This window comes from Elaeis guineensis, chromosome 13 (assembly GCF_000442705.2).
Source record: "Elaeis guineensis isolate ETL-2024a chromosome 13, EG11, whole genome shotgun sequence".
NCBI lineage: Eukaryota > Viridiplantae > Streptophyta > Magnoliopsida > Arecales > Arecaceae > Elaeis > Elaeis guineensis.
In genome coordinates, this window is record NC_026005.2 from 12,196,685 (window position 1) to 12,268,773 (window position 72,089).

A 72,089-nucleotide genomic window follows, 5' to 3' on the forward strand; every position below is an offset into this window, starting at 1 on the left:
CATCGCTTCGAAAATTTTAAAGCTTTAAAACGAACATACGTTCGTGTGATATTATTGAAATAATCTGGAATTCGATATCGAGGGAGCTGGCAAGCTTCAATTATTCATTGTTGGTGCAACTTGCGCGATCCATCCGGCAGCATCCGAAAAGCTGCGTGACAAGAAGATCTCGTAATCTGAAGGCATCCACACAACCAAGCCAGCGTGTCGACGTGGATGCTTACCCAATAGGATTTAGTCATCCCTGACTTGAAGGATGACGTGGCATTAAAAGCCGAGGACCACCTGGATCTGATAAGCTGTAGTTATTCATATAGGTGAAATAAGCACATCAGAGACCAGATATCCACGGCCGGACACCTTTCTTATCTCCAGCAATAAGGAAAGAAAAATTTTACCATGTGTTAATTCTATGGCCCCCATATCTTATAAAAAGCCGTTGTTCATGTGTGTGATACGCTGAAAAATATTGCCTTGCCTGTGTTGCGCCTGCAGAACCGGCTCAAATGACGTGGCTTCACGTGACAAGTCATGTGCTGAGCTCGTTCCAGCTAACGGACATGGTTTTATTATTTTCTAATTTGTCCATTTATGTCATCGATGTGAAGGGGTCATTTTTGAAGCCTCCATGCAAGAAAGTCCTGACCGCTAAAAAAGAAGTCTAATACGAGCCAAGAAGGTGGTTTGAGATGTGAAGGACACGGTTTTTTATGGCCCACTATGCCTTAGATTTACCAAGTGGAGTAATTTATTGCAAGCTGGCGAGGGATTAGGTGAGGGGGGAGGGGAATTCTATGGGCGGTTTTCGTTAGTTTATATGGCTGGGTGAACTAAGATATTAGTGTTGACATTGGTTTATGGCAAAAACTAATCCGCTTCTTGTATGGAGATTAGTGTTTGTTTGTGCCTTGTCCATGAGCTGACAGATCCAAGGTGGTTTGTTTAAAGCAAATGTTCCAATGTCGATCATGAATTAGTAGTTGAGGGAGATAGGTTAAACATATTGCCATCGGCGTAAAACATATTAAAAAAATGAACAAACTGGATTATGCTATGGAAAATCTTTTTCTTAGTAGACTAGATTTATTACACCAATCTAGAGTAATTACATCCTATATATACAAAGGATTCATCAGAAACAAGTCATATAAATTGCACCAAATTATTGTGATAATATTATTTTTATGCTTTAATATACAAATTAGTGTCTCACATGCTTTTCCAAAATCTAATGTTTTGAAATTTGGATCGGACCGGTCAACTCGTTCGGTTCAATCAAAGACTAGATAAGTCTCCACTCCGAGTTATTTAGAAATTGAGTAGACAAAAATCTATAGAATTCGATAAATCGATTCATCTGATTGGTTCAAGTCGAATTGTCCAAATTTTTCAACTTACCACTTACACGTTCGTAAGATTTCTGTGATTCAGTCTTTTTGTGAGTGCCGCTATACTTGTTGCCTTTGACTAAGGTTGGAATCAGACCAGATCATACCCCTACTCTAGTTCGATCCAAAATAATTTTTCGGATTTTGGATCAGACTTAAGTCTAATTTTTTTGAAAAAAATTCAGTCCAAGCCTGATTGGAACAACCCGGCACCAAATAAAGAGAAAGGAGCTTGATTGGGCCAACCTGAGCCCGATTCAACCAATCCTTCGCCTCCTCTCCTGCTGCTCCCTCTTCAGGGACCTCTCTATCAACCTCCCCTAAGCCCTCTGCTACGCCCACTGCCTCCTTTCCAGCCGCATGTCCCCATCCTTTGCCCCCAATCAGCCCGTCACGACCAAGTCAATCAAGCATCGGCTCACCATCTTCGGACGATCCATCCATCGACGCCTCTCATGATCTCTGGACGATTATAATCTCCGTCGACCCCTCTTCTAATCTCTGAACGATTCTGATCTCCTGATCTACTGACCCCTCTGTCGATCTTTGTCTCCCGATCTCCTCCTCCAATGTCGTCGCTGTCTTGGGCGATTATTGTTGAGGTCTGACATGGATTGACTAGGAATTAGAGAAGTTGAACCCTAAGGGCAGCGATGGCCATTAGGCCAGTGAAGTTGCTGCTCACTACCACCTAGGAGAAGATCTCGGCACCTGGTTCCTTCTTCCTATTTCAATTGGGCTAGGTGAAGGAGGAGGAGGCGGAGGTAGTGGCAGCGGTGGCGTCGAAGGTGTGGGAGAGGAAAAGGAGAATCGAGCGGGCTGAGGATTGAGCCTATAATCAAGCTTGAGCTCAGGCTGGGTATATGGCATATCCAAGCCCAGTTCGAAAGGAGAATGAGCTATATATTGAGCCCAAATTTGATCTGATTTTGTTCAAGATTAGTCCATAGTCCGACCCAAAGTCAGGCAGCTTGAAGCCCATTGGGTCTATCCAAGCCCATTTCCAGCCTTATCTTCGGCTGATCCTCCTCTTAATTGCCCTCATTTTCATGATCATATTTTCTATATCCTTTAATGCCCTCAGCGTCCTAACTTCTCGAGTGACTCTTTTCGCCTCTTTGCTCTCGACATTACCTCCTGCCTCGATCTTGTCTTTTCCACTCAGAATACTAATTGGAAGGTCATCATCCTCTATGATAGTGTCACCATCTCCACATAATCTGATGGGGTAGAGATTAAAAAGGGCTTATTTTTGGTGTTCATCCATGGCATCGAGAATGCCACCTTCGTCAAAACCACGATGTTGAGCATAGAGCGGAGCCTAAAGCCAAGAGAGGTAGCGAATCCGATAAAGTAGAAAAAATTTTCATTGGGAATCAAGCTAGAAACAGAGGTTGGGGTCAAGATCATAAAATTTAAGTTTAAGCAAATCGAAACTAGGATGTCATATGATAGTATCGAGCGTCGCATTATTAAGGAAAAGGCTGCGGTTGTCGCCACTCTGCTAGCCAATGCCTGATGCTAGATGAGACTTTGGATCAATAAGAGGGGGCAGGAGAAGGGGTGCGGGGATTTTTTTTTCATAATTTTTATAAATTTTGAAAATAAAAATATTTATGACATCAGCATGTTGTCATGCTGATGTCATCAATTGGACCGGACGCTCAAGCCTCTCTGATTGGCGAATTGGGTAGGCCACCGAATTGCCTTCTGCTCCAATTTTCAAAATATTGCCAAATTCTAAAGGTGCTATTTCATGCATGCCAGAACTGAGCGGTGATAGTGTGACTAAATGTTGTTCGGGCTTTTTTAGGATAGGGGCATATGCAAGGGGCTTGGTCAACTCTATTTGTTTATATCCGTTGTGGATAAGAGCTATGCGGGGGGGCAATTAGATTATGCTGCCCATGCTGTATCCCGTATGCTGACGTAGATGTAAGAAGTTGCATGTTAGGTAAATAATGAAGTCTTCTTTTTTTTTTTTGTTGTTGAAATATTAGGTGCAGGATGTGACAACCGATGTAATTTTAATGCTCTATGTATTACAGTTTGAGCTTGCAGTAGAAATACATTTTTGTCATATAACACATCGGGATAACAATAGGGACAGTTATCCAAATATTTCAACTCAAGTGGACTGAATATGGTGGTTTTAATCGGAATTAAATGAGGATAGTTTTGGTGATAGTTTTGAAAAATAAAAACTATTCAATTCGGTTTGAGTTTTAATTTTGATTTGGTGAATTCCCCAAATCAAACCCCACTTGCAACTGAACCCAACACTAAACACAAAATCATTAGTATAAATATTAGCTTTCTATCTTATTCAGTCTGGACCATTCATCGGCTATGGATAGTTACATGATTAAATAGATAAATCTTTGAGACTAGAGAGGCAGCTTTTTTCCGTCCTTCGGTTTTTCTTCACAATTATTATATTTGTTGGATTTTTTTTTGATATAATAGAACTTATTTTTAACTTAAATTTATTATTATTTTAGAATTATTGAGTTTGTTGGATGGTGGTGTTATTATTTTTAGATATTTTTATTCATCGAGTCGGTATGAATTATATGAAAATTACAGATGATATCTCAAATTTAGATACTTATATATGAAAGTTTGGAAATAAATGAAAAAAGTTAATAGCTTTTGATTTTTCAATCTTGATTTTATCTTTTTTTTCCGATGGTGGTCATGATTTTTTTATTTAAAAAAATTTTTAGTGTTGGTTTTGGGGAGTGGTGGGGGATTTCATATTTGGTTTTGGTTTTTTTTACTAATCATACTGAATCTGTCTTGCAGACATCCCTAATAATATATGCTAATTATAATTAAGATTACTTATTTGCATTCATCTACATCAATCATTCTAAAATTTTTGACATAGGGTCTTCGTCATGTTGACGATATGAGATGCTTATGTATGCTTAAAAGTCTCATCTTTTATTCTATTAGCTAGCAAAATGATTAGTTAAATTTCTCTTTCCTTCGCTTTTTCTATCTTTACTTTGTCAAAAAAATTTATTGAGAAATTACATATTTAGCCTACAACATATTATTTTTATCTACTTCCAGGGTACAACTGGTTGGAGAGAATTGGACTTTAGAATGGAAATAAGAATATAACTTGTATTCCAACTGTTTAGTTGGAAGAAGTCTCACTCTCAATCCAATTTCGGGAGGGAATAGGAATGCCCTGGTCCCCTAAAATTCAGATGTCCTAATCATCTATACTCTTCTTTAGTATTTAAAATCGATTTTGATTCCAATTCAAATTCCGGTCATAAACCAAATGTATTCGAGGATACGGCTATTTTGATTTCCATTCTAATTCATTTCGTCTCCTATTCTGATTCCAACTCTGGTCACTAACCAAATGCACCCCAATCATTTATGATATATGAATCATGAATTGTAATTGTTATCTTGCATTTGTTAAACATGTATTGAATGGGATACAAGCTAGCACTTAAGATGAATTTATATAGCCAGAACATTTCGTTCTTCAAAGATTTAGTAATATTCTCTTAGCAAAGATATAGTAATATATATGCTTTTCATTTCACCAATCATTTCTTTTAATTTCAAGTTATAATAAAATGAATCAAATAAGCATTTATTATTCTATGATGTATATATATATATATATCGAGGGAGAAGATCTTAGGCAGATCTCTATCAAACACTAAAAAAGGGTGAAATCAATATTTATACCATATAAGGGGCATTTGGTATGAGATGATCCATCCAGAATCAAGGATGATGTGGGTGGAAGTGATGAGATCACTATGTTTGGTTATATCATGATGATCCTATATCGCAGTGATTTCAAATCATCTCCACTCTTCAAATCACCATCTAACGCGGTGATAGAAAATCTGCTCTTGAGGATGGATATCCAACATCACTCTATTATGGTGATCTTATATTAAAATATCTTAACTAAAATATCCTCATGATCGAGAGATTTTTGGAAAGAAAAAATTATTTTTTTTGTCATGATATATTTTTCGCATGTGTGGAGTGGGTAGTTGAGGCGTCTATTTTACAAAAAAGAAAGAACACGTACGGATACTTAGGGCGCCATCTCCACAGAAGAGAAGAAAATCATTCATTCTCTCACCGTGTTAATTAGAAAGAAAAAAAATCTATTTAATTTTGTTCTAAAATTTTCTATACCCTAATCCTCAATCTCAACTCTCAAACGAGCATGATTTGAAGCAGCGATTTTATTTTCTCAATCCAATTATGATAATCTGAGGCCTTTCTCTTGTTCCTTCTCTCCTTATCATTTTTTTTTTTTTGATTTTTATATTATTTCAAATAATATACAAATCCATTTGAGATATGTCAGAGGTATTTTTGGTATTATATGGTCGATGATTTTGGATTCTGTAGCATACCAAACAAGTTGCTTGTATATACTCAGGGGTTCTTAATTACTGTACTATGATAAACCAAACGTAGTGATCTTAGATCACTAGGGATTAGATCATCCTAGGATTTGGATCACTAAATACCTCCGTTGGAGTATAAGTGAGGTCACATAGTAATGGTACAATCCTATCCCGATATTTTGGTTGATTATAATTATATTATAGAATTGGAGAAACTTATTCCCCCCAATTATGTTTTTCTCTTTATATATTCAATTGATACATAAAAAAATCAAGGGCAATTGCACCTCTAAAAAAAAGATAGAGTGCCACAAAATCTAACACAACTACTAATCTCCTGTACTTACATCCCTAACTAAATATCAAAAAGCTTTTTTTTTTTCACATGATATATCTATTCCTCTAATAGTATAAGGGATATTCTTTCCAAAATTTATTCATTAGCCAAATGTAGTTAATGATTATTTCGATGGGCACCATACTTTATTACAATAAAGAGGAAAAAATATGAATCATTTAATTAAGATCCGAAAACAACTATTTCTGTTCTGTTTCTCCTTATGCATATCATTCTCTTTCTTATACATATTGTTTCTTTTATTTTCTAATTCCTCTGACACATATTTGTAGCAAATGATAAAAGATTCTTATATTATATATATTTTGTTAGCTCAATTTTTAAACTTTAGATATATAGGCCTAAAAAATGGCTTCAATGGATGGCCAACAAGATGGCATTTACAACAAATTTGTTGGGTCACCCACACTTGTTGGGAGGGTAATAAAGTTCTTGATTGGTTGGTTTGACATGAACCTTCAGGATATTTTCTAATCCATTAGGGCAATGCAATCCATGCAAATTTGTTTCAAATCCTAATGACAAATGCTTATAGAATTGGGTATTCTATTATGGTTAGTGTTTTGGTTAAGATTTTATCTTGTCTGGTCTATGCCAAAAAAAAAAAAAAAGATGACTAATAAGAATAATTAATGGTCCAACATCTATGTCCTTACTTCTCGTGTATTTTCTATTTTTACTCCTATTTTATCAAGTATGACAAGTGTCTACATATTAGTTGATGGCAAAAGGTGACTATATATAGAGATACGGGGGTGATCATGGTGACATAGAGATAAAGAGTTAGAGTCTGAATGAGTGTTCATCATTCTCTTACTTGGATGACATGGGTAGTTGATGAATAATAGGAACGAGTTCTTAGAAAATTTTTCTAAATATATTAGTCATTAGTTTATGAACGTGAGTTTAAATTAGTGGAGAAGATGATATCTAGATTGCAATATAGATTTCTAGGATATTCAATTTTTTAATTTACACAATGAAAGGACAAAGCCTTTTAGACATTGTTTGGAAGCAAGGTAACTTGTTACTATTTGTTGGGCAATTTTTTTCATCCTATCTAGATGAGTATCGAGATCCCAAGAAACTCAATTTAAGTTGGTGGATAGAGAAAGTCATTGAGTCTCAACAGTAATGAAGTTGGTGTGTGGGCATGCTACTGGCAGCTAATCAACTCTAAGAATGATGGTGGAGATTGAGTGAAGCATATAAAATAGTGTGGATCCAAACACCTTGATCTCTAAAATTTTTTGCTATCATTCCACTGTCATATGAAGATGGATTAGGGGTATAATATTGATCTAGGTAAAGAAGTAAAACTAGGTTATGATAGGAGTGTAGTGTTGGACTATGATAGAAATCTATGTTATACCTACTCCTAGGATAAAAGCTATTGGTATGATAAAACTAAGATAAAAGATACATTTGATTGAATGTCAAAATATTTATTGAAAAGTACAGTCTCTATTTATTTATACCAACATATAATAATGACACACTTTGATAGTTATTGTTATGTTTGACCTTTATTCTCAGTGATTCTTGTAATTGTCATTAGTTATCTTCCACCATATATGTTCATTGGGATGGTTGCTTTGTAATATTAGGATAATAATTATATCTTTTTGGTCTAAAATATAGTTTTATATTTAGGATTATTCTTGAGATTGCTTCAATCATCTCAGTCTATTTCTATATATCATGGTTGATCATGATCAAATTCTAAGCTTTTAGTTTGTTTATGATCGAAATCTCCTCCTTCAGTCTATACCTCACTCAGTAAAATTTATCATGGTCGAACTTTTTAGTTTAGCAATTCTAATTGATTCACATGGTGCTTGTTCTTGACCATTGATTAAATTCTTGCAATGAGATATAAATACTATTATTCTTTGTTTTTTGAAATAAATTACTCAATGATGTATGACGGAGTAATTTATTCTTTGATTAAGAGGAAATCAGGTCGGAAGGCCAAAAAATTATGTATTATTACTTATAAATATATAAGTTATCCTTTTGGAATTGTCTAACTTAAGCACTCCATTAAGTTTTATTAGGTTAAATGATTTTTGCAGTCTCTTATTCCACATTCAAATGTAGCTTAGATATTATTATGTAGATTGAATAATCATTTGCATCATACATGCTGATATCCATAACCCTAAAATCATATTAAATGCTCAAAATGTCAATGAATTCGTACCTGAATTGGTTTTGTTGGCCAGGTCAATATAGATGGTGAGGGGTTGGAGAGTTTTGGTGAGACCAAGTTCATGACCAACCACTTTGTTTATATAGATTTCTTGACCTTAGTTTTTTTTTTTTTTTTTTGATGTTCATATGTATACCTCTTGTCCATCTTATGTTGTAGTTGGTTTGCAAATCTAACGCCCATCATCATTAAAAAAAAAAAGAGGAGGAACTCAAATTGTGGATGCAATATTTCTGTCTCAATTATGACTATAAATTTAAAATTTTGAAATGTGAAATTGTTGTGTGATTAATTTTTGAATTATGATAGTGAAAATCCTTTAAACATCACTTAAGCATCCTCTCTCTATTTTGTGGTGGAGGATTTGAATTAGGGATGGCTTGCAAACTTAACTCGACCCTATTTAGGTTGAGATCAAGAGATTTTAGTGGAGACTGGGTATGAGATAAATTTTCTAAACCAAACTAGGATCATAAGATTTTATGTGGGTTAAAATTATTGGGATAAATTATAGAAATATCTCCTCAACTTCAGTCCAAGTTTACTTACATCCCTTCAACTTTAAAATATATCTAATTAGTCCTTCAAGTTTTTAAAATGCTCCAATATGATCCTACCATTTATTTACTAACAAAGGCCTTATAGATGGAATTGGAGGAGGAGGAGGAAGAGGAAGAGAAGAAGGGGTTAGGATGAAGGGGTGGGCTTAGAGGAGGAGGAAAATGATGAGAAGAAACAAGTGACGAGGAAGAAGATGAGGAAGAAAGAGGGGCTGTCGGTGAGGAAGGACGGACATGGAGGGAGCTACCACGGAGGAGGAGAGGTCATGAGTAGACTTAGAGGAAGAGGAGGAGAAGAAGTAGATGAAGAGAAAGAAGAGGAGGAAGGAGGGGTCATGAGTGAGCTTGGAGGAGTAAGAAGAGGAAAAAATGTGAATGAGAAAGAAGGGGAGGAAGGAAAGGAGAGATCGCTATGAGAAAGAGACAGAGATGGTAGGAGCCACCATGGAGAGGGATGTAGGTGAGCTTAGAGGAGGACGAGAAGTGGGAGATGAGGAAGAGGAGAAAGGAGAGAGGGGGAAGGAGAGGTCACCGGTGAAGAAGGAGAGAAGGTGGTGGGAACGACCGTAGAGAGGGACATGGATGGGCTTAGAGGAGGAGGAGAAGTGAGAGAGAAGAAAGAAGGGTTGGTCGGTGGGTAGGTGGAGGTGGAGGAAGCCACGGAGAGGGCTTACAAGCGAACGGAGGGGAGAGGAGAAAGAAAAGTAGATGACAAAAAAGAAAAGAAAAATGAGAGACTGCCAATGAGGAATGGACAGAGGTAAAAAATGTTGCTGTAAAGAAAGAAGACTCATGCATATTTTTGAAAGATAATAAGAAGAAGGAGATAAGAGGAAGTGGAGGATAGAGAATGAGGGAAGAGAGATGTCGATGTTAAAGGTGGAGAAGGAGAGCAATCGGAGAGGAAGGAGGAAAGAGATAGGGATAAGCATAGTTTGGTCATTCAATAAAATAATGGTATCATTCTGTTAATGAAGATAGACGGTAGGACCATATTAGAATATCTCAAAAATTTGAAGGAATAGTTTAACATGTTTTAAAATAGAAGAATATAAATAAAATTGGACGAAAGTTAAAGGTTGTTACTATAATTTATCTAAATTATTTCAGTCATTTGTGTCATGATCTTGAACAAAAATTTTTGAGTGGTTGATCTTTTTTTGAATATAGATTATTTAATTATTTTGAAAATTATCTCATAAGAATTGGAAGGATTGTATTTGGTGAGAGTATATAATTCTGATAAGATTACATATAATTTTGAAACAGATAATTAGATTATACTATTTGTTTCACCAATTTTCACAGATAATATTGCATTACATATAATAAAGTATTACCTCAAAAAGAGGTAATCTGATTGCCTAGAGAGAGGTGGCTACATAATTACATATAATTTTGCAACCCCATAATTTTACAACAAGATAACTTTAGGACGAAAATACCTCCATCAAAATAAATTTAAATCTATATTAAATAAGTTATGGGTAGTCCCAGTTGATGAAAATTTAAAAAAAAAATATAATGGGTGGTTTCAACTGATGATGTCATTGAAAATGGTTGGATCCCGAAATCAAGTTGTCTTTGTAGAAAATAGACAATAATCAATAAGCAATGATGGAAATACTTTGAAAAAATTAGCTTATATTTCATATAATCTAAATTGTACGTCAAATATATCAATGTAAGATTTTTTGTCATTTTACAACAACATTACTGTATATACCAAATACTACAATATAGAATTCCTTTTTATTTTACCAAGTAATCATATTCTCTTTACAATTACATTACCATAGCAATATTATCTATGTAATGCACCAAATGCCTCTCTGATGTATGAAATTAGGGACTGAGTTATGCAAAATAAATAGGATTTAGGCTCAAAGCAATGCCTCAAAATGACCTAGGGGTAGATATGGGTTATGAGGTCTTGACCTAATACTGGATCAAATTAGTATGAAATAATGTTTTGCATGTTGTTGTCTTAGTTAAGGCATTGCCTTCCCTAGGCCAAAGGACACGTAAAATGTCATCTTTCCCATTTGAACAAAAAAGGGGGAAAAAAAAGGGAGGTGGACAGGCCTAGTACGTAAAAACTCCACCTTGCGCGACGCCACAAATAGATGGATGCCATAGTTTTCCACGGACACCACGAACGGCGGATCAGGTTCCCGCATGGATTTCTGTTCTACGTGGGACATCTAACACTGATCGTTGTGCCAGTTAATCCAGGCCTTCCGATCAGTAGTGCCTTGGGAACGGACCCTTAAATCCAACGGCCACAATCATCTCAACTGCGGTCTACTCGCGTATATGTGCCCTTGCTCATTGCGACACAGGGCCCTTCCAATTTCAGGATCGGGGTTAGGGTTTCTCCGGCTTCGCCTCATATATCTCTTTCTCGTCTACGGTTTGTAGGGTTTTTGATCTAGCGCTTCGATTGAGAGATGGTGAGAGAACGAGAGTCCCAGCAGCAGCAGCAGCAGGTCTCGTACACGGTGGAGCAGCTCGTTGCCGTGAACCCTTACAACCCCGACATCCTCACCGATCTCGAGAACCATGTCAATGAACAGGTGAGCCTCTCTTCATCAATCTTTTGATCTCCTACTCCACTCAGTGTCGAACGTTTATTAGGGAAGGGTTAAATTCTGTAGTTTGTTTGAAGAAATATGGATTTTTAGTTTGTTTTACTTTGCTATATTGATTGTCGGAAAATGTTCTTTTGAGTGACGCTGTGAAAATCGGATCTTTTAGGCTTTTGTATTTTGGATTTTGTTATTTTTGTTTATTTACTTGCAAAGATTGTAGCTTTATTCATTTATGCGATTATGCGATTGTTAGTTGATCGGCTCCGTGTTCATCGAGGGATCGTGATTACAGTGATTGTGATATATAATATATTTATAGAAAACAAATTACAAGAATTCCGTTGTTACATAGTTTTCTCTAGCTTGGCATTTGGCTTGGTGAAACCCCTATCAATGTTTCATGCCCTCATTACATTGGAAACACATTGTACCAATCAGGGAAAGCTCATGGTTTTGGATGTTGCACTTTCTTTAGAGGCCCTTAAACCAAACTTAGGATGCCTGATTATAAGGCTGATTTCATAAAGTATTAAATAGAATTGGAAATTTTTCTCCTTGGACCTGGCAACTATGTCATAGGCTTCTCTATGGTTGCAAACTGTTCTGGAGCTTTAATCCTACCAAAATAGTCAAATTAGTTTGTGGTCATTCATCCAATACCTAGCGTTTGATAGCAATGATAAGCCTTGAGTCGTCCAAGCACCCAGTTTCCAGTATTACTCACCTAGCAATGCCAAACTGACCCTTCTTAACTTACAAGTTGCCATACATTCTTACATGAATTTAGGCCATATCAGGCCTTTGTATGGTTAAATGTTGATCCATTTATGTGTTCCTGCCCAAATGTGTATTTCGCTAATGATTTTGAAGCAGCATGAATCTCTTCTAGATTCAAGAACATATTGTTTCATACCATTTCTCAGATGGAGCGACTTAATATTCTGTGAATTATGTTGTTTGGAATTCTTAATTTGCTGAATATTATGTCCAGATGACTTCACAAAGTTTAGAATTTAAGTTGATTCTGTAACTTTCCTTTAGGCACATCATTGCTGTTTTCTGGAACAATATAATGAATTTTTAATTTATTTGTCAAGGTCAGAAGCCTTGCTTCACAGTTGTTGTGAGATTTGATCGAACATTTGATGGTATTTAAGTTTGTTTTTATTGGATGTTAGTCATCAATGCCATGAAGCACCTTATTCATCGACCACATTCATGCACTATGGTTTATAAAAGCATGTATGGGTCTTTTCTGCGTCTCCAAATTTGGAAGAAGGTTTGAGATTTGTGAAGAGGAATAAGGGGCTAATTGCATCAGATTTGAATAGTCAGATATATATTTTGGATGCAGTCCTCTGCTGCAAAGTAGAAACTTAATTTCCACTTTGGGCCTACTTCCTATGCATGGTGGATGTTGAGATATGTGTTTGCCACCACATATGAAGGGGTATGGTTTAAAACTATCAGACAGCCACTTTGAATCTCAGAGTCCACTATGCATGGCAGATGAGCCTGAGTTTCGACTTCATTGGAGACCTAAACCACAGTCATATATTTTCCTTCTTTCTTGTTTATGATATGTACCTACTGCCATGCTCATCATTGCAGGCTTTTAGTTTATAAGCATCCCCTCATCTAGGAAGCCACCCTTTCCCTTGGTTCAAGATGTTATTAATAGGAAGGATTTATGATGTCTCATGTATTTCCGATTTCCAATAATAAAGTTCTTTAAGAGTTCATTCTGTTAAACTTGAGCTAAAGCTACTTGTATATTATGTTTCACTAATAATTTTAGAATCTGGAATCTGAACCAATTGTGAATTCTGACGAAGCTTGCTGCTCACTTTTTACTTCCTTTCTTTCATTCATTCATTCTTTTTAATTTTGCATTGGGATTCCTTGTACATGTTAATGAGTTTTTCCTTGATTGCTTCACGATACAGGTTTCTTCTCAAACATACAGTTTGGATGCAAATCTTTGCCTTCTTCGGCTTTATCAGGTTATTTATACACATTTCCTTATCTACCAAATATGTGCTTGTAAGTATACAAATAATTTTCCTCTACTGACATCATTTTCTTTTTGTAGTTTGAGCCAGAACGGATGAGCATCCCAATTGTAGTTCGGATTTTGATCAAGGTTTGGTTAACTCCAAAATTAACATATGAAAGCAGGATATTAATTAATTATAAACAAGTTCTCCTCCATGCTTTGCACATCTCATGGCAATATCATCATTTACTTTTTCATTTTTTAACAGGCTCTCATGGCAATGCCAGCACCAGATTTTAGCCTTTGTCTCTTCTTGATTCCCGAACAAGTGGTATGTAATCCCTTTTTTTGGGAGTCACATTTGTGTGCACATCCCTATTGGATGAACCTGTCTGGAGAAATGTGAACTCTTGTCGGTCATAATTAACAGTATTCTTGAGAATAAAATCTTTGCAAGGAAGTTTCATGCAAAAAGAAACAAAGTGATGCTAATGAGGATGTACATGCACATACGTAGTTTTTGGATATGTATGCATCATTCTAGAGACATTGGTTTCTTTGATAATAATAAATTGTAATTAGAGAATGGGGAAGATGCATTCCTTTATAATGACATGGTAAATCTTATTTGGTAATCCCTTAGATCTTTAGTACCCCTCCTTTGTAGCTGACATTGTTGCTTGAAGTTACATATCTTCTATGGCAGACAGCTTGATGTACAAGTTTTGGCTGGGTTTAGTTCTTTATCTTAGTTTGATATTCAGTTGTCCATGTTACATTACCTACATTAGTTTACCTCTAAATAACTCTGCACTTTGAGATCCAATTGTTCACTCTTCACGATTACTATGCTTTCAGTTGTGATGATTATTGGAAATAAAATCTTATCTTCTTTTCTTTTCTGCCTCTGGACAGCAAATGGAGGAGCAATTCAAGACACTGATTGTCCTCTCTCACTATCTAGAGGTATGTGTCATTGTTAATTCTGATTTTTGTGTATGTTCAGAGTGAAAAATGCAAATCTTAAATCATTGGATGACCACAGACTGCAAGATTTCATCAATTTTGGGATGAAGCTGTGAAGAACCGCAGCATACTTGAAGTTGTTCCAGGTAAAGATGTGGAAATGTTCCCAATTCATCTGCATATGTTCCAAAACGTCATGCTTGCTGCTAGTAAAATGTTGTTCAGCATATCTCATCTCACCTCTTACTCTTTCCTTCCTGCCTTTCTTTTTTGCATGCATTTCTTTTGAAGAGTGGAATTTATTGCTTCTTAGACATGATTAATTTCAACTTTCAATTAGTGTTCAGTTAGTTATTTTTCCTTTTTTCATGTCCTTTCCCCCTATAGTTCTTTATACAATCTCAGCTCGCATGAACTTGTCTAGTGAGCTGGTAATCATGTATGTATCAATGACAAACATGAACAGGACTATCTTTAAGTTGCCTGAAACCATATATTTTGGAGGTTTTGCTTCATTTAAATTTCAACAACTCTTGAAATGCTCCTTGAGGTATGCTTTTAAGAGGGCAACCAGTTCCAGAGTAGTTATCCTTCAGAGAACTTGAACTACTTTCCTGAACTTTTACGTATGTATCCTATCCTTCATATCTTTGATATGATCCGAATTGCCTTCTGAAGAAATGTGTACCCTTATATTCCCTTGTAAATGCTCTGTATCGTTAAAATTGAAAGCTTACAAAAGCCATTCTGTACACAAAAAGTTTTGTAACGGAAACTTTTTGGCACAGGTCACTGTAAGAGAGCACCTTTTCTTGATGTTTATGGGCTGAGAGAAAGCTTGAACAACTTGTGGCATTTGGGAGCTTATCCCTGTAGATGCTCACTAACCAAATTTTTAACGTCTCCAAACTTCATATGAAGCTGTCAATCAAGTAAACTGGCTAGTTATTTGGCCATGGGCCTATATTCTACTGGATTGGGGAAGTTGATCTGGGAAAAGATATTCCATTTTGTTTTTCTAGCTTGTTGGTGAAGGATCTAGCAGGCATCTACCTGCTGGGATCTGAACACATCTTAAGCTTGTCTTGTTTTGCCAACATATAGAAAAATTCCTCCCACCTTCCCTTCCTCTCTCTGTGTGTGTATGTGTATCTATCTGATGGCTAAGTTATTGTGACTTAAATAAATATGGCACAGGTTTTGAGCAAGCAATCCAAGCTTATGCAATTCACGTCCTCTCCTTAACATACCAGAAAGTACCCAGGCCTATACTTGCAGAGGTAAGATTGCTTTGTTCTTCATCTTTTTTCATTCTATATTTGGCTTAAATGTATTTGGTGATGATGAAACCTATTTCAGTAATTCTATGCTTGGGCATAGGCTGTTGTTCAATATTCTATGTCATTTGCTGAAGCATGCTAACAAGGCAACCGGTGACGAGGATTACTTTCATGATACTCTGAGTTGTAGGTCAAAAATTACTGCAGAATAGGAAAGGCCTAAATTTTGCTTTTTGTTTGTTGTTGGGTAAAATGAATCCCTGTTCGAAATGCAAGGGCTAGCTCAGCTCATGTCTGACTGCATCATTGTGAACTTTTAGATTCAGTTGGCTCTGCTAATGCCTAAGAATACTTCATTATAGGTGGTTTTCTAGTCCTTTTATCCCCTAAACCTTTTCATATCAATATTAATCAATGTTGGAGCCAATGACTTGCTAGGCGAGGCTCGATACATTCCTGGTTGTTATTCTGATATTTAAATGCAACCATGACAGTCTTTCATTTTGAATCTTTTTCCTATTCTATCAGATTTGTGATAGTGGGGTATAGTTAGGAGATTATCACAGTTTTTTGATGATCCTTGTGTGTCTTAATCCTTGCTATGTATTGTGTTGTTGCAGAATTAGTTACATTCTCCGTGTTGGTCAGAGTAACTTGCCATATATATGCTCTTGACTTTGGGCCTATCCTACTACAGCTTGCTGATCATTGTCCAGACTGAATATGCGCAAACCTTCCACTCTTCGTGCCCATACGTCCATCCGTTACTAGGGTGGAACCAGTGACTTGGGAAACATCAGAACTTCCATTTTCTCCTCTTTTAGGATGCAACCAGTGGCATGACTGTGTGATCTGTCCCGCCGCCTGATTCTCCAACCTCCTATCTCATCACCATGTTGCATTGTTAATGGATTTGTGAATCAGAGTTGGCAGTTAAAAGTTTGAACTCATTTGACTCATCCTACATGCAAATATTATAAACTCATGATCATACTCCTAGAGAGGGCAATTAACTTGTGAGTAGTGTTTCATTTGGAAGTCGATGCCTAACACCAGTAGAAAACATTTCTTTTCCTCCTAAAAGCTAAAGCACAGGAAAGTGCCTAGACTAATGATTTCAGGTGTCATTTTGTTCCGCCTGTTCTTAGAAGCCATTTCATGTCTGTGCAGGCCATCAACATTGAAGGTCTCTCCCTGGACAAGTTTCTGGAGTACCAGGTGGCCAACAGTGGCTGGGCCCTTGAGAAGGGTCATGGCCGCTCCCAGCTTATCGTCCTCCCCCGCAATGAGTTCAACCACCCAGAGCTCAAGAAGAACGCAGTGGACAGTGTCCCGCTCGAACACGTTACCCGCATCTTCCCCATCCTGAGTTGAAAAGATGGTTAGGATTCAACACTTATGTGTTGCACTCGAAGCTGATGCAGAATCCAGGTGTATCGAGGACCTCTCTGATGTAATGGTACAGTTGCTGTGCTTTGCAATCTTGGCTTATAGGATAATTTGGATGGACCCCATTTTTGTTACAAACAATATAAGCCAAATCTATCCAGAATATGAGCGATCCTAGAGTATGTTAAGTGTGTTGGATTTTGATGAGCATCCTGGAAGTGTTGTTGTTTCTACTTGCAGGGATATTGCGACCCAATGCATCAAACAGGTTTTCTTTATTTATTTTTAATGCCCCTCTCAGTAGAAGAGACTTCCCTTTTCTTGCACGCCCATTTATTGGCCACTGTGCTTCTTGTATGCCACGGTGATGAAAGGCTAAATCTGGTTTAGTGAATTGCTATTTACAAACTGCTATAATCGCAAGGTTTCTTTAAAATAACTCGCGAACAACAACAACAACAGGAAAAAAAAAAAAAAGAAGACTGGCTGATTGAAAGCTTTTAAGAGTTCATCAATTGGATTAATCCTTTACAGCATCGCGCACCGGTATTTGGGTTACTTGGCCACCTTGATTGACCACAATAAGCAAACTTTTATGTTGGCTCTGCCCGGAATCCTGGTGCAAAACAGGGATGTTTGATTCAATACTTTCCACTTGGTTGTCTTGGAAATCTGGACCATCCTAGAGCTTCACCTGGAGTAGATCATTCAAATCCACTCGGGTCTAGATTGGAAACTCAAGTGGATCTTCAATTTAATTCTCACTCTCAATTGAGACGAATGCCTGCAAGTTCCAAATAATTGTTTTGGTTTTCTAATTTGCTTGTCCAACACAAAGTAATTCTATGCAATATGGGCTGAGTGATTTCCTTTTTTCTTGTCCATAATGTTATACTAAACCTCAGCTAATCTAGTCCTCATTGATGCAGTGAATGGTCAACTAAGAAATACAAATATGTTATTCCAATCCATACTAAGGACCGATTAGTTAGATAAATATACAAAATATAAACCTCTTCTTTAAACCAGTCTGATCCAATAGCTCAACCGGCTCGAACCGATTTCCGGCCTGGTTCACCGATCCATCGAGCAAACCTGGCCATCCTCCGAATGGGGGCATTTTAGTCATTTTACCACAGACGCTAGGGTTCTGAGGGCACTAAATAAGAGCTCCTCCCTGGTACCTCCCGCGCCTCCTCCACCGTCGCTTGTGAATTAAAAAAAGAAAAAAGGGGGAAAAAAACTAAAAAGCGAGGCTAGGTATCTGGGATCCCCTTGTCCCTCTACTCGAAAGCCCTAGCCCTCGATCTCGGCCTCTTCAGGACTCTTCCAGCCATGGCGACGACTCGGGTGCTCTCCCAGAAGGAGCAGGACATCCAAATGATGCTTGCCGCCGAAGTCCATCTCGGCACCAAGAACTGCGACTTCCAGATGGAGCGTTACGTCTTCAAGCGACGATCCGACGGTATCCAGCTCCTAAACCTAGCCCATGGAACCCTTATTCCTATCTTCTAGATCTGTGGATTTATGGCGTTATTACTTCAGATAAGAAAAGATAGCAGGATGGAGTCTTTATAAATAACTTCCGTTTTTTATCAGTTATTTTAAGTTCTACGGAAGTTTTGTGGATGAGGTTAGAACAGAATTCAGCAGAAGTTTCGATGTAATTCATGGTCGAAATCTTTGCTTAGCTGTAAGCCTTTCGGTGTTTTTAGGCTTCTTAAGTTCAATTCTACTTTCTTTTTTCTTTTTCTTTTTTTTTTTTTAACAAAAAAAAATTCTGGCGCTTGATTACTGTGTATAAACGGGAATTTGGAAGTCATGGCTCGCGATGTGTCACGTAACTTTTTACCGTGCCTTGATATATCTTTTGATATAGTTTTGTTTTTGTTTTTTTATTTTTTTTTATTTTTGATGGTATGGAGTTTCTGATTACCTATCTCGGGTAGGGACAGACTAACCGTGATTATGTGGGCATAAATCGTATATTTTCTTTGTTTGTGATTCGTGTTGTTTCTCTTCTATGACATGTTTCAGGTATTTCTTCCTGTTATTTGGTGTTTTTATCATAATTTTTCTGTATCTCTTTTCGAACGGTTGAAATATGACTTTATCATATACAAGAATGGATGATTATCTTGTCGAACTGCTATAAGCTCATGAACAATTTTCATCGATGGAAGGAAATAGGACTTTTCCTGTATGTCTGGAGAATTTTTGCCGGACATTTCATGTATTCAAGGAGAATTTTTGTTGGATAATAATATGGTTCACATGTTTTACTGGATAGAGACGATAAGGTCAGGCACATAAGATAAGCACAGAATATATGAGAATTCTGTTTGGTAGGCGATGGCAAAGTCTATAGTTAACGATAGAAAATATACTATTCCTACCTGCCAGAAATGATTGCTATACCTGTTTGTTATTCAATATCTCGGACCACAGAGTATGCATAACTTTAGGGGTCATTTATGGAAGTGGAGGAAAGATTGTTCATAAAAATTTTATGGTAACAATGGACAATCATTTAACTCTCTGTGTTGGAATGAATCATGTGGAAGGATTTATACTGCCAATCACAAGTGGTTGGAATAAAGCTTTTGTGAATTTGGTTTTAGATGGGTCTTTTTTTTTTTTTAAATTTATTTATTTAAAGCACATAAACAGTGTTAAAGTTGCCAGATCTGCCAATTGCAAGGTCACTGTACCAGTTAGCATGAAAATGCGGGCAGTTTTTAGTATGACTGCTTTAAGAATTGAGACCTGGGAATTGTAGGTGTGTGGTTCACTAACTCCAATTACCATTCTTCTAGGTTATGGGGATACTTTCTTCGCTTAAATCTTTGAAAAGCTAAACACTATCATTGCATTTCTAAAACAAGCCATTTTTATTCATATCTGTTTCTAGAAGGTAAAAGACTAAAACAGGCCAGATTGCTGAATGTATTTCAGCCGGATGGATTTGTATAGCTTTCTGCAACTTTGTGGATCTGAGCTGCTCTCATAACTGTCATCTATGGGCTTCTTAAATCTAGATGAATTCCATATAAAAGTAGTGTTTTTCATTATAAATTTGATATTTATGTTTTTTCAATTACTAGTCATAATTGTCCTGTGGTTTTAGTAATTAATTGCTGTCTTGTTCTATCTCTATCTAATAACCATTGCAGCTTTTGACTCCCTACTTCAATGAGTTGTTTCTGAAACTCATGTAATCCTAATCATTCAGGTATTTTCATCATCAACCTTGGTAGAACTTGGGAGAAACTTCAGCTAGCAGCTAGGGTCATCGTTGCCATTGAAAATCCTCAGGATATTATTGTCCAATCTGCAAGGCCATATGGTCAGAGAGCTGTTTTGAAGTTTGCTCAGTACACGGGTGCTCATGCTATTGCTGGGAGGCACACTCCTGGAACCTTCACCAATCAGCTTCAGACATCCTTTAGTGAGCCACGTCTTCTCATCCTCACTGATCCTAGAACCGATCATCAGGTGAATTTATTAGTAACAAAGGTGTGATTTTATTACTTGGCCAAGGAAATGGATTATTAATACCTTCTATTTATACTGCCTGCAGCCTATCAAGGAATCTGCTCTGGGAAACATTCCAACCATTGCCTTCTGTGACACCGATTCTCCAATGCGATATGTTGATATTGGAATTCCTGCAAACAACAAAGGGAAGACCAGCATTGGCTGCCTCTACTGGTTGTTGGCTAGGATGGTTCTCCAGATGCGTGGTACTATTGCTCCTGGGCACAAATGGGAAGTGATGGTAAGAGATTATTAACTTATGTGCTTCTAATTGTTTTGTCTTTTCTTTGAAGCATTATGAATTAATCATCTGGAGGAGAAACATTTCTATAGGCTATACATTGTTTTAGTCTCAGTTTCCTCAAATGAGTCTTTTGCCAACGGATGCCTAGACCTAATTACATGGTCATCTCAAATAACTAAAAAAAGAGATTGAGGTTTTTATGATTTGCAGGAACTATCTTTTTCCTATCATTTTGTGTACATTTTTTGGTTTCTGCATAGCTAGAAGTAGCTTTCGTTTCTGCATCTCTTCAAGGTCTCAAGCAGTAAGCAGCATTCTGTTTTTACAGAACAAGAAATGGTTGATCCATTATTTCCTTGGGTTCTCTAATACTCAGCTTGTCATTTGAACAGTTCCCTGTTTGCTCCAAATATAATAATTATTCTTTTCTGGTTTGCTAATCTGGTGATGTTAGACATGCTTCTCTGATTATATCTTTGAGTTTCTTAGCTAGTTTGGTGGTCTGCACAGGTCGATCTATTTTTCTACAGGGATCCTGAGGAAGCTAAGGAACAGGAAGAAGAGGCTCTGGTGGCCCCTGAACATGGTGGAATTGCTGAGTACAGCAGTGTGTTACCCAATGATCAGTGGACTGCTGAACAGTGGGTGCCTGACATGGGAGCTGTAGCTCCCGCTGTTCCTGCAGTGCCTGGTGTTGAGTGGGCTGCTATTCAAGGTCAGGACTATTTCCTAAATCTCTCATCCTTCTAATTTCCCCACTTTTCTCCTGTCATGATTCTTGTTGCTCAGATTTTCCTCATTCATGGAGCTTTATGGTTATCCTGTGCATGAACTCCTGGTCCAGCATACTGGGAACGGTTATAGCTACTGACTTGCTTGAAGTTTGTGTTCGCCCAACTTCAAACAATTGATGCCAGCTGTAATTTAGTGTACCCTGCTCCAAATGTTCTTAAAAACCATTAACCCTCATATTTCTCGTGAGACCATTATAGCATACCCACTCAGTTGTAAGTGTGCACCTTGGTTGATATCTGCACCTTTTAGATCTTTTTGGGGCCTTCCCGATTTCTTAAAAGCTTTTTATTCCATAGACCACTACAGAGCCGTGTTACACTGTAGATGGAGTTGCCTACTTCATGAAATTATACCAATCCTTCCTGTTCCATATGGTACTCCTAGCAGAAACCACAATGCGGCTGGGTAAGATGTCCTTGACATTTTTTTTCCTGTCATGAAATAAGAGTTGTTCCACAGAGCAAAGTTTTAGTGACGCAGCCACTTAGGGAACTGTTTTTGTTGTTTGTTGTCCCTGCTCAACTTGTAATTACATGCAGGTAGTGTACTGCTCTATAGCTGAATCTGGATGATCATCATGTGCCATGTGAAAGTCATGTTGCATTTTCTCCTCTTGTTTTTGTTGCTGTCTTGGACACAATTGTTTGTATCATGGAGCTGTTCATATTTGTTCTAAGAACTATTTGTTTCCCTCTCTCTAATGAACAGCTCCTGTTGCTGCTGATGGATGGGATGCAGCTGCAGCTCCAGCTCCAGCTCCAGCTCCAGCTCCAGCGCCAGCTCCGCCTATGGAAGGTGTTCCTCCTGTCGTGCCCTCTGGTTGGGATGCTGCCACACCTGCTCCCTCGGGCTGGGATGAGGTGTAGGCTGATTGCATTTCAAGATCCTCTTGTCAAATTTCCATCTAGAATTTAATCTTTAGATGTTTTAAGAAGCCTTTGTTTGCTACGAGTCTTCACTGCGCAGCTATGAACTATGTTGCCATAGTGTGTTTCTTCTTTCTTTTTTATCTTTTTTTTAAGCTGGAAACATGATGTCAGTAAATTTTGAAGATTCAGATAGAAAATTTGTGTGTTCATGGCCTCGTGTTTAATATTATTTGTGCATTATGGATTTTTGTTTTGTTTTTTCTGGTGGTGCGTTATGGATTTTAGTTGAACAAGCTGTATTTGCTCAATTGTACTGGGTATGGTATTCTGAACGTGGTCCCAGGGAAAATGCTTGTGATTCATACTTTGGATTGAGGGCAGGAGGCTGTTTAGGTTATTGATTTCTTTTTTCTGAATGAGGTATGCTGTGCCAAGAGATTCTGAGGCGCCACCGATCAGACGTAGCATGTGAATTGTGCTAGCAACATGTGCTGACGAACATAAAAGCACACCTCATCGGTATCTAACTATAAAAATCATATTATGGAACTTGTTGAAATCAGCAATGAAGCCTCGTAAAGAATAGTTTCTGCCGCATTTCCCACTTACAGCCAAGTTGGATGAGTTAAGTACATAATACTGACCAACAGCCCTGGAGTCCACAAGTGGGCACTAAAAAGATTACTACAAAAAATTACCAAATAAATGGTCACTTGTTTGCAAAGACAGCACAATTGATACACAAGATGCGCCTGCCAGAGGACTTGGCCAAATAAGCAAACACAAATTGACAAAATTGCTGCCTAAAAAAAATTGTTTTATGTTTATATTTACAAAAGAACAGAGATCTTTGCCGAATGGAGCTTGGGTCTGAAAAAATTGACTATTTGCCTGCGAACTATCAAACTATAAACACTACTTATCCGCCGTGACCGATCCAATTGCAGGTGGTCCTGAAGAATGTGACCAGACATCCCATTGCAGGTCGTCCTGATGGATGACATCGATGTACAAGTGAATGCCACAACTCTTCTTGTCCTTGCTTCCCGATTTCTTTCTCCCTCCATCCTTGAATCCTTGCATGGCTGGACCATCATCAGAGTTGAAGGTCATATATATCAGCGATCTCTCTCTCTCTCTCTCTCCATTGTTCAATCCTCATCAAGCTGAAGCACCCTTGAAACTGAAGGGCAGATCAATGAGTGGATGTCTTCGTATCTTTACATCAATAACAAAGAGTTCCCCCATGGGCCACCCATTGTGCAAATCGTTCAGAGAAGTCATCAGGAATGCCGGAAATTTCAGCCGCATCAGAGAGCAGTGCTCTACTTGTTTCTTCTTTTCCCTGTTGCCAAGAAATAAATTGTGTTTTCAGGAAATGTATGAGTACAAAAGGTAGCTGAAACTACAAAATATTGTGCAGAAGACCATGTTTGTTTCATCCCATTGTGGTTAGAATTAAAATCTAGCTGAAGAATTGTGTGCATCTATTTATGATTCATATCATGTACATGCATCGAGTACACTAGGATTAAATAGAATTAGCAGTTTAGGTACTAGAGGTCCATTATCTAGTGATGTGAAAATAAAAACATTCAATTCAACGTTCAATCAGATTTGCCCCTTTGCCTTGGTCAAATGCTGAAAATAGCACAATTATTGACTCATGCAATAAAATAATCCACATTAACAGCTAATCAAAATTTAAGAATTAATGTTTGTCTATACATGGTATCGAGATATCAGCATTTGCATCCAAAAAATGAAAGCATACATACAAACACTCAGTGGATACCTTGTTTGGACATTATGTTTGTCCAATTCATGCATAACATGCATATGCACAACGCAATCATGCAAGCACCAAAACTCCCACACACACAAAACCATGCACAAGTTATAGGCGAAACCATCTAAAATGGAATAAACCTCTAGAGTTGCTCATTAATTTGTCAACTGTAAACCAGTTATACTAAAATCATGACTCAGAAAAGCCTCTAGCTAGGAAGAAATGTTCAAAATTGGTTGGTGAAACAACAAAATGGTTCTTGCTCCGATGTTTAACAGCCATTTTGTTGTTTGGTTTCCGATTGAACCACTCGAGGCAAGCATATGACACCAACCAAAATCTTTCGGAATCAGATTAGTCAAAGATCAGGAAATACAGCCCGATCGAGTACCCAAAGAATAGAGGTGGTTCCACTTCACACAGCTCACCGGAAATGATTCAATACTGGCAGTTGAACAAGGGTCGGCTTTTGAGCTAATTAGATTAGATGCAGATTTTCTTTTGGCTTGCCATCTGCTTTGTTTTCATTAATTTTCCCTTCTTCCTTCTTTAATGGGATGATAACAAATTCAATGCAGCAAGGGAAAGATGCAAGTTGTATGAACTAATGAGCGGACCAGAGACAGCTATATGGTAACCCTTAACCAATCAGCAACTGGAGCAAACAGAAATTGATAAAAATATAATTTCTCAAATCAATAAAAATTTTTACCTTTAAAAGTCATATCTTTCAATTTAGTTTCTAGAATCAAGTTTCATGCCTATAAGCTCTTTTTAACTCAAGGAAAATTGTGAATTAGTTTGTACTTGAATTAAGGCTCAATACTAATATCAATATATAGAAAATATAAATGCCCCTCAATTAGCATTAAAGTTATAAAATTAACTCTTATGTGGGATAAAATGAATAAGTTTAGTGGTTTTTAAAGTTCTAGGTTTGGATCCTCCAATATCTCATAAAGGACAGCAGTCCAAGTAACTTATTTTCAACTCAAAAAAATAACAAGAGACGTATGACAAACCAGCTTTACTTTGAGACCACTAAAATGACTGTAGAATGTGAGAACTTACTAATATCCACATTCTTAACATGTTTCAAGTGATCGGTCTATTATGTCAGCTGCCTTTTGTATAACAAATAAGAACATCCAGAGAGCACCTTAAAGTCTTTTCTTAAAAACATCATCATGCTAACAATCCATTAACAGTAGGAAAATGGTGCTAAATCAGTTAAGATGCTTAAGAATGTGCAAGTTATGTTTTCCATCTAACATGGTCATCTATGTAACAGAAATTGTTTAATGGTTGATTGTATATTTTGAAATTGCATTAATTAATAGACCAATTTCAGCTAAAAAATAACTTGGGCTTATGAGTCATCCGCAAGTTAAAAGGTTCAACATAAATCATTTGTAACAAAATGATAGCGGGAGAAGAACTACTGACCTTATTGCCAGACCCTTCCTCACTAGTTTCAGCATTCATGTTAATCATGACATTTTCCGTAGAAAGATTCTCAATAGGTGAGTTGATAAGCGAGGACCTGCAGGGGTAAAAAGAAAGGAAAAAACTCATGAGAGTTAATAATGTTGCTAGAAGTTTGCATGAAAAGTTACTATGGATAAAGGCAAATAAGACATCCAAGGTTTCACACCCCTTTGAAAAAGACTCATTTAGTCTTAAAATAAAATTCAAACACGAGTCTTTTGCTCATTTAGGCTATGTGATACTTTAATCAAAAAGCTAGCTCATTGTCCAATTATCAAATGTCCTGAATGATCAAAATATCCACATTACATGCATGCATTTCAAATTTCATATTCATTCAAATGTCCAATGATCAATTCAATGGGTTCACATGCTTTCACACCAATTATCAGCTCATTTCAAAATAATCATTTTGTAAACATGCATGATTCAACACAAAGGCAAGAAACTTCAGAAAAATCTAATGCTTTTAAGCAGTCTGGGCATTGTAAAAACATTTCCAATGGACCAATTCTCCGATGAGAAGCATCATGGATTTTTCAAAAGGTCCAAGAAAAAAGTTCATGTGCACACAAACAAATGGTGTTATGATGCTCTACCTAGAGTACTTTGTGCTTATTGTTACCTAGGGCCAGAACTAGGATGGACTGGGCCTGACCATACGCCTACCCTACCCTGGCCCAACTTTTTTTTTGAGGCTTTGGGCTCGGCTTAGGTCAGATTTTTTATGAAAAATCCAAGCCTGAGCCTGACCCCAACCCCAAATCTCAAACCACAAGTTGCTGGCCGTGAAGCCAAGGAACCATCGAAGGACGTGGTGGGCTTCAAGCTTAAACCCTCCACCTCCTCTCGATCTCTCACCATGCAACCTCTTGGCAACCTCTTTCTCCTCAATCCCTCTGCCAACACTCAAAATTCTAGCCTTGGCTCCCTCCACGTCCTCTCTGACGAGCTCCTCGACATCCTCACCCTCTGTGGCTGCAACCTCGCCATGCCAACCCCCACCCATAACGCTTACACTGCCCTTTGGGTCTGGAAAGTCACCATGATCTCCAACCCCCTCAACCTCACTGCCAGCTGGGTTAGACCCTGCATCTGCAACCACACCGACGTCTACCATGCCACCTCCCCTTCGACCCCCATCTCACCATCGTCGCCAGTGCCGACCTCAGCCATGGTGACATCATTGGCTAACCTCCCTAACGAGCTTGGCCTCCTCTCCAACTTGCACTCTTCTACATCAACTCCAATTGCTTCTATGGCATTATCCCTTGGACATTCCATCGCCTCCACCTCCTCTTCAAGCTCGATCTCAACTACGGCTTTAAATCCCATGGGACAGAAGTGTCTCGGATTCTCCATGAAATGGGACACCCCATTGTCCTGTCCCGCCCCGATACTAGTCCCAGACTCCCAATCACATGTCCGGTAGATATCCTCTATCTCTCTCTCCTTCTTTTCTTTCTTTTTTTCCTTTCTTTCCTTCCTTTTTTTCTTCTCTTCTACTTTCCTTTATTTCCTTTCCTTTACCTTTCTTTTCTTATCCCTTTCTTTCTTGTTTCATTTTTCTTCCTCTTTCTCTTTCCTTTCTTCTTTCTTTTCTTTGTTTCCTTCCTTTCTTTCTTTCTTTCTTCTTTCTTCTCCCCCCATGTGGATGGATTCAGAGCCCCTACCTCATCCCGATCCCATTTTCTCATACGAATGAGATGGGACAGCCAGGATCCCCTCCTCCATCACGCCACAACGTAAAACATTGATCTCAACAAGAACCATTTCATTGACAAATTCCCAATGTTCTCTGCCTTCCTTCTCAAGAGGCGGGGAATCTCGATAGAGTTTGTGGAGTCGTTCGAGGAGTTTGTGGTCCAAGCCTTAAATTTGGCTTAATTGCGGGCCATGAATGGGCTCGAGCTCAGGCAAAGCTAATGATATACCCGAACCCAGCCTGAAAATCAAATAAGCTCTACATTGTAGCCCAAATCTGGTCCAAATTTATCCGGTCCTAGCCCAAAGTCTGATCTGAAATCAGTCCGACCCGATGGGCCTTGGGCGGCTCGAGCCCAATTCTAGCCCTATTCTTACCATATAGTGACCATTCTATCACATAAACGATAGTAGTTCATCATCAAACAAATGGGTGTAGAACAATCTTCCTACCAATGTGACAATTGCAATAAAACACAATTGTAATTGTAAACATGTTGCCACGTGTGCATGGATGTGCACAAATGCAAGTTGTGCCCATCAAGGCTTCAAGTCTTGGAATTGGGCCTCATCTCAATTTGCTCTTGGAATGGTATGGTACTAGAACGATACAGTCAACATGAACCAAAATAATTAGAAACAACAACAATAGAAAGGAAAAAACAATTCACTCCACTCCATCCCAGTGCATCCTAATTGTCGTGACACACTTGATGGTTGAGATGGAACAGATGATCAGGACATCCCAGTTCAAGAGAGAATCATTGTCCTGCACACCATCCTAGTCTCAAATGGTGAGATACCAAGAATACTGACCACCCCATGAAGATATAAATCTTCGGTGCCAATGTTGTATCCATCTGGTCACTTTTTTCCTCAAAAATAAAGGAGAATAACATAGATAACAGGACAGATCCACAAAATTCACCTGCAGAGCTCTTCTAGAACATCTTAATTATCATTTAAAGCTCTATTTTCTGCCAATAAGCAGACATAAAGTTCTCTGTGCCCCTAGAAGCATGATAGACACATGCAAAGCAGACCAAAAAAACTTGTCTCACACCAGAAACTCTTCTTTTGATGAACAACGACTACTTCCTAGACAGGGTCCGGCCTGAAAACAGAATAATTCACAGCGCACACACACACACAGAGGGTCTGGCCTGAAAACAGAATAATTCACAGCACACAAACAGACACACACACACACACAAGCAGAACCTTTCAGACATAATGTGAAAAAGCATCTCATTTTGGGGAGGCACAGAGAAAAGAAAAAAATGCAACAGCGATGAATATCAAGCAGAGCAGCATCAAGGAATACCACCTTTCAAAGGTTTCCTCCTCACATGAATTCCCAGATGATGATAGCCAATCAAGGTCCAGAAAATTTGAACAGTTTGATTCATCAAATCTATGTTCAGTAAAATAACTATGTTCTCCATCTGCAAAAAACAGCTTGCAAGACATAACTGGCGTGTACCTATAATAAATAAGGAACATAAGGCAATTAACATCACTGGAAAATCAAAAGCAACATTGAATAACATGTTTATAATGTGATGATACCCACTGGTATCTACTTTAAGGGTAAAATGAACTTTTCCTATTTATTGTCCATTTAAGTAAAAAGAAGGATAATATGTCCATACATTTTAAAACAAGAAACATCAGCCTTCTTTTCTAAGGAGATAGAAGTAAGAATGATTATTTATTAAAAAAAATAAAAACTTTCTATATGATCTACTTCAAGTAGGAGTATGCCAGAATGGAACCCTTCCGTTTGATTAGGGAATGCAGAAAGAATTTATAAAGCAGGTTTAGAAAATGCATCAAATATGAACAATGAGGCAGCCAACCTAGAATATGACACATCGCTTTCGCAAGTTGAAATTTCTGGTGTGGAATCACAAAGACCTTTGGCGCCTCCCTGCTGGTTCATTCTTGGAGGCAATGCTGAGTTCAGCAGTTCTTTTTGTTCAACAGTGCAGCTAGATACAGGCGTGCTACCTTCACATAGGATATTGCCATCTGATAGGGATCTTTTGATAAATGACCTGCAAGCAGAAATTTTAAATGTTTGCAAAAATGTGCCCTTGTGCACCTAGATAATATACATGTGCATATATAACACAAATTGGGTCGTAACGTGAGAACTTTACAATCCACTGTCAAATTAAATGATGAGAGATTCAAATGAAAATCTGAATTGTTGGATATTATTACATGGTCTATAATGTCTATTAGTTTTTTTTTTTTTTTTTAAAAAAAAGCATGTTTCGAAGACCCCTTGTCCAAGCATCAAGCCATCTCAAAGTCCACAGTGTATTGTATCACTAACATGCATGGTGCGGTCAGGCACGTGCACAAACGTGTGCCCTCACAGGCACATACATACATATACTAGCAAAAGTGCATTTGCAAATGCATGTGGAACCAATAAACAATATAAGAGTGTCTTAGGAGCCAATGGGAATACATGCATCAGATCCGTTCAAAGTTTTATTTCTTTTGCTTAACAAAATGTTTCGCTGCACCGAACCTATGTATGGCATTTAAAGCCTAACTTGACGAAAAATTCATGTCTTGTTACTTACACCCTTATATGAGGAATCTCATCAAAGAGACAATGAGAACATTTTCAAGGCAGATTAACAAGATCAAGATCAGGGCCAGTCTTCCTGGAGTAGGAATCTAAAAATTCCTTTGAGGGAGGTTGAAGAAGGCAATGAATGATGTCGAAGGCAATCACATAGAAGAGTCTCAGACATGATAGATTTTTACCCAAGTCCAAGGCATGAAGTCCTTAAGTGCTTAAGAATGAAAGTTTAGTCCTTCAGAGGGTACGTTTGTGGATGCCTTTGAAGCCAAATACAAAAGGAGATCCGGAGTTGTAAGAGCGAACATTATCTGTATCACATCTTGCACAGAAACATAAGCCTATTGTGCAGGTGATTTGCCATACTTTATGTTGATGAGCACTTGAAGTTGCAGGAGCAAACATGAAATGCCTTTCATGGTGATGAAACTGCTGTTTTTTTTTGCTCTGTCTACGACCACATACGACAACAACAACAAATGGAAGAAAAGCAGTCCTGAACAAATATAGATATGCTAGAGTAAATAATTCTTTTTCTGAATTTAGGACAATCTCGACCCACTTGCAACCTTACCGACCCCTAATCTTCCATACAATTGAGATTCTATATCATAATAATATAAGACCTAAAATAAGCTCAAATTTTCAACTCTTTAGAGGAAAGGCCGCGGCATGAGATTGTTGTTGGGGAAATGTAGATTAGACACAAACAGTTTATATCAAAAATGTATATTGATGGGTGTAAAGGTTTCAAAAGAAGCCGAAGCATGTTCCCATTGGTTAGATATTGCGATTGATGATGGCAATTTGCAAGCTGACCACACATACAGAGAGAGGTAAATGGTGCTGCAGAGTGCAGACTAGCTAGACAATTGGTCAGTATCAAGAAAATAATGCCTTTGGAGAAGGACATTCTTAGTGAATTAATGCAAATTGCTGAGAGAGGTCTTTTGAAAGAGTAATATAATTGGTGCATGCTTCCACCACCCACTTGGCTCTTTTTTTTTTTAAAGAAAAAAGGAAAGAAAGGAAAATCTCTAGATAATTCTTTCAAGCCCAATAATGTTGAACTTTTTTGACAAAGATCCTATGTTAATAAACTTAATTCATGCCATCCATCTCATTTACCATCCTTGATGCATTAATATAAATAAAGACTTGATTGTCATTGTGTTCAAAAGATGTAGAATAGCATTAATGTGAGACACTACCATGGAAAGAATGCACAGATCATTATGTTTATTCTTATGATGTTTAAAAGATTTATATGAGAACCCACCCATAACATTGCATCTATGCTAAAGAAGAAAAAATGGGTGGGAGGGTGGGAGAGTCCATCAGAAAAAAGAAAGAACATTTAATACTTAACAAGAACTAATACAAAATTATAAGACCAGTTGTCAAAATCCATGATGAGGAAAGGGATAAGGGAGGTATACCAGCATGATTTTTTTTTCCCTAAGAAATGTTTTACAAAAGCAAGTAGCCCTTTCTGCCATGCAACCAGTCTTTTAATTTTAAAGATTTTTCTTTAGACACATCGGCGGCGGGGGGTTGGGGGGGGGAGGAGAGAGATGTTGGTAAAAAGGTCATCAGAAAGGAGAAATATATGAATTACATAGTTTAGGTTGGGGATTTCATAGAATGTAGTTTGGATTGGGATGTTTGGAAGAAGTTAGCCAAATCCAAAGGTTAAATGAAAGGCTTAAAAGTTGAGATACAGTCCCAGCAAGATCGTGTTAACAAGGAGAAATTGGAGAGCGTTAGAAATGGGTGTAAATCTCAAACATGATTTAAAGTCACGGTGACAGTGCTTAAGTGTGGATTTAGCTTTATGACCAGCTTTATTTTGAATGGTTTGATTTCAATAAAAGATCATCTTAACTAAATCAGAGGGTCAAGATGGTAAGCAAACAAAAATTCTTTATGCTCTTAAATTGTATTATTATATGTGTAGATTACCTAGATGTCAAATATTTGACAAGAAATTCAAAACCAATGAAGAGCCGATCCAAATTTAAGATCCAAGTAACTGAACATAATCTACATCACGAGAAAGGCCTGAAACAAAAAACCAAATATGCCCTGGTGGTGTTTAACCTAACCATCAAGTGAGAGAAAAAAAGGATGGTCTAAAAGCATGATAGTATGGTTTGCTATGATCTAATCATTGAAACCTCTTAAATTCATATTAAACCATGTTTTAATGTGTAGATGATGATTAATGGAATGGATTTTCGATTAATGTGTCCTATCATGAATTGCATCATACTGCAACTGATAACACTTGAGGTTGGAGATCATGAAAAAAACATATGATTTTTAGTTTCTATGGAATGAGGGGTGTGCCCGGGGGTGGGGCGGGTGTAGGTGGGGAGGGGGGGGCACAAGATATATGGGCTATGGGAAGCCCCTCTCAGAGAGAGGGGAGGCAGGGTTGGGAAGCCCTTTCTTAGAGAGAGAGGAGAGAGAGAATGGATTATGGGAGGGGCACGCATAGACAGAAGAGAGAGCAAAGCACATGTTAAGGGAGAGAGAGGGGGCAGAAAGAGATACATAGAGAGGAAGTGTTGCATTTTTTTACAAACATGGATTCGGCAAGGGGAAGGAGGCAACTTTTTTTTTTCTTTTTTCATTTTCTGAAAGACCCCAACTAATTTAAGTTTATACAATGATAAAAATTGTTAAATAAAGATAAGGAATTTAAAATTAATTTTGATTTTGAAGTGTATATGCAAGAGAAATATATTGAGAAATGGAGTTGTATTCTTTCTTGCCAATTGGTAAGGCCTTTTGGTCACGAAATTGGACAAATAGGATCTGTCAAAAAATAAGCCAAGATTTGAAACTATACGTATGTGATTGTGCGTGAAATCTAATGGGGGAGGTTGTTTTCACCATCAGTTATGCCATGACTATATAAGGAATATACAGATCATCATGCTAAATCAACCTTACATAGGGATGTCATGCATTTAAGCATGCAATGGACATGGCACATATTTCCAATACAACTTTCACTCTATTTCTTTTCATCCAATATTCTTTTGATTTTCAGAGTTATATCACATTAAATCTCCAGTCACAGGACCATGATGTATGGGCAACATACTTCTATATTAAGTTGCAGTATTATTATATCTTAAATTCTTAATACACAGAAATCACAGACCATGTCCCCAAGCAAAAGCAGATGTATATGGTCACTACTTAAGATTTCGGTACCTCGCATTTTCATCAGCAAAGGCATGACCATGCCTGCCAATATTGTAATGCTGATCGGAATCCAGTTCCCAAAGTGCTGGTTTGCCTTGGTGGGGTTGGAAGTGCCCCAGGAACCTGTATTTTCAGAAAGCCATATCCACTCAAAAATGAGTCTATGATGTAACAGCAATGGAATTTATTTACATATCATTTCTAACGAGTGGTAAAAACACATGAGGTCATACCTAGTTCCAACAACAAAGCTGTTACAAGCCATACCTAGTTCACAGAATAAAGTTGTTATAAACTTACACATTTATAGCATCCTGTTTTTCAGCATCCATGTACGCGTTGTTATAGTATCGTTGAAGAGTCCTGAGTAACTCCTGAGACTGGGTTGCTGCTTTCCATTGGCCTCTTGTCTCAGAGAATATCTATGCATCATTACCAAATGAACAATTAATAAGCAACTGAGTGCAGTTGGAGAAGTTATTGAAAAGGAAAAAATAAAAATGAATCCAAGAATAATCTACTTCACAAGTAACCTAATTCAAGAAAGAAATAGTAAAATGTTAATAAACAAATCACTGTTAAATGATGAAATAGAAATAAAAATATAACTCACGAATTGCACTATAGCAGTCAGTTAGGTTATTACATGAAGTTGAAGCTGCTCATTGGTAGTCTTACATTTTTTTGGAAGTGACAGTGCCCCTATTTTTTTTTCTCAACACCCCCCCCTCTCTCCCTCTTTCCTCTCTCTTGGGGGTTGGGGATTGAAGACTGCATTCATGCTAACATCAGGCTAATTTATAACTCACAAAATCTATACTTGTATATATGGTATACTAAAGACAAAAAATTCAGTAGCTCACTATACATTCATTGACATGTTTCAGCCTCTTTGTATGGCCCAAATAAGTAAATGATGGATCAAAGGGCATGCAATCAGAAGCAGAAGAGGGGAAAAAAAAGTTACCAATCTCTATTTTTGGATATACACCCCAAACAAAACAATTTAAAAAATAATAGCAACAAAAATTACAGAAACCTTGTAACAATCAAATCCTACTACAAAGGCTGAACCTGTATTGCTTACGCATGCTAGCAACAAAGATAAGGCTTCAAATTAGACTATTGAACAACTTCATCAAGAAACAGAAAAAACATCCATCATCGCATTACTTTAAATGCCAAGCCACTAAAGGCTCGTCTTTTCCATAGTTCTCCACTACCCTCTATATGAATTTCTTAAAAGCAATGATGTACAGATAACCAATTTAAGAAGGAATATGGAATGAGGTTGATACCCCGAGGAGAGCTGATGTTGAAATCCAGAAGCAAGCCTTCTGCCATGGCTACCAAATTCATACTTGGCATATAGGCATGGACTGCTAAATTCTGAATTCAGCACCCTATTGCTCCCTCTTTGACCAAATCAGCTTTTTAGCATTCCCTGTTTTGGGAATTCTGATGGATAATTTGATATATCAGCACGTCCAATCATTGACATATGACCACCACATCTTCATTGGCTCGATATATGTGACTATGATTTTATTCTATCTCCTTATCCTTCTCACACTTGCCGAAAGGCCACCGAAAAGCCTGATGCGAAGTTCTGTGCAGAGTAATAGTGCTTCAAAAGAAGCAAAGACAACCTTATATCAATTCATGGTACTTGACCAGTCTTAGATGACAAAAGCAGAAATTACTCAAGTTTCTCAATGACAACCACAAAAAAGATAAAATTTTGACTTCCATGATGCCCATGATGCAACATCTGCCAAGACTGCCATGTCATAATTATTTTATTATGCTATATGATTTCCACCAAGTAAATTATCCATCTACATAACTATTCTTATGCATAAAATTACCTTAGCACAAAAGGCAAATGAACATCATAAGATCAATATTATCAGATTTATATAGGCACTAGATAGGACTTGATGGGAATAGATGACATCAACAACGTAATTGTTTAAGACATCTTTTTGACACATGACATGTTTCACTTCTAGAACCTAATGATCCTATTTACAGTATGTCTGATAGCTTGTGATAATGTCATTGATATTAGATTGTTGTGAGTTGGCAGGAATAAATCATTGTTTAACCAGAAGATGAAACACTCCTTATGGGGTATAGTACTAACATCAACCAAAAAAAGGTCAAAAGTGCAAATGGCAGACATTTGAGCTTGGATGCCAATCATTAAATGCAGCTCATACATAGCAAACTAAAATAAAACTTCCAGAACCAAAAATCAGAGTACAATTATAAACAATCAATTCCATCTAAACCCTGGCAAAGTTAATATAAAAAATATATAAACTAATGATAATAATAAAGCAAACATAAATGGTACTCTCAAAAGCTTGATTATCATAATCTCAGCATTCCACAAAAATACCTTGTTGTGGGCAGCAGATCCACCATATTGTATAGCAAGGGTATCGCCCATCCTCTCATAGAAGACCATCAGATCAGCAGCCAAAGGGGCATCTAGATCAACTTTAGGGACGTCTATAAAGCCCAGGGCATGAAGCTGATGCCCAAGAGCAGCTAAACCATAGGCATATTGGGCAACGTTTGTGCGATCCAAGCAGTCTATACAATTTGTCCTGAGGACACCTTTTTGAAACAAAGGTGGTTTGACCAAACAGCTTCCATCCCCTTTAGATTTATCTGCAGGACATTCTCTTCCAGAGATATCAGAGTTCTCTGTTTTATCTTCTACAGAACCATTTGCAGAATTAACATCTTCTGTGCTGCTGTCATAATTACTGCATGGACTGTCACCCGCATTATCTTTCCTGTAACAATCACATATTGATCATATTTAAAGTTAAAGTACAAGCTGCTGACAATAAAAAAAGGTAAGAGAGTTGGATAAAAATTTTAAAGCAACAACATAAATTATAAGTATGAAGGTCCAAGAACAATATTGAAGATAGACAGGTCCATCAAACTAAGTCCATTAGAAATTACGAGCAAAACTAATGTTCTTAACATGGAAATGAATTGCAGAAGAGCACTAGAAGTCATCTTAGTAGTGAAAGAACTTAACAAAATAGCTTACAAATATTCAAGCTTGATGATGTATACAATCTTCATAGGGTTCTGCTTTGCCAAAAAAAAGAACATGCTAAGTTTTTTACCCCAAGACTCGTACACATTTTGAGCTTAATCTAGAGTTTCTCAATGATCATGGTCCCTTGACTAGCCCTACGGGACACCAGAACCTTGTCTGGAAACTATTTAACTCTCTCTTGTAGGGAATTGCCTATGATGTTCATGTGGCTTATCAACTTTAACTACATCTCGAGTTAGTTCTCACAACTCATTAAAAGTTTTTGTCTTTTGGTACAACTCTTGAAAAGTTGAGAAGCAAAAACTCTCTTATTCAAGGAAGAGTGCCATATTATTTTTTTTAAAAAAAATAGCGGAGCTTGTTTAGCCACAAAGCTTAATTATGTTCACAAGTATCCTCATCAACACACCTACTCCCAAAACCGTGACAACCAAAGTGCTCTTCAGATTGGTCACAGTACAGTTTTCAGTACTACACACTTTAAGATCAACCACCCCTACAATTGTTATCACTACCTTACTTAGATGCTTTTTTTTTTTTTGGTGCAAGCGGGCGGTCATACCACTCTGGTATGAGAGCAGCCCATATACTTAGATGCATTCAGTACCATCCATCTCCTTTACATAGCAGATCACTGACTTCTTCATTAAGTCATGTGTACTTTAGAGATTCTCCTTCGTATTAAGCAAACTCTCACATGATTCCATGGGCCTTTACTCCACCAAGTATTGCACATTGTTCCACTTTGGCTCTCTCCTTCCCTATATCCCTTATAGGTTCCTCTGTAATCTAGATCCCTCTCCTCTCTTCTAAAGTTCCTTTAGTATCACATCAAAATTATGACATGACAAACACAAGGCAGAAGGGTAATTCTTATTTCTAGGGGTTTCAATAGGCTAACCAAGGGACCTAATTATAGATCATTTCAAGCCAGGTCTTTGTCTTGGTCCTAATCAATATGTAGGCATGCTTTGCCCAAACTCTGCCCTTAACTGTTGATTAACTACCAAAGTAAACCATGCCCTAGCTGTTTTGCCTATATAGTCTAAAACTTTTCACTGATAACTACTCTCACTATATCTCTCCAAAATCTAATTCATCAGTGTTGTCAGTGATCACAGTGCATCACTAACTCCTTACGCATACTAATCCATCTTTGAACACCTGAATCTTCAAAACCACTTTACGAGAAAGAACAAATCATGCATCTCAACAATTCCCCCGATAATGAACCTTCTCCCTTTATCCTGCAACCATGGACCTTGTATGGTAACTTGTGTGGCATCACTTCCTTATGGGGATGATCAAGTTAAGATTCTAGTGGAGCGTTTAAAAGCTCTTTAAGAATAAAACATAATGCTTAGAGTTGAAGGTGAGATATTTGCTACACAAGATTCCACTGAGACCTTCAAACAATAAAATTATTTAAATAGGTTCCCTAAATGCTCTAGGACACTACATAAAAGTGATACTAAAAGAATCTTCCATAAAATACCTTTAACAACATGGTATTTGTTTTGTAAGGTATATAGGGCAGAATTGTTGACTATGCAAACCAAAAATGAACCTTTAATGTTAATCAGAGAAAGGACTGCTAAATTATGTTTTGAACATGTAAACGATAAGTAAAAAAATGAAAAATTTGGAAAGAATAAATGCCTAATCATAAGATATTGCACTATAAACACTTACATAATAATTGGCCCTTTTAGAGAACCTGTTAAACCTGGCTTTAGTTGACAATAAAAGAAGCCAGTTAGATCCAATGCATATGCAGCCACTTGGCCCAATAATGCCAGCACATTCGTACCCTTTCTGAAGAAGTTTTAGTTTTAATTGTTAGAACCACATCTTGAACAATTATTACCAGAGGAAAGAAAAAAGGAACAATATAGAATAGAGAGATAAATAAAAGAAGCAACTGGATACCTTCGGGAGTGTTTTTGAAGATCCCAATGTAAGAATCTCAAACGACTTTCCTCCGGTAAATCTTTATTTATATGATCAATTGAATGTGCAAATTCTGCACGGAGCAGAGACTCTCGAGGCTTCTTCTCACGTGTCTGATTATATCATATTATGAAAACAAAGTGCAGTATGCAGATGATCAAGAATTGATTATAGGTTACTAGCAATATTTTTGTGTGGATAAAAATTGAATAGTCAATCCATTATTAAATAAGCATTCCAAGTCAAAATATAATATGCCTTATTATTTATATAAAAATGCATGAAAGTCAATTCAGAGACCTACCTTAATCAAGTTCAAAATAATTATCGGATTCCCATATCTCTTTACAAGATTGTCAAAGTGAAGCCTCGTAGCTTCGTAGTTCTGGTCCTTCTTATGCACTGTATTTTATTTTTGATGTGTTAGGCTCTTGGGGTTGAGAGGAATTTAAAAAAAGAAAGAAAGAAAGAAATCTCCAAATATAATAGTGAACAGAATTTAATATGTTTAAAACTTACAGATGATATCAGGCCTAATATTCAGTCGTGAAGTTTCTTGGGACCAAAACAGGGGTATGGAACCTCTGTTTTGTATGACAGAGGTTATCTGTGTAGGAAGCTCTCCAGGCATATCTTCAAACACAATCTGTTCTGTCTCAACATCATTGGCTACTCTGCCCTTTTCGTTAACACCACGCTTTAGAAACCTGAGAAGAAAAGAAACAGCAATATTCCAAAGGTTGGCAAAAAGAAATTGATTTTATACAGTAGAATCACGATCTTAAATTCTTGATTAGTCAAAACACTTCAATTGACAGTATTGGAATAAAACTTTGTCTTTACTTCCAAACACCTAGCATATTAACCTGGTTCCTGCAAAATGGCGTGAGCGCCTGGCAATGAGTGTTAATCTGAAATCCTTCCCGGAGATCGAGAGTTTAGCCTGAATGGATAAAAGTAAATCCATCATATATTTATGAATTTTAAATAACAGCTTGTAAACTAGACAACTAAGAGCAACAACAACTAGCACTATCTTCAACTTCCATAATGTAGAGAAACTGGGCAAACATTTACACAATACCAGGGAAATTTAAATGAACGTGCAGAAGTTAATGCACTATTTCCTGCCTAGCAGCACAGTTAGCACATGACCAGGTCATATGAATTCTGCAAGAGGTCAGGATAAAACTATGGATTTTACTGTTAAAACTAAGTCATTTATATAGAAAAACCAGTACGAGCAAGCCTTTTTGTTTGGATAGTCCTGAGTACAAAGCCTATCGGCTTAAGGTAACCACTCTAAACACATGGAAACATAGGCAAAACAGGGGGGAAGACTGCAGAGTTAGAAAATTCACCATGAATTTACATCTGCTGAATCATTCCCCTCTAATTCTAACTGTGCAAACTGCTCATATTCCAATACAGATCCACAAACAATGACTTGAATAAGGATAGATAGGAGGGGTAAAAATGGAAATTTAGACACGTAAGATCCATTTATCCATACAAGCAGCACCAGTATTAATTAGTGATCATAAATTTAGGCGTCTTTTCATGAGTTGGCAACATGACTGAACAAGAATGGAGGCTCCAAGATGAGCTTGTGCTTATGTCAGACTTGACATTTGAACAATGGACGGTAGATTCGTATAGGTGAATAATACAGCCACACTCATTTTTCGCAGCAAATGCCAGCAAGAAGAAGAATGGACCCACTGTATAGTATTTCTGGACGTATCCAAAAACTAGTCTTTTGAAATTTACCTGATTAAAAAATCCATAGACCAATGCAACCGTCCACAGTGTGTTCTTGAGGTGATTCCGAATCCCGCGTGTCAAGAATTCATTCCAGACAAACATTGTTTCATAAATAACCTGCCCTGTCTCCCCATTGCATGCATTCTTTTGAAGACTATGCATGATGTTGTATGAGTAACTGAAGAAGAAGTCCTTTGTGAGATCTACTGTGCATAGGAGCCTCTTGTATCTGTGACATAAATGAAAAAAAAAAAACTGTGAATGCCTTTGTAAATGTGCAATAAAAAACAAGGAAAATATTGAAAGGAACAATTTTGTGATTGGTCCAATTGTTTTCCTGCAGTAAGAACAATAAGAAACCTGAACTTGTCAGTGATACCTCGTATCAAATGAATATTTTATGACAACCTCAAAACTGCAGAAGTTGCCTCGGTAAATAAGAAGCAACTGATCTGGCATTTAGGCCCCAAGAAACTGTAATGACTTGAAAATTAACATATATGCCCTCAACAAATGAAACAAATTCACGGGAATGTGGAATACTTACAAAGACAATACTGACTCTTATAAAATTACATTTAGAGCTGACAAAAACAATTAGACAATTGAATCATTCAAGTGTTGGAAGAATTGGACAATATAAGCTAGTGCATGGATTACACAAAAGCAAAAATAAAATAAATTTTGGAATATCTTCGTCGTTACAACAAATATAATCCCCCAGTGGCTTGGGATTGTCAATCAGAAATGGAAGTCCTTGATGGTTTAGATGATCTGTTGAAAAATGAAATGCTTAAATACCAAGAATAAAAGTTCGACATTATAACACCTCTGGGCACAGTATGACACACTGTCTTAGCACTAATGATTATGGGTGTCATTAGAAGTACAACAGACATTACATATTGTTCACTTTCAGAATAGACAAAAGACCTGTTCTCATCCTTAGAATAAGCCATATTGGGCCGCACAGTAGAATGTGGAAGCGAAATCATTTTGCTTTTCGAGACAGCATAAACTGCATGGCCACATATAGTACCAATTTTCCTCCTCCTGGTAATGAGCAACATGTAGTAAGGCCCTAGGAACTTGACAAACCCTGAGAAAAAAAAATGAACGCCTTTTCATTATCAGCATCCAAAAAGATAGCTTATTAGTTATGCAGCATCCTTTGCAAGGCATTATATAAAAAGAAACAATGTTATACATACCAACAATTCCATAACATTTAGTGACAAATTTTAATCCCCCAGTCGACCTGTTCCCATCATGTATGCGCTGCAACAAGTCAATGCATTCGATTTCCGAGTACACAGTAGGGTCCTCACGGATGTTCAACTCATAAGGCTCCAATCGATCAATTGTTAGCACTCTCCACAGCCTTCTACTCTTGTCTCTTCCAATCATATAAAATTTCTGTAGCATCATGCAGCAAGAGCAAGCCATTATCATTATGAATGGACACCAACAGTGGAGATATAACACCTTTGATTCATCGTGCAGCTAAGAACACAGACTGTTCGATCAAAATTATTGTCAAATCATTCAGATGGAATTCACGGACTGAGCAGCATAAAAATAACTTAGAAACTAACCAACACAGTGCTCCAAGATCGCACTCGTCAGACATTGGGGAGTTTTCAATACTACAATCAATTGAAAGTTGAAACAAAACCGCAACCGCTTAGGTTATTAAACAATGCACAATTATAAAGCTTATAATAAGAATAAAATGTATAGAAGATCGAGAATTCTTCCATTCTCACTAAATCACAAGCCCCAAAGCCAAACTTTCATCAAAAGAATAGCATCAAGATGCAATCTTTACAAGCGACCATACACCAGATTATCAACAAACCATCCGGGGAAAAAATGCTATCGCTATAAGAATACATCGGAGAAGATTGTTTTTTGATAAAAAGAGATCAAAAGATTTAAGAAATCAAACCCGACGAAATTATAAAAGTGGAAACAAGCTCCGAAAAAATTTCCCAAAAGGTTATCACAGAAACAAAAAAGGATACTCAATTTCACATCCTCACAAGATTGAAGTGCCAGAAAGATCCACTGACAAGCAAGAATTAATACCAAACAGAAACAAAAGGAAAAAAAAAATTAAAGATAAGAGTTTGAAGAACAAATGAATTCAAAGCCAAAGCTATTCGCTCACCGATCTAGTCTCATAAAGCCTAAACTTCTGAAGGTATCCGCTCCCGGCGCCTTCGTGAACCTTCGCCTCCGCCGCCGTCCGATTCCCCGCCGCCACGCTGTCCGCCACCATCCGATCCAGATCCCGATCATCCCTCCCGCTCGGGAACCCCATCGCTCTCACATCAATTACTTTCCTCCACCTGAAAACTTCCACGCCGCATCCACTCGTCCTCTTCCGTCGGCAAGACGAAAGAGAACCCAAATAGAGCACCAAGACCGCCTCTCCCCCAATAAATAGACTACAAACAGCCCGAACTCTCGCTAAGGAAAGAAGCGTTTTTTGGAAACAAGCTAAAGGATCGAATCAAAGTAGGAAAAAAAAAAAGGAAGCAATCAAAACTTTCTCTTCCCTCCTGCTCTGAAAAAAGGGAAGAAAAAAGCTTCGAAAAAAACACACTTTTTTTCTCTCTCGATCTCTCTTTGGATCTCTCTCTTTCTTTGTAGGATTTGTAGAAGGAGAGATATAAAGGAATCGAGGGTGAAAAGGAGAGCGAACGAAGACCACAGAGCTCGGCCGACGCCTCCCAGTCCACAAAAACCCCAAGCGATGGAGAAAGCGAATGATTAAAAAATAAACGAAAAATAATGCAAGGTTTCTTCTTCACAAACTCTATATATAAATGGACTCTGCATTTTTCGTAAAATACGCATCCTATTCCTTCGCCGAAATGTACAGTTTTAAAAATGTAAACATCCGGAGGCCGAACAAAAGACGGCTTTTTAGGATTAGATTGGTGTGGTAAGTCATCAACGGTAAACTAGGTTAAATTTAAGACAAGGGGAAACGGCTCTTCCGCGACATCCGATATCCGAGGAAAAAAAAAAAAAAAGACAAGGGGAAACGGATTTGGCTGATGAGGAAAATGCGCAATTTTTCCTTTTTCGCTGACGATGAGTATGCTTTCTTCGTTGGTTACAGTAAAGACGGATTTTGGAGAGTAGAGAATTAATGGGAAACGACATGCGACGGGGATTTAGTGAGAGAATAAATGTAATTATTTTTAAGAAAAAAAAGTTGAAAAGGACGAGAATGCGATATGGAACGGATGGATTTTATGTTCTACTTGGCTTAACTTTTTAAATTTTTCAATTTCCAATATTTGGCTCTATTAAAGTTTCAAATTATTTGTATGATAGTTCCAATTAGATTTTAAGCATGCTCCAGTTTTATAGGATAAGAGATTTCCATGCTGCTGCGATAGAAAGTATGTACATTGATATCCTGTATCATACTAACTTTCCAACTAGTATGTAGGAGTAAATGTGGACAATTTTAACAGGATCAGAATGAAATATGGTGCATAAGATGGAAAGATAATTATGAGTTGATTGTTTTTATATCGTTGAAAATTTAAATTTTAAATAAATTATCTTATGTGTTAGATCTTTAATAGCCACATATACATAAAAATGTCAAAATAAATAAGAAAAAAAACTATTTCGAGACTATAAGACGTTAGAACCACGGGATGGTTTCTTTATGAAAAACTATTAAAAATTTATATTGAATTATATGTTAAAAATAGATAAAATACTTGGCCATATCTTCTTTGGAAATTGAATACGTCATTATTTATGTCTTTATATTTTGCTATCCATGGAGTGCTGTATAAATGATTGATTTTCACAGTCATGTTGTATTATATATTTTGAAATAAAATTCTATAAAACATTGAAAGGTGAGATACATATTAAAGATAGAATAACAAGGAAGATAGGGTAATGTATTCATCGGGTCTCTATAAGTGATGGTTTGTTTTTAAACACTCTAATTGCTTGCACCAAAAACTTGCAATGGATTTAGAGGCATTAGAGGAGAAGTACTTTTGTTGTATGGCCTAAAACAATCTATAATTCCAAACCTGGGGAAAGAAATTAATGTGCATCATCATCATAATTGACTTGGTGGCTACGATGTACTCAATGTTATGGTATGCGGCCATATATTTATAGTTCAACATAAGAACTCATCCAAAAAAAATAATCAAAAGTTTTATTTGGGTTTCCTGATAAAGATTTATCGATTGTATAGTCAATATGAGACTAGATACATATTGATCCTCGTATACTCTCATTGTTTGAGCTCTGGTACCAGATTAAGAATTTACATCTATTCAAATATAATTATAAGTACTATAAATGAGATATCACAAATATCATGATGATGTTCAAAGAATTTTCTTGGTTTATAATGTTCAATCCCTCTCTCCATATGTGTATATTTTATAAGGATAAGGAATTTGTTAAATGATGAAGGAAACTATAAATTCTGTGATGTGTTATGTGTGTATATATATAGGTGGATTAGATTACAGTTGATTAGATTTGAGCTCAAATTCGATCAAATTTTTCACCATCCGGTATAGATGAATTTTCATGCAAAAAAAAGGTTAACGATTATTTTTTCCATCAATTTAGATTTGAGAAAAATAAAAAAAATTAGACCATTAATGCAATGGGATGAAATAATAAAAGTCAAGATATTAGTACTGATGAGATGGAAAAAATATAAAAAAAATCAAACCATTAATATGAATGGGATGAAAAATATAAAATAATCAAGCTATTAATGCGGATGGAATAGAAAAAATATAAAAAAATTAGGTTATTAATATGGATAGGATGGAAGCTCGTGCATGCCAATAGTTGAGATTCAAATTTGTATTATCTTGGAGTATTTCCGTGTATCATCATAGAATTTGTGTTTATGCTGGAGTATTTTTATTTATTTTATTTTTATTTTTTTAAAACTTATTTATATTTATTTTAATCATGTTTATTTTTATTTTGAAAAAATTTTTGTCTATTCTATCCAAAATTTATGTTTATCTTATATTGTTTGTATTTATTAAGGAAAGATAGAAAGTGGCCTACATTGTGGAATGAATACGAATTCTTTTAGATTAAACATAAATATATCTAGAATAAATATAAAAAAATTCAAAATAAATATAAATTTTGTCATGATAAATAAAAATACCCTCGAATAAATACAAACTCGACCCCACCCCCATGCATATTAAAGCTCTTAAAAAAAAAACTCTTAATGGATGGAAAAATGGTTGTTAACTTTTATTTTGCTGTATGGAGATTTGTGTAAATTAAAGAGATTGGATAATAGAAATTTAACTTAATTTGACTCCAAATCCGATTGATCTTATAATATAAGCCAAGTTTATGCATCATTTTAGTTCCATACCAAACAGGTGTATTTACTTGCATATATGAGTGCATAAAAGGTTGGATATTTAATCATTTGCTTTATTTTTGAAAAACTATTAGATTTTTAGAAAAATATTTTTTGATCCTTTGAAGTTTCATCATTTTTTATATGGCCTTGTTTGCTTTGAATATTTGCAATTGAACTCTCATCTTAGTTTTTTGATGCAATAAGATACCATTTTCTATTAGGTAGGCATTTTGAAATTCTGTCACATAACTATCATGTGATAACTTAAAAATACTTTAAGACTGAAATACACTTCTATCATTCAAGGGAGAGGAAAGAAAGAAGTGAGGCCTTACTTATCTTCTACTTAGCAAAATGCCAACTTATTATATTGGACTCCTTCCTCAATCACTACAATATCCTATTTAATTGCATCACGTCATCTCTATCACCATCAATATGGTCAGTATCATTTATATCAAAATAAATCAAATCAATAATTTAAAATGCAACCCTATGTTTGATTAGGATTATGAGAGAAAGGATTGATTGGGTTGGAAGGATGAATAGTTTTTATCCATCTTTAGTTCAATAAATTTTTAAAAGAATAAATGAAAAAAAAGAATAATCCATTCATCCTAAACCCCCAATTACATCCTCCCAATTTGGAAGGATGCAAAAAAAGGTTGGATGGAGAGTATAAAGTATGAATTTTTATATTGACAAAAATATCTCTCATTAATTTTTTAACAAAACTTCAACACTTGAATACTTTTTTATTTATTTTATTTATATATTTTTTATTTCATATATACTAATAAATTTTATTAATAATTATTTTAATTTTAATAGATAATTTTTATAACTATAAGCAAATGATTAGAATTATTTTCTATTTCTTTTATATTCATTATTTTAGTTAACTATTCACATAAAATTAATCAGCTATTTAAACCAAATTATAAATAAATTAGATATTTATATAATAAATATATTAATTAATTAATATATAATTGACTTATAAATTTATCTGTTTGATAAAATTCAATTAAAATTAAATGTTTGTAATTTTTATACAATTATAAATTATAAAGATTATAAATTTATATATTATTTTTATAAATAAATATTATAAATTGATAATAATAATATTTTTTATCAAATGATGGCTTAATAAAAATTTAATACAAATATAAATCATTCTTACTGATATTTTTATAATCTAATATATAATTTTCATAATATATTGAAGGATGAATGAAAGACTCATCCCTCTTTTCTTGTTTATTTATCATTTCTCTGGCCAAATAGACAATAACACCACGTTTGTCAAATAAACAACAAAATCACCAAATAGACAATCAAATAATTAAACAAGAAAATCCTATCACCATGGTGTTCTATAGATATGACACAAATACATGGATCATTTTGGTGAAACATCTTTTATATTTATCATTTTCATGACCGGTTAATATCATATAAATTTACAATTAAATCAAACAAGACCATGGCCATCCATCCTGTGATTGACGTGCATACAATATTTTTGTAATATTCGCTCCTTTCAGATCTGTTACGTGCAACTTACGTACTCAAGATGAGCAAATCAAGATTGGTCCAAATACAAAGACCAGTTCAAAATTCAAATAAGCATGAGAACAACGTGAAACTTAGTTAACACGCCATGCCGGTTAGGTCAAGTGGGCGATTTGGTCCAAAACCATTAGCTGTTCTAAATTATGCGATTAGCTGGCTTTTGGTTGGCAATTAGTAATCATTACGTTCCATGCGATGGTGGCATCACGAATGACAGGGCATATTCTCCCCATTTAGCAACGGATCCCGTCACCTCCAGAAAAGTCGCCCCCATTATTAATTGAACAGTTTATGGTAGTTTATAGTATATGGGAAGAAGATGTTCCGTGTGTCACTTCACCGGCGTTTATCGTATCCCATCGGCATGCGCGCATCGGACGCGTGGAAGGTGGTGAATGGAGGAACGAATGTCCGCTGTTCTAGCATGACGAGCTTATTGAACCACTTCTCGTGACCCTCCGTTTTCGAAAATAGCGGTGTGGATCTCCGCTACGCCCAAAGGATCAGATCATTGCATCCCAAAGAGGCGAAAACAAAACAAAAAACAGTCTGCTTGCGACGTGGAGCAACACGATTGGAGGCATACGGCAAGGGAGGGTCGACGTGGCAGAAAGTGACTGGGCAAATAAAATAATGCATTAGACGCTTTGTCCGGTGGGTCCGGCCATGTCCAATCCGTGCAAGCGGATGGAATGGCAACAGAAGAGAACAAAGTTACGTGTAGACTCGTCTATTTGGTGGGTCCCGCCATGCACGAGCGTGACGAGGAGGCAATAATTGAGAACGTGGAAGTGTCTCGAGAGTGGTACGACTCGGCTCCAGAAGGTTCACTCCCTTAACCTGGTCAGATCGGTCTCAAATAACTGCCGAATATAAGAGCTGTTACGGAACCAAAGGACTTAAAAAAAAAAAAAAAAAGGGAGAGCAAATGCCATCATGACGGTTTCACAAGCCTCAATCCCTCATACATAGATCAAGATTTATGTGTTATATAATGAGGTAGTAGACCCTCACCAGAATGATTATATTGACAATGTCAACGATGGTTAATCGTCTAAGTAATTAAAAACAATAATTGATGACAAGGAAATAACACCACTATTTGTCTCAATTAGCGTCGGCAACATGATATGTCTTTTAATTGCTTGCAGTGTAATTTTTTAAATTAGCATAATAATTTTAATTTAAAAATTATTAATTTATTTTATGAGTAAGTATATATGAAATATAGTACAATGGACCTTCACTGAAATTAATCTAATAGTCATTATAATATTATAATAATTGTTACAATAAATCATTATGTATATAGATATTAAAATTTTAGAAGATTAATAGTGTTTAACATTTCATCCTATGCAAATTAGTTATTTATAAAATAGAAATATTAAGTAATAACAATATAAATTCAACATTTGCATGTTCATATCAAAAAATAAAACTTTATGCATCCTCAGCTGGTCTTCTTGTGATGCATTTGTACCATTTAATTTTTGATTTTTATGTATCTTTTTCATTAAACTTAAATTACCCAATCGATCAAAAAATAAAAAACTTTATCCAATAAACAAAATATGTTACTATTTTTTTTTTTTTGAATGTAATACCTAATGAATAATAAGTAATATGTAATTATAATAAAAAATAGATTGAATAACGCACATAATGTCCCACCTAAAGAAGGCCTATAACTAGGACTGTTCATAATTTGGTTTCGGACCAAAAAGTGATCCGAACCCAATCGAAATCAAATCGAAATCGAATCTAATATAATTCAATTCAATTTTTGATTTTTATTTTTAAAAATTTTGATTTTCAGTTCGGTTTAGTTAAAAATCAAAAAAATCTAAAAATCGAAGTTATAATTTAAATTTATATTGTTTATTATCTTTAGAACTCGTTGGTTACATAGATGGTTAATTGGATATTTAAATTTGATCTATTATTATAATTTGCTATGATGTTTGATTGTTTATTTGTATTGTAGATGATGTAGTTTTTGATATATTATATTATATTTATTATTGATTTATCATTTATCAATTATTAATGTATTATTATTTATCAATTATTGATTTTTAATGTAAAAAGTTATGAATCAAAAGATTCAATGAATCCTGAATTTAATTAAATATAATGTAACAAAACTAACAATGAATTGATAATAAATATTTGAATATATTTTATTAAAAATAGATAATTAAAAATAAAAAAATTATAAAAAATTAAAAAATCGAACCGAAATTCTCGATTCGATTTCGGTTTGATTCCTCTTTTTTTTGGATCGATTTTTGATTTTCATTTTTTTGTTAGTCAATTTTTGAGTAGGATTGATTCGGATCCGATCGAATCGGTTAAAATCAAATGAACATTCCTATCTATGATAACAATTATTTTTATATATTTAACATATCAATACAAATTTTATTTTGTTGTAAGAAAAAAAAAATCAAGTCATACTTTATTCCATTTTTGTTGGTATTATCATAATAATAGGGCTAATGTATATAACAAAAGTTTTTCTTCTTTACGAGGAAAGATAGCGTTTAATCCTCGTCTAAGTGCCAACAGGAGTTGAACTCAAATCACTACTGCTATTTTTTTTCTTTCTAAAGAAAAAAAATGGTTATTGAGACCATGAGTTATGGCAGATTTTACCCCACCACAGCCAGTTGGCCACTGTGGTGGGGTAACGTTATTATGTTCCCATACAACTAGCAAGAAAAAAAAACTTCCCAAAAGCTAACGCAACAAATTAAACAAAGTTTCCAAGAGCTGTTGTGCAATCTCTTGCAACACCATGACCATAATAAATTGTTTAAAATCATATATGTTTAGTGACTTGGTACTTGATAAGAATATACGGGTGGATGCTTATCTAGTTCATCCTTTTTGGGTGGAGATAGAGACGGAGAGGTGCCATTTGTGGAGGCCAGGAGAGCATAAACAAGTGGGGACAAAGGTTAGATGACGACCCAACCAACCAACTCATTAGGATGCCACCAAAGCCAAAAAAGGCGCCCAGAAAAAGGGGAAGGCCCTTCAGCCTTGTGGATAAGTCCTTCCAACCACTTGATTCCCCCCCCTTTTCCCTAGGGAGGTTCCTTGATGCACTCATAGAACTCCAACTATAGTAAACATTATCTTGATAAGGTGACATGGAGAAGATTGCATCCCTCTATTTGGAATTCCAAGTACATGGAGCAATATTATTAGATGTGTCAGATGTGACAAAAAAATATTTGAAATTACAAGTGAACTCCTGGCTCCTGAAACACTTTGGTTTCAAGCCTTGCTAATTTACAATATATTAACGAAAGAGCGTTGGGTATGTGGGTTTGGCAATTTTTGTATCAAAACAACGATCAATAGTGATGTTAGGTAGCATTTACTAAACTTTCAGAAACATTTGATGGTAGGTATTGAAAACTTATCGCCATCCAACTCCTACATCATGATTTTGTCTGGTGAAAAGGTCTTCATCATGGTATTATTCCTTGACCTTAACCAAACTATTTTCTACGATTTCTGGTTGATACGGATCTAGTGTTGGTGGATTTGTTGACTGGAAGTACTGCACATATCAATTTCCAACCGTGGGTTGACACGTTTGCAACAAGCTAAAAAATGAGGGTTCTTATATGCGTCCTCAAACAAATAATAAGTAAAGATTTGTCAATCTTAAGATACCTAACAGCTGGAACAAGCCATGTTTAGGCCCTAATTTTAATTTTTTCATGATCTTTTTTAGTTAAAAAAAATATTAATTAAATTTTATGATTATATATATAGGAAGTGTATCAAGTGAGAGGAGTGGCTTAATGTGAAAGGTGAGAGAATATAATAATAATTTTTAGATCCACATCAACGATTCAAATAAAAATGTAATTATCCAAACTATCCACGTACCTCTAGGATTTCTTCTTTCTTTTTTTAGTTTCACGTGCACGCGATGCGACGCTCATCTAAACTATTGGTATGGATCCAAGAGTTATTATTATATTTTTTTCACCTCTTTCATCAGGTCTCTCCTCTCATTTGATACGTTTTCTCTCTCTCTCTCTCTATATACCCTAATAAATATAGTATTTTGCATATTTTGTTCTTTAAAAATCACTATTTATATGTATGTGTGTGCTAAAGCACTTTTTTTTTTTTGCATGGATAACGCCCCATTAGATTTTTGGTGAACGATGTTAAATAAATAAATATTTTAAGTGTAAAATGATCATTTTATTTTTTTACATTAACATGTTTCAAAAATTTATAGCTCTCTTTAATATGAATTGAATATTAAATTTTTTCCAAAGATCTTAACATAAAAGTTAAAAGTATTAACCCATACTCAAAATTGTTATTTATTAACATTGTCAGCTATAAAATTCCAGTTGGAGTGGTATCCAGACAAAACTGGGACACATGAGACTTGAGAGGCATGCATCCAAACTGTGATTTTTGGAGGGTAAACAAGAAATAAGCCGTCTTATACAAATCTATGCATAAAGTACTACGGAAAATCCTTATACCCATGCGCCTTTCTTTCAGCTTCACTAAGAACTCAATATACCACCTAGAATGGCCAGCGGAGAGGATGGGATTCTCTCATCCCACTTTTGTCCCTCTAAAACCAAAGATTCCGCAGTGGGGTCGCGTCTGGTGCACCAGGTACCACCCCGTCCTTAAGACCTTTGTATAAAAGGGATCCCAAGAACCATGAAACCATCCGAGACAAAATCTTCTTTTTGTTCTGTAAGCACTTTTTTAATACAAAAACGAACAGAAACATTCAAACACGCATTATATTAGTGTTTGTCTCTGTATGAGCCATTGGACCGCTGGGGACGTCCAAGTCATATACTGGAGGACTCTGTCACACAGGATCATGAGAATCCACTCATGATCATTGGGAAAGTTTCCACTTTACTCCCTTCAGGCAATATTCTTTTAACTGTTCATGCCTTCGTCTATATATCCGTCCTATTCAACGAGGATGAGTCCAATCATTGGTTAATTTTCATGTGACCAATTCATTGAATGCGTGAAGGCAGAGAGATATATTTGTTCTTAAAAGGTGTAAGCCTGCAAAGAGACTGGGTCAATGGCATCCTTCTCTAGGACGGGTTCTCTTTTTGTCTGCGATTGAGAGGACTGACCCATTAATGCAAAGTGAATGGGACCTGGGTCATTGCTTGAATGATTTGTATCTTTACTGGGTGGGAGCAAACATAGGGAAATCTTACTCATTTAACTCAAAAGAGGTCTGCTAGAGAGTACACAAGCATGCATGCATGTTAAAGTAAAAGCTACATCTCATGTAAGCTTGGTGCAGGCCAACAAGCTGTACAGTGCACTCTGCATGCATGTAAGATCTTCACCTCCACAGGCAATTATGTTTATAACTGCTCTAAATCAAGGTCTTGGATGATAAACTCGCTGCCGACATACTTAGGACTTCATAAGATTTTCCCTTTTTGGAAAAAAAATATTGGACTAACATGTTGCAACCAATGGTATGACCATTGCTTGTAATGCTGAAGAATCTTTGACTGCTGTAAGTTCTCTGTTTTGCATCTTTTTATACCGAGAACTTGTAAGGTTCCACCAATTGAGGATTGGATTTGTGCTGGTAATATATTTCCCATAGTAAACTCTTTGTTTCAATTGAATAAGTTATTTGTTTAGCAGTACTTTGTTTGATAACGATCGAAGCTTACATAAATGAAAATTTAGTGATGTCAATAGACTGATTGGCAGGTCATAATCTGGTTAGCCTGGAATTGAATCACTGGGTCGGGCTTAATCAAAATCTATCTTCCACCCTTCTAGGCTCGGTCAATTAACATTGTTTACTAGAGCTTGTTCAAACTTGAATATATTTCCAGTATGCTTCATGCTTTAATAAGCTGCTTCAATTCTTGGAAGATTAGTATTAATTCAACATCACTCGCCCTTGACGATCAATCTAAAATAACTAGAAATTCAAGCAACTATTAATTTTACTCTTGTTCTACCCTTCTCTTGAATTAAGGGACGTAGAACAGCATGACTTTTGGTATAGATTAAACACATGGGCTCGAGATTCGAAACTAGTATTAATTAACTCAAGCAACAATAATGAAAGAAAAAATTTTGAAGATATAAAAAATTTATTCAAAAAAAAAGATAAAGAAAAAGAAAAAAAAGGAAACAATGAGTTCGCCATCTTATGTAATTCTCCTACTTAAAAAAAACAAACATCACTATCTTCCACCAGAAGACAAATTCAAACATATTGAGTCTGGAGCTCAACCTAAACAGCATGGGCCGGCACTAAAAGACCAAAAAAAAAAAAAAAAAAAAAAACCTATTTTTATGTCGAGTTGGAGTTCATAATTACTCCGACAAGGGGTTCGTTAGCAGCCTTGTCAAGACGGCATCCGATGGACAGCTGTGACATTTGATCGCAATGGCCTCAGGTCTGCCCAACACTTTGCGCAAGCCTGGCCCATGACTAGCAAAGCGAATCCAGTAGTAGCCCAAATTTCCACAGAAAGCTCAGGTCTGATCAAACCCAGACATTGTTAAAGCAGCTCGGCTTCCCTTTCTTCACCATTGTCCACTACGTTATCTGATACTTTTCTGACATTTTTCCCAAAAGAAGAGATGGAGATGTGTGTGTGTGTGTGAGAAAGAGAGAGAGAGAGAGAGAGAGAGGATATGTTCAACGAATCATAAACCATAAGTTGAATGCTTGCAATGACAGCGCAAAGTGGAAGCAGAACTCATGTGAGGCACTTTATGAATTCAACTGCCTCTTGCTCTATCAAAAACTCTAGAACAACCCACTAAAAAATGCCACCATCCTAGACCCCAAAAAAACCTAAGTACTCAGAAATAAATCCACTAAAAATCTGAAAATAGCACAATGCTTTCAATTTTGAAACTGTATTTTACTTCATGAATTTTCTTTTATGCCAATTTTTTTTTTTTAAAGTTGGATTTTTACATGAATATGAAAGAGAATGTTTGTTTTACGTTGCTTGTCTCCTCGAGCATTGTTTAATGCACCATCATCATCATCATCGTCATCGTCGTCATCATCATCATCATCATGAGACTCTTGATCATTCATATGATGTTTTCGATACTTAGGTACATTGAATTGCCATATAATCCAAAGGCTGGAGAGAGCACCCCACATGCCTAGCTTCCAAAACTTCTGCTCTGGAGAAGACAGGGACTCAGAATACCATTATCCTCTCTCCATGTGATTCTCTGATGAAGATCTTGCTCTTGTTTCACCAAGCATTGAAAGATCTTTAAGTCATAAAGGCCAAAAAGAGGGAGGACAACCCATATGCCAATAGCTCAGCGTTTCTTGCGCGAGATTAATATTTTTTTTGGCCATCGCACCACTACTATTCTAGCATGAGGCAAACCCTGCCCAAATGCTTATGTTTTGTCACCCCATATGCAAACCTATAAGCTTCCTAAGAAGAAATATTAATCACAAAATATAGAGATAGTGAATATAGGATACCGCAAGTGAAAGTTGTGTTATAACGATTGTGGATTATGATTGAAAGGTCACCAAATGTTCTTTAAATTTGTATAAGACAATCTTTCTTTGTTTTTTTGTTTATGAGCTCCATTAAGCTAATAAAGGAGATGTCTATGCCTCACCCTCTAGTCCACAAGTTAATTCTAGTAAGCAGAAGTCTCAATAAATCCATAATTTAGGCCTAAATTCTTGAAGAAATCTTGTATGTATATTCTTTGCTATACAAACTCTTTGAATAAATTTCGATGACTACCGTATGTATGTTCAAAAGTCTCCTCTCTTCATCAATAATAATAATAATAATAATAATAATAATAATAATAATAATAATAATCATCATCATCATCATCATCTACGTCTAAATATGCCAATTGAACTGTCTGATTACATTGCATTTGCTCTCTCAAATTGTCCTTTGATTACATCACAGGCTTTGCACATTGCACCAATTGCACCATAAAGCCATTTCAACCATTTCTTCGAACTGCCTCATAGGAATTAAGCATAGTACTTTTGTTTTAGGAGGCTGGTGCCAAGCCAACTTACCTATACTGTTGTGGAGATACTTATCAAGAAATTTTGTAAATAAAAAATATAAAAATTGATGAATTACTGACCTTCACTTTAAACCAACCAACAGTTTGGAGCATGTGATGGGTCAATAATGCAAAGATACAGAGCCTGTTGGGTGGATGTCTGGCCAAGACACCACCTCCCAAGATCCTTTCAGTACCACGCGATGCAGCAGGAAGAAAGAAGAAACAAAACAAAAGGAAAAACAATCAAAATACGTGGATCAGCCACAAAAGGGCTCGCCTCCACGGGGCATGCAAACTTCACTATGAAAAGAAAATTTTACAAGAGGAGACCTCACCCTCAACCCTTGTACACCCAATTCTCTCTCACATGAAGTTCCCCTCACAAAAGCTCTCTCTCTCTTGGAGACCCCCTGAACCCCTGAAGAGCCTGGCGACCGCTGTCCAGAAGCCTCCTGCTCCTTCTCTCACAGCACACCCGCGCCTCTCTCTCTTCACGGTTCGTACGGCGGCGAGAAACCGAACCATCCCCCCCTCTGTTACGTTCTCAGGCTTTTTAAAGCCTTAAACATAAGTTAGAGAGTGATTAGGAATCCTTAATCAAGCCAAATCACGTCCCAAACCGTCCGATCAAGACCGGAAGCCTCCTCAGCCCTTCGATCGCGCTCCGGTCCACGGAATAGGGCCGTGGACCGCGAGAAACGAGTGGGAAACGTCCACGCGGTCCACAGGCCGCGCCGTGGACCACCCGGTCCACGGTGGACCGGGGATGGGCCAGCAGGCTGCTGGGTCGCGCGTCCCGCACGGGCCTGGGCCTGGGTCGCGCGTCCCGCGCGGGCCTGGGCCTGGGACGCGCGTCCCGCGCGGGCCTGGGTCCCGCGTCCCGCCCGGGCCTGGGTCCCGCGTCCCACGCGGGCCAGCGGGCCTGGGACGCGCGTCCCGCGCGCCGCCGCCTGCGGCCGCGCCGCTGCCGCCCGCCGCCGGTCGCCGGCGGTCCTCCACCGCCTCGGTTTTCGTGCCATCTTCGAAAGCTCGTATTTTCTCCATCCGAGCTCCGTTTCAGGTGATCTTGGTCTCGTTGGACTCCATTTTTCGCCGCGAACCTCACTGTGGGCTCAATGTGGGCTGAATCTCGAGGCGTCAAATCCTAACAATCTCCACCTCGACTCGATATTCGGCCTCCTCCAAACTCCGAGAGCTTCTGGATCTCCGCGCCCCCATGCCCTGGGGCAATCGCCTGCTGATCATGGATGGGCAAACATGGGAGTCGAGCCAGGCTGCTCGATCCCATCTCCGTCGTATGCTGTGCTCCTCCTGACCTGAGACCTGCTCAGGGCATCATCCTGCGGCAATAGGAATCTTACCTTGCGACGTCGCCTCTCGTCCTCCCGAGTCTCCTGTCTCGTGCCCGATCCGCCTCCTGGAGCTCCACCTCGCTCTGGGCTCCACCTGGCTCCCGATGCTCCACCTCGCACTGGGCTCCCTGCCAGGTAATAATGTCCTCTGCTCCCCTTCTTCCCCTCCAGCACAATCCTATCGCCGCGTAGCACCCTCAGGATTCCTCCACCAGCTACCGTCCTGTAGCCTCTCGAATCCAGTCTGCTAAGTGAGATAAGATTCCGCCTGAAATCGGGTATGTATCGGACCTCCCCCAATCTCCTCACTGCACCGTCATGTGTCCTCCAGCTGACCGTCCCAATGCCTCTGATCGCACAGCTCGATCCATTCGGCAGATATACAGTGCTCTCACTGTTCTCCAGGGAGTCAAACTGCTCCTCTCTGCAACACACATGATAGGGGCATGCAGAATCTAATATCCACTGCTGGGAAGAAGTAGATACCTCGTCAGATATCTCCAGGACATCTCCATCTGAATCGCTGCCGGCCGTCGCTACAGCAGCCACCGTCCGATTTTTCAGTTGAGGGCAATCTCTGGCTAGATGCCCCAACTCCTCACACCGGTAACACCTGGTTTTGCTCAAGTCCCTCCTGGACTTAGACCGCCCTCGATGCGATCTCCTGTCGCTCCGTCTACCGCCTCCTGCTCCTCCAGAAGTCATCAAAGCTGAGCTATCGCCACCTGAGCTCGAAGCTGGGTTCTCCCTCCTGAGAACCTCGTTCTGGAGTATCGCCGCGGTGACCTCGTCCATCTTGATAGTGCTCTTCCCCACTAGAAGAGCAGTCACCAAGGACTCGTACGAAGGGGAAAGCGACGCCAGCAAAACCAGCGCCCTGGTCTTCTCCTCAACGTTCTCGCCAACGCTGAGAAGGTCGGTGAGGATCTTCTGGAAGTGGCTCAGATGCTCCTGCACGCTCTGTCCCTCAGTCATCCGCAGTTGGTAAAACTGCCTCCAGAGGAAAAGTGTGTTGGTGAGAGACTTTGCCATGTACAACTCCTCGAGCTTCGACCACAGCACCGTCGGGGAAGTCTCGCTCAGCACATGGATCACCACCTCATCCGCCAGGTACATGCGGATGGTACTCACCGCCTGCATCTGTAGCCGTTTCCAATCCCGCACCTCCATGGTGGTCGATTTCTCATCGCACAAGAGAGCTTCGATCAACCCCTGTTGGATGAGCACGTCCTTCACCCTTGCCTGCCACAAGGAGAAATTGCTCTTACCATCAAACTTGTTGATCTCCATCCTGATTGTTCCTGTTTTCTCCATCTTCAGTCTTGCTCACCACCACTGCAATCTGCGTCCTTGTACCGCCTTGCTCTGATACCACTTTTTGGGTGGATGTCTGGCCAAGACACCACCTCCCAAGATCCTTTCAGTACCACGCGATGCAGCAGGAAGAAAGAAGAAACAAAACAAAAGGAAAAACAATCAAAATACGTGGATCAGCCACAAAAGGGCTCGCCTCCACGGGGCATGCAAACTTCACTATGAAAAGAAAATTTTACAAGAGGAGACCTCACCCTCAACCCTTGTACACCCAATTCTCTCTCACATGAAGTTCCCCTCACAAAAGCTCTCTCTCTCTTGGAGACCCCCTGAACCCCTGAAGAGCCTGGCGACCGCTGTCCAGAAGCCTCCTGCTCCTTCTCTCACAGCACACCCGCGCCTCTCTCTCTTCACGGTTCGTACGGCGGCGAGAAACCGAACCATCCCCCCCTCTGTTACGTTCTCAGGCTTTTTAAAGCCTTAAACATAAGTTAGAGAGTGATTAGGAATCCTTAATCAAGCCAAATCACGTCCCAAACCGTCCGATCAAGACCGGAAGCCTCCTCAGCCCTTCGATCGCGCTCCGGTCCACGGAATAGGGCCGTGGACCGCGAGAAACGAGTGGGAAACGTCCACGCGGTCCACAGGCCGCGCCGTGGACCACCCGGTCCACGGTGGACCGGGGATGGGCCAGCAGGCTGCTGGGTCGCGCGTCCCGCACGGGCCTGGGCCTGGGTCGCGCGTCCCGCGCGGGCCTGGGCCTGGGACGCGCGTCCCGCGCGGGCCTGGGTCCCGCGTCCCGCCCGGGCCTGGGTCCCGCGTCCCACGCGGGCCAGCGGGCCTGGGACGCGCGTCCCGCGCGCCGCCGCCTGCGGCCGCGCCGCTGCCGCCCGCCGCCGGTCGCCGGCGGTCCTCCACCGCCTCGGTTTTCGTGCCATCTTCGAAAGCTCGTATTTTCTCCATCCGAGCTCCGTTTCAGGTGATCTTGGTCTCGTTGGACTCCATTTTTCGCCGCGAACCTCACTGTGGGCTCAATGTGGGCTGAATCTCGAGGCGTCAAATCCTAACAGAGCCGAATACTCAACCACATGCTCTAGATTCTACAAATCTTGCATGATTCGTCCTAGATACCCTCCTCATGTACAGTATCCAGCATCCTAGGGAGCATAAGATTATGTATCACCATCTTTTTAGCTAATCATAGTACCTTGTGTGGGGTAATTCGAGGACTATAAGTTGGGCCTAAAAAATTAATCCTCCAAGAAGTACAAAATCTAAGTCAGGTCTATCATGTAGTTCTTCCATACAATATCAAAAATGCCATGTTGGGCAACACGAAATCACCTCCTTTTCTATGATTGCTTCCACTTTACAACTAGCTAAATTGGAGGATTTTAGAGCATTGCATTTTTTTGAGAGCAAGATAACTGTGTCATGAATCTTCTTAGGATGGTACTTGAATGTGGACTTCTTGTGAGAGGATCTGCAAATAAGTTCAAGAAGATAAACAGCCAGTTCTAGAAATTAGTGAAGTGAAATTTCTAATCAGATCCGGTAAACTGCCATTCTTTTTTACGAGACAATGAAAAATTTAAATCTTTTTCTCCTTTCATGGACAATTTACTCCACAGAAATTTCTGTTTACATGCTACATTGCAATGCATATTATGACATTCAAATTGCTAAAACAACTTCCACAAATAACCCATCTGAAGCCAAGTTAGGATACAAGTAACTGCACTTTGGTTTGGAGAGCCATGTGTCTATGTAGAAGCTCCTTTATAGTCATTTACTACAACCAGGGGATGGTTGCTTAAGGATTGAAAGAAAGTGTTTTCTTTCTTGTTATTGCTTGCTATAAGTACAGACTATTGCGGCCAATCTCCTCGTCGCCTGATCGCCGAGAACGAGTGCCTGCAAAAGAAAATCCACACTGATCGGAGGTGGCTCCGGCAGGGACCCTCCGACGGTCAAGTCAGAGAGGAGATTAGACAACAGTGAAATGAAGACAGGGAGCTCAATCGAGAGAGAGAGAAAGAGAGGGAGCAAGCCTGAGAGTTTTTTTGGAATGGCCCCTAGCACTGTTGCCTTCCCCGATATATATAGTGGAGTGTGGTATGGCGCCGTCATTAATGGCGCGGACAATTGAAGAATTGTCAATTCACTGTAGACTGTCAGAATCGCCGTAAAGATATCAAATCGCCATGGGGCCGTCAAATCACTAGGGTTGACAATGCCATAGGCGGGATAATGCCCCTAGGGGCAGTGCCGCATGCTGTTGTCAGGACCGACAGTCTCTGACAGTAGTACGGCGATTGGAGGAGTCGACCGACCTTGGGTCGGTGGCCAGCTGAGGGGCGTCGGGTAGAGCTTCGGACCCCTCCGACGGTCAGTCGGGCATGTCGCGGGAGTCGGGCATCAGATCCCCTGGTGCAGTCGGTCGGGAGGGCAGGAAAGGTCTGCCCGACCGACATATCCTCGATCGGTCGATCGGTCGGTCGGTATTCTCCAACAGTTGCCCCCCCACTCCTGAGCCTGATGTCGCATTGGCCCGCATCTCCATGCGGGTAGGACGTTGGGCGAAAGGAGTGGATTCCTTGCTGCGTCCTGGACCGAGTTTGCCGACCTCACCGGCAGATGGTCCGGGCAAGTCGACGTCAGGTGTCCCGTTGTCCGATGACGGGACGTCAAACAATCCGGTGTCAGGCGATCGGGCGTCAGACGATTCGGTGTCAGGTGATCGGGTGTCCGGTGCTTTTTGGGGAACGCAAATCACCATCCGGCGTCGGTTCTGGGAGCGTGGGTCGCTGTCAGGCATCCCATCGGGGACGCGAATCGCCGCGGGCAATTTAATTTCGAATCGCGGTCCTTCCGGCATCCTTCGCATTTAATGAAGGCGACGTGGCCCTTCCGGGATGGGTGCGCCGAACCGTCGGATCGAAAAGAGGGGGCCCAGATGCCGCCACGTGTCGCTCATCCGAGAAGTCTTGGTCAGCGCGGCGTCATCTCGACCGTCGAACAGCCCTATATATATGGGGCCACCAGTACTCGAAGCTCCATTTCTGACGGTTTTGCTGCGGAGACTCTGCCCAAGCGGTCCCTCCGTCGTCGCCGGCAGCTGCCCCCTCCCCCACTCTCGCAAGGGTCCATCCGGGGTTTGTGCTCCTTTCTGTTTTGCCCTAGTTTTCGTTTAAATACATTCTCTTCCTTCTCCTTCTCCTTCAGTCTTGTCTTCTTCTTGGTTCTGGTGTTATGGCCAGAACCTCATCTCAGGAGGCTCGGTCGGAAAATCCGATCGATGACCTTCGGTCGACTCCGGAAGTTGAGGTTTCCTCGCTTTCGGGGCCGAATGTTGATCGGCTTCGGGATCAGTATTATATCTCGAAGCAGTTCCAACTTTTCGCCCCAGGGGCCGGCGGTCGGGTTAACAACCCACTTGCAGGCCAGGTGGCACTGTATGTCGAGGACCTCCGGGCTGGTCTTCGGCTTCTGATTCCGGAGTTCGTTCGGAATCTGCTAGATTATTACGGACTTTGTCCGGCGTAACTGGCGCCGAATTCTGTTCGGCTAATAATTAGCTTCGTCCTGTTGTGTCAGCTTCTGCCGACCAACCCTCGTATCTCTCTCTTCCAGGCATTTTTTGTCCTCCGACCCCACCCTAAGGCCCGAGGGTGGTGGCTCTTCAACCTCCGGAAGGGTCTTTCCTTCATCACTGGCCTTCCATCATCCATTCACGGGTGGAAGAACCAGTTTTTCTTTGTTTCTTCTTCTTCTCCCTGGGGCTTCTCTTCTCATTGGGGCGTGCCCCAAACCGAGGCGAACAAGAACAGCCGGGTGGAGGCGGACGACCGGGAGGACTTCCACCGACTCAAGGATATGTCGGTCCCGAAGCAGAGGGAGCTTGTTACTGAACAAGCCCTCTATGATGCTGGCCTGAGCCTGGTCCCCCGTCTAGGTATCGCCCGATCCATCGGTTGTCTTTTTACTCGTCATTCGTTCTCGTGCATATACTGATCCTTCTGTCAGCATCGCAGGGACACCGTCGAGGATGAGGCCGACCGACGCTGAAATCAGACAATATGCGGTGAGGAAGAGGTCGACATCGGGGGTCGGACCTTCACGACCGTCGAAGAAACCCTCCACAGCGGCGCCGACCGTCGCAGCGTCGGCGACCGATCAGTCGGAGCCGGTGATTGCACTCCCGGCTCCGACGGTGCAACCGAAGGAGCAGCCGGCGGAGGAAGCGGCTGAAGGAACGTCGGCGGCTTCACCGACGTGAGTGGCGTCGGACGTCGTTCGGGAACTCGAACGTCATCCGACGGCGTCTGCAGCTGCAACGGGGGGTGCTGCGTCCAGCCCGAGCATCCCCTCCTTACCCGATCTACGGGCCGGGGCGGCCGATAGGGGGAAAGCCCCGATGGCCCATGCCGACGATCGAAGGTCGGGAAGCATCGCCGCGTCACCTGACGCCCAGGTCCCCGAAGGAGCGTCGGCGCTGGCAGACCACAACTTGGCCAGGAGACTGTGCCAGGGGATCCTTCTCCCAGCCGACGTGGAGGTGCTGAAGTCTCGACAAGTGACCGAGATGCTATCTTCGTTCTACCCGACCATGATCGGGGTAAGTTCCACTTCGTCTCCTTCCTTCTTAGTGTTTTCATTACTTCGCTTTCCTGACGTAGCGCCCACGTTTGCAGCTAATCTATACCATGTACGAACTTGAGGTCGGGTACCGGAGGTTCGGGAACGTCCGGGCGGCCTGGAAGGACAGGGCGACGGCCGTCGAGGTCGACAAGGCGATGCTGGTCGAACACCTGAAGCAGTCGACCGACCGAGAGGCGAGGCTGGTGGACGAGGTCTCTCGTCTCGGGTCCGAACTCAAGTCGGCCCGAAAGAAAGCCAAGCGCAAGGGTCGAACTGTGCACCGTCTGCGGCGCGAACAGGACGGCGTCGCCGCCGAGCTCGAGGCCAAACGCGAGTAGCTCCGGGTCAGCCTGGAGAATCTCGCCAAGGCCGAGGAGGACTTGTCGATTGCCCAGGCCGATGCCGACATAGCGAAGGCAGAGGCGGAGTCGGCGAAGGACTCTCTCGATCGGGTGGAAGCGGAGGTGAGGTCGGCGAAGGAGTCAGTGAGTCGGGCGGTGGACGACTTCCGTGGCTCCGACAGGTATCGAGAGGAGCTGCTGGAGTCCGGCTTTGCGTCGTACCGAGTGGGGTACGAAGACGGTCGGGATGCAATCCAAGCTCTGTACCCAGAGCTGGACCTCAGCGGTATCATTCCACCGGGGGCCGAGGACCAAGCCACGGAAGAGATGGCCGACCCGTCGTCGGGGGACGTCGCTGCGGCGGGAGAGGCCACCCCAGAACAGATTGTCGAAGGAGGGACGGTCCTGACTCCTGACCAGGCTCCGACCCATGATCCAGCACTGACCGTCGGTCCAGCACCGACCGACGATCCTGCCACGGCCGTCGACCCAATGCCGATCATGGTGGATACACCGGTCATCCCCGAGCTTCCATCAGTCGAAGAGATTGACTCCGAAGGATGATCGCGGCTTTACCTTCCTTTGTTGTTTTTGTTTTTCTTTGCGCACTTGTAACCGGGCTTCGGCCTGATTTTGTAGTTAAATGAACTTAAGAAATTTCTGATTTCCTTTTTGACTTCCTTTTCTTTCCTGTCGGGATGTACTTGTAATCGTGGGGTCATAAGGTCGGAGAGCCGCAGTCTTGACGTGCCGCATTAGGACACCCAACGACATCCTGAGTCGTTAGTCGAGATAGTTGGTGGTGCGGTATAGGGTAAGCAAGACGAACCCCGACCACTGATCGCCCATCTTAAGATCTGGATCGAGCGTCCGTCGTTAGGTCGAAAATCGAATGCCAGGGTTGAACGTACGTCGTCCTGGCGTGAGTCGGGGGTCGACCGACTTCCAGGCACGAGTCCATTGAGTCGGTCGTGTCGGCGGAATCGAAGGTCGTTTGTGGGGACGAAAGTCGATCGACTTTTGGAGGCACCCCGATGACCCGAATGTCGTCCGATGCGATCGGTCGGACTGCGTCTGCTACATCGTCGCACGCAGTCGACGTGTCTGGTCGGAAAAGCGATGGCAAGTCAAGTTTCCCTTACCCAGACTTAGGTCGGGCACTTGTGTAGCGCCGTGTGATAAACGGTGGTAAGCCGAATACCCTTCAACCGGCCTCAACCCGGTCGGTAGGTCACGAATGCGGCATCGGTTGCGTTGGCGCTTTTGCCTTTTTCGGTCGGAGCGGGGTCGGCGAGTCGGCCGATCGTTCTGCCCGATCGTTCTAGCCGAAAGTTTTAGATGTAGAAGGAGTGTAACTCCCATTTTCGCAGGCGCATCGGTCCTTTAAGCATCCGATGCATCGTTGGCGGTCGGTCCGACGGCCCGTAGTAGAACGTTAAGTCCGGATTGGGATGTCGGAGGCTCGCATCCCTTGGTGAGCGCCGAACAACAGTCGAAGAGTTGAAATTCTAGACCCCGAAGTTTAAACTGAGTTCATGTTCCGAATGGGGGAGATACAGAGTTCACTGATAGTACAATCTCAAATTGTCGGCGTTCCAAGTCCGGGGAATGGGTCTCCCTTCCAGGGTTTCTAGCCGGTAAGCTCTTGGTCCGTAGGTGTCGGCCACCTTGTAGGGTCCTTCCCAGTTCGGAGATAATTTTCCTTGATCCAAGGGTTTTGAGACCTCCGCCTTTCTCAAAACCAGGTCTCCAGGCCGAAAGAGCTTCGGCTTCACCCTGGCGTTGTAATATCGGACCACCTTTTGTCGGTAAGAAGCCATACGAAGTTGTGCCTCGCGTCGGAGCTCGGGTAAAAGGTCCAAGTCGGCTCTCCGACACTCGGAGTTGTCCGGCTCACGATACTGCTCGACCCTGGTTGATGGCAACCCGATCTCTAGCGGGATCATGGCTTCCGTTCCATAGGCCAAGCTGAAAGGTGATTCTCTGGTCGGGACACGGGGTGTCGTCCGGTACGCCCATAGGATGGAGTTCAGCTCTTCGACCCAGAGGCCCTTGGCTTCATTTAGTCGGGTTTTGAGCCCATGCAGTATGGTCCGGTTGGTCACCTCGACCTCGTCGTTAGACTGTGGATGCCCGACCGAGGTTAGTCGGTACGTGATCTGAAATCTTATGCAGAAGTCTCTGAAGTCTTGATTGTCGAACTGTCGCCCATTGTCGGTAATGATGGTGTTTGGCAGTCCGAACTGAAAAATGATGGACTTCTGTATGAAGTCTTCCATCTTCCGCTCAGTGATTTGTGCTAAGGGTTCGGCTTTCACCCATTTAGTAAAGTAGTCGATCGCGACGACGATGAATTTTCGTTGTCCGGATGCCGGAGGAAAAGATTCGAGTATGTCGATTCTCCACTGGGCGAAGGGCCACGGGGCGATGACCGGAGCAAGCTGGCTGGCGGGTCGGTATTGTATGTTGGCATACTTCTGGCATGGTTCGCACCTCCGAACCAATTTAGCAGCATCCTTCTTCATAGTGGGCCAGTAGTAGCCCTGTCACAGGACTTTGTAAGCCAAGGACTTGCCCCTCAAGTGATCGCCACAGCTTCCTTCATGTACTTCTCTGAGGGCATAGTCCGCGTCGGCCGGCCCCAGGCACTTCAGCAAGGAAAAGGAGAATGATCTTTTATACAGTCGGCCGTCGATCATTACGTACTGGGAAGCCGCCCATCGGAGTCGTTTGGCCTCCGCAGGGTCTTCGGGGGTAGATCCATTGGTCAGGTACTGAGCGATCGGGTCCATCCAGCTCGGCTCCGCCGTTAATTGCAGTACTTCCTCGACCTTGTCGATGCTCGGCTACTCAAGACTTTCCACGAAGGTCCGGCCCAAGGCGCCGTAGTCGGATGTCGCGAGCCTGGAGAGCGCGTCGGCCCGAGCATTTTCCGCCCTGGGGATGTGGGAGATCTCGAAGTACTTGAAGGGCGCCATGAGATCTTTCACTTTTTGATGGTATTTGGCCATGGTCGGATCCTGTGTTTTGAACTTGCCTTTGATCTGCCCAACAATTAGTTGAGAGTCGGAGAAGACTTTGAGTCGGTCAACCCCGAGCTCCGGTGCTAATTTCAAACCCACGACGAGCGCCTCATACTCGACCTGATTGTTGGAGGCCTTGAAGTCGAATCGGAGGGCGTGCTCAGTAACCACCCCCTCCGTGTTGGTGAGCAGGAAACCGGCCCCGCTCCCTTGAGCGTTGGAAGCTCCATCGATGTGCAACACCCAGGCCGAATCAGGGTCACAGTCGGAGGTCCCGACCTCCACGGGGCTCCCCTCCCCTGACGGTAGGTCGGTCGTCGGGCATTCGGCGATGAAGTCGGCCAGAACCTGAGCTTTGAGGACAGGTCGTGGCCGGTATTGGATGTCGAATTCGCTCAGTCTCACAGTCCATTTCGCCAGCCATCCTGATGTGTCAGGGCGGTGCAAGATGGCTCTCAGGGGTTGGTCGGTGAGGACCACGATAGCGTGTGCCTGAAAATACGGACGGAGTCGCTGTGCTGAAATGACTAGAGCGAAAATTATTTTCTCTACTTTCGAGTACCGAGTCTCAGCTTCGTGGAGCACCTTGCTGACATAATATATCGGTTGGTGAATCCGATTCTCGTTCTCTCGGACGAGCACCGAACTAACCGCCTCCGGGGAAGTAGCCAAGGTACAGGACCTCCCTGGCCTCCGATCTTACGAGGAGTGGCGGAGAGGTCAGGTACTTCTTCAGTTCCTCGAAGGCTTGTCGGCACTCGTCTGGCCAAGAGAACTGCTTGGCTTGTCGCAAGGTTTTGAAGAACGGGAGGCATCTCTCAGCCGATCGAGAAATGAATCGACTGAGCGCGATGATTCTTCTGTTGAGTTGCTGCACCTCCTTCTTGGTGTCCGGATATCGCATATCGATGATGGCCCTGATCTTCTCGGGGTTAGCCTCGATTCCTCGTTGTGAGATGAGGAATCTTAGGAACTTCCCCGAGGTCACTCCAAAGGTGCACTTGGTCGGGTTCAGCTTCATCCGGTGTCATCGTAGAGTGCGAAAAGTTTCTTCGAGATTCCGAACATGATCCGAAATTCGCGCACTCTTTACCAGCATGTCGTCGACATACATTTCCATGTTGCGCCCAATCTGATCTTTAAAGACCTTGTTGACCAGTCGTTGGTAGGTGGCGCCAGCATTCTTCAGTCCGAACGGCATTACTCTGTAGCAGTAGAGGCCCTTGGCGGTCACGAAGGCGGTGTGTTCCTCGTCTTCGAACGCCATCCGGATATGATTGTACCCTGTGAAGGCATCCATGAAGCTGAGCAGTCGATAACCGGACGTCGCATCCACCAGCTGATCGATCTTCGAAAGTGGGAAGCTGTCCTTCGGACAGGCCCGATTCAAATCGGTGTAGTCGATGCAGATCCTCCACTTCCCGTTGGCTTTTTTCACCATTACGACGTTGGCGAGCCAATCGGGATAAGTGGTCTCCCTGATGAAGCCTGCCTCGAGTAGCTTATCCACCTCCTCGTCGATGGCCTTCTGTCTTTCTGGAGCGAAAGATCTTTTCTTCTACCTTACCGGCCTCATTGCTGGATCGATGTTGAGTCGGTGGGTCATCGTCTCTGGGGGAATTCCCGGCATATCCGCCACCGACCAAGCGAATACGTTGGTATTTGCCCTCAGTAGCTCTGTCAAATGCCGTCGCTCGGGGTCGGGTAACTGAGACCCGACTCACACTTTTTGGTCGGGGTTTCCCACTATCGCGATGGGAACGAGCTGTTCGATCGGCTCGCCCCGCTCTCCTTCCTCTCATTGGTCCAGCTTATCGACCGTCAGGGGGCCCTTCGATTCATTACTTTGAGTAGAGATCTGAAAGCATCGACGGACGAGGTGTTGATCTCCGCGCATCTCCCCAACGTCGTTTTTGGTCAGAAACCGAACCAGGAGATGATACGTCGAAACTATCGCCTTGAGGGCGTTCAGTTCGGGTCTTCCAAGTATGGCGTTGTAGGCCGAGGGCACTTGGACGACCGCAAAAGTCAGATGGACTGTGCTCTGTCGTGGTTCGGCTCCAGCCGTCACGGGCAGGGTGACCTCTCCTTCCACCGCGACAGCGTCTCCAGCGAAACCTATTAGGGGCGTAGAGACTCTCTTGAGTCGGTCGGCCGACAGTCGCATCCGGGAGAAGGTCGAGTAAAACAGAACGTTCATTGAACTTTCATTATCTACAAAAAAAAATTTTACATCATAATTGGCTATTGTTGCCGAGACAACAACAGCATCATCATGGGGAATTTGGATACCCCGAACATCTTCTTCCGTAAAAGCAATTACATCGTCCGAGCGTGGCTTCTTCATTGGCTCCCCCCAAGCAGACATCCCCGGGCCCAGCCGTTTGGAGATCATATTGATGACCCCGGCCGTAGGTCGGTTATCGGTCACTTCTTCAGCCGGCTGGGGTCGTCGGTCGGCAACTGATCGAGTCGGCGGGTTCCTCTGAAATTTATCGAGATATCCCCGACGGATGAGGGCTTTGATCTCATCCTTAAGCTGGATGCATTGCTCGGTATTGTGGCTGTGGCCCCGGTGGAACCGACAGTATTTTCGTCAGTCGAGGCCCTTTGCCTTCAAATGCGGAGGCCATCGCAAGTACTCTTCCCCTTCGATCTCCATCAAAATCTGCGCACGAGGAGCAGAGAGGGGAGTGTAGGAATCGTACCTGGGGCGTGTCGGCCTCGGGCTCCGACGTCGGGGCGACCTCTGGTCCCGTCGTGGGGGTGATCCCCGATCGTTGGTCAGGGGCCTGCTAGGCACAGCAGGGTCCCGACCTTTCCTCCGCTTCTCCTTCCGGTCCTTGGGCTCGGCCAGGCGTCGGTCGGAAGCTCCCTCGTCCGCGCGCATGTACTTGTACGCGCGCTCCAGCAACTTTGCGTACGTTCGGGGGAGGGTTTTGTTCAGGGAGTAGGTGAACCGGGATGCCCTCAGCCCGCGCTTCATGGCCGAGACGGCCATGTCCTCATTGAGGTCCCGAACCTCGAGTGTGGCCGCATTGAATCACGCCATGAAGTGTCAGAGCATCTCATTTTCCCCTTGTTTAAGAGAGAAAAGGCTGTCCGATGTTCGGGGTGGCTTTCGTCTGGTGCTAAAGTGGGCCACGAAGGAGTGCTCAAGCTGCTCGAAGGAGTGGATACTTTCCGATCGAAGATCGGAGTACCATGCCCTAGCAGCTTTGCGTAGCGTGGCGGGGAAGCCGATGCAAAGGAGAGCGTCGGTTGCCCCTTGGATCGTCATGAGAGCTTTGTAGCTCTCCAGGTGGTCGATGGGGTCGGTGGAGCCGTCGGTGCTGGGAGACCCCAGGGGTGGAGTCTCCAGAAGAGTTCGAGGGTGATGCGGACGGCGTTCGCGGTCGCTTCTCCTTCCTCGTCCGTTCCAGCCGGGAAGGGGAGGGCCGTCGAGACCGACGGGCGTCCTGTCGTGGGGGCTCCTCCTTCCCCTCTCGGTGGGAGCGGCGTGACAGGGGATCCGGAGAAGGTGATGGCGATCGGCGCGGGCGTCGGCGGCTGCTCCTGGAGGGTATCGGATTTGCCGCCGGCTGCTCGCCCGGTGAGGGCGGCAGCCGGATCAGTTGTTGCTGAAGGCTTTTGACCGCGTCTGTCAGCACGGTCATCTGCCGAACTATTACCGCGATCTGTGCTTCTGCGGTCACTGCGGGACACGGAGAGCTGGGCTCCACCCTAGCCACGGAGGGTGGAGGGGAGGCCTCCTCCCGGCGGGACGAGCGCCTCGCCGATCCAGTGACCCTCGATCGTTGAGCTCTTGTCTTTGTCATCTCGAATTTTGTGGGGATAGTGTACCGTTACGAGAACCCGTAGCGTCCTGTCTCCCCCTACCTGGCGCGCCAATCTGTTGCGGCCAATCCCCTCGTCGCTTGGTCGTCGGGAATGAGCGTCTGCAAAAGAAAGTCCATACTGACCGGAGGCGGCTCCAGCGGGGACCCTCCGACGGTCAAGTCAGAGAGGAGATTAGGCAACAGTGAAATGAAGACAGGGAGCTCAATCGAGAGAGAGAAAGAGAGGGAGCAAGCCTGAGAGTTTTTTTGGAATGGCCCATAGCACTGTTGCCTTCCCCGATATATATAGTGGAGCGTGGTATGACGCCGTCATTAATGGCGCGGACAATTGAAGAATTGTCAATTCACTGTAGACTGTCAGAGTCGCCGTAAAGATGTCAAATCGCCGTGGGGCCGTCAAATCACTAGGGTTGACAATGCCATAGGCGGGATAATTCCCTAGGGGGCAGTGCCGCATGCTGTTGTCAGGACCGACAGTCTCTGATAGTAGTACGGTGATTGGAGGAGTCGACCGACCTTGGGTCGGTGGCCAGCTGAGGGGCGTCGGGTAGAGCTTCGGACCCCTCCGACGGTCAGTCGGACATGTCGCGGGAGTCGGGCATCGGATCTCCTGGTGCAGTCGATCGGAAGGGCAGGAAAGATCTGCCCGACCGATATATCCTCGGTCGGTCGATCGGTCGATCAGTATTCCTCAACATAGACCAATTCAGAAGAGAAGTCTGAGTTTCTTCTTGTTGATCAAATTAGAACTTACATCATACCTGTTGCTCTATTTTATTTTTATCTCTTGCAACAAACATGCACCATAAGATATGAAACCTGACTTTCACTGTGGTGTACGAGGGATTTCATTCAATTTGATTTCTATCCTTTCACTCATAATTAAACATTTCTCAAAAATGTGAGCACATGGATTGTAAAGAATTTCTTTAGTTTGATTCAAAAAAGTGGTTCCTCATAGTCTCAGTGTTATTGTTAACAAAATGTATGCAAAATTACTTGTATTAACTTTCTTGTTTAAGCAATATAGAATTGCTATCAATTTGCATAGGTTATATTTTTTACTTGCCTATCAGCTGGTTGGCACTCGTCTCTCTAAATGAGAGGTCTCAAATTCAAATCTCAATAATATCAAAAAAAAAATATATATATATATATATATATTTTATTTAAGAAAATAAAAAAATTAATTAAATTTTCTTTGACTCATTGGATTTATTACGCTTCATTCGTAGTGAATAGCTATCATATTCTCAATTAAAATAAAAAAAAATCTTTATTTAAAAAAATAAAAAGATTGATTAAATTTTTTTCGACCAATTGGAATATTTATTGTGATTTTCGGTATTTTGGCTCCTACATTTTGAATCATCCATAAATTATAAAGCAAAAGCTCTCTTTCTCTCCTCCCCCGAACCTCATTATTTGGTGAATTTTGTGGATGTTGGGATGACAATAACATCTTGTGCCACAATTACTTGATCTGCCTTTAGATTTGCTGCAACAAACTTTTAAGGGAATTTGGCCCAACTTAATATTAAATACACATTCCCAAAAGAACGATTATTTTTTAAAATTTATATTAAATCTCAAGGGCAGCGAAACTCGCTTTTGTCTTTTCATGTGCATATTTAATCCACCGCTAAGTACTTATCTAATATTTCAAGATATCTCTTTAATTAACTCCTTCGAGATGCCAGGCTTCCTCAAATCACAACATCACTATATTAAAATCTTAATTTTTTATTACAAGCTGCCATGCAACATGTTCAGTCGGACCTAAGATATTCTTCTATGATTGCTTATGTTGATATGTCCCAGAAGAATCAAATCTCTTTGCTTTTAATCATGATCATAACAAGTTCATCATAACATCTACTAAAAGATTTAAATTATGAAATCTGGAATTTATTTAACACCTTCTTTATATTTTGAAAATTATTGGACACAGGCCCAATAATTTTTTAAAAAAAAGACTTCATTATCTTTTCTTTGTTTAGTCTTTCTTCTAGTTAGGAACCCCTGATTCCTGTAGATGATTGCATTTAGTGCAGAGGAAGTCAGAAGATCATGCACTAAAGATTTGATTTTTTGGCACATAATATTATCATCGTTATTTTGATATGCCACATACAAACTACTACATATCTACCATCTTTCTTTGACAAAAACAAGGTATCCAAATAGGGATAACTATACTTTTTAATACCATAAACTGCTCAATAGTCTCTTTTTTTTTTGTTAAATAGTTGTCTGCAGGAAAAACATGTATGCGATGCATGATGCATGCATTTAGAACATAGAAAATTGAGAATATGTGTGATAAATGTGTAGGCTGTAA

The 72,089-nt window shown here is 40.3% G+C and overlaps 3 protein-coding genes across 3 annotated transcripts; 2 read left to right on the plus strand and 1 right to left on the minus strand.

Moving 5' to 3' along the window:
- Positions 1-11,254: 11,254 nt before the first annotated feature.
- On the plus strand, positions 11,255-17,429 carry LOC105056683 (eukaryotic translation initiation factor 3 subunit K). Its single transcript, XM_010938977.4, has 8 exons — positions 11,255-11,494; positions 13,456-13,512; positions 13,602-13,652; positions 13,774-13,836; positions 14,421-14,471; positions 14,551-14,617; positions 15,669-15,751; positions 16,922-17,429. Exons 1-8 carry the CDS (start codon positions 11,369-11,371, stop codon positions 17,123-17,125), a joined length of 702 nt encoding a protein of 233 aa, XP_010937279.1. The 5' UTR covers positions 11,255-11,368; the 3' UTR covers positions 17,126-17,429.
- A 900-nt stretch (positions 17,430-18,329) lies between these two features.
- On the plus strand, positions 18,330-22,794 carry LOC105056684 (small ribosomal subunit protein uS2). The gene is made up of 5 exons (XM_010938978.4): positions 18,330-18,605; positions 20,373-20,635; positions 20,721-20,918; positions 21,432-21,636; positions 22,425-22,794. The coding sequence occupies exons 1-5, from the start codon at positions 18,476-18,478 to the stop codon at positions 22,580-22,582; spliced, it is 954 nt and encodes a 317-aa protein (XP_010937280.1). The 5' UTR covers positions 18,330-18,475; the 3' UTR covers positions 22,583-22,794.
- Positions 22,795-23,672: 878 nt separating this feature from the next.
- LOC105056685 (phosphoinositide phosphatase SAC2) lies at positions 23,673-42,948 on the minus strand. The gene is made up of 16 exons (XM_010938979.4): positions 42,351-42,948; positions 41,392-41,596; positions 41,114-41,279; positions 40,187-40,409; positions 39,283-39,359; positions 38,936-39,123; positions 38,721-38,818; positions 38,396-38,529; positions 38,159-38,281; positions 35,786-36,188; positions 33,682-33,803; positions 33,391-33,504; positions 29,426-29,623; positions 28,894-29,049; positions 25,821-25,917; positions 23,673-23,930 (listed from the first exon to the last, which is right to left on the minus strand). The coding sequence occupies exons 1-16, from the start codon at positions 42,501-42,503 to the stop codon at positions 23,811-23,813; spliced, it is 2,577 nt and encodes an 858-aa protein (XP_010937281.1). The 5' UTR covers positions 42,504-42,948; the 3' UTR covers positions 23,673-23,810.
- Positions 42,949-72,089: the final 29,141 nt, after the last annotated feature.

Excerpts from the sequence above, each read along its gene's own strand:
- LOC105056683 (XM_010938977.4), top strand. The coding sequence starts at position 11,369 with ATGGTGAGAGAACGAGAGTCCCAGCAGCAGCAGCAGCAGGTCTCGTAC. Across the intron at positions 13,513-13,601 it reads GCCTTCTTCGGCTTTATCAG|TTTGAGCCAGAACGGATGAG; the intron begins GTTATTTATACA and ends TTCTTTTTGTAG. Across the intron at positions 14,618-15,668 it reads CATACTTGAAGTTGTTCCAG|GTTTTGAGCAAGCAATCCAA; the intron begins GTAAAGATGTGG and ends AATATGGCACAG.
- LOC105056685 (XM_010938979.4), bottom strand. The coding sequence starts at position 42,503 with ATGGGGTTCCCGAGCGGGAGGGATGATCGGGATCTGGATCGGATGGTG. Across the intron at positions 41,280-41,391 it reads TAAATGTTATGGAATTGTTG|GGTTTGTCAAGTTCCTAGGG; the intron begins GTATGTATAACA and ends TTTTTTTCTCAG. Across the intron at positions 25,918-28,893 it reads GAGGAGGAAACCTTTGAAAG|GTCCTCGCTTATCAACTCAC; the intron begins GTGGTATTCCTT and ends TTACCCCTGCAG.
- LOC105056684 (XM_010938978.4), top strand. The coding sequence starts at position 18,476 with ATGGCGACGACTCGGGTGCTCTCCCAGAAGGAGCAGGACATCCAAATG. Across the intron at positions 18,606-20,372 it reads CTTCAAGCGACGATCCGACG|GTATTTTCATCATCAACCTT; the intron begins GTATCCAGCTCC and ends CTAATCATTCAG. Across the intron at positions 21,637-22,424 it reads TGAGTGGGCTGCTATTCAAG|CTCCTGTTGCTGCTGATGGA; the intron begins GTCAGGACTATT and ends TCTAATGAACAG.